General features: G+C 37.9%; 1 protein-coding gene across 1 annotated transcript; it reads left to right on the top strand.

The window, feature by feature from the left end:
- Positions 1-27,337: 27,337 nt before the first annotated feature.
- LOC142840494 (claudin-34-like) lies at positions 27,338-27,970 on the top strand. Its single transcript, XM_075956986.1, has one exon. The coding sequence runs from the start codon at positions 27,338-27,340 to the stop codon at positions 27,968-27,970; it is 633 nt and encodes a 210-aa protein (XP_075813101.1).
- Positions 27,971-72,089: the final 44,119 nt, after the last annotated feature.

The following is a 72,089-nucleotide window of genomic DNA, read 5'->3' as shown; positions in this document are numbered from 1 at the left end:
ACATAACCACAGACACAGAGGAAATTCAGAGAATCATTAGATCTTACTACAAAAGCCTGTATGCCACAAAACTGGAAAATGCAAAAGAAATGGACATTTTTTAGATAAGTACCATATACCAAAGCTAAAGCAAGACCAGGTGAACGATCTAAATAGACCTGTTAGTCACGAAGAACTAGAAACTGTTATCAAAAATCTCCCTTCCAAAACAAGCCTAGGCTGCGGTAAAAAACAATGACTTCTCGAATTTTGCATGCAAATGGATGGAAATAGAAAACATTATCCTGAGTGAGGTAACCCAGACCCAAAAAGATGAACATGGGATGTACTCACTCATAATTGGTTTCTAGCCATAAATAAAGGTCACAGAGTCTATAATTGGTGAGCCCAAAGAAGATAAATAAGAAGGTGAACCCAAAGAAAAACATATAGTTATCCTCCTGGCTATGGGAAGTAGACAAAATTGCCGGGGAAAAAAATTGGGATCTTAGGGGTGGGGTGGGATGGGGATAAGGGGAGATGGGGAGAGAAAAGTGAGTATGGGAGGATGGGGGGAACTTGGGGAAACAGGAGGATTGGGATAAAGGAAGCGTGGATAGGGGAGCAGGGAAGCACATTTCTTAGTTAAGGGAGCCAGCCACCTTAGGGTTTGCAAGAGACTTGAACCTAGAGTGGCTCCCAGGAGCCCAAGGCGATGTCCCCAGTTAGTTCCTTGGGCAGCTGAGGATAGGGAACCTGAAATGACCCTATCCTATAGCAGTACTGACGAATATCTTGTATATCACCATAGAACCTTCATCTGGTGATGGATGGAGATAGAGACAGAGACGCACACTGGAGCACCAGACTGAGCTTTCAAGGTCCCAATGAGGAGTAGAAGGAGGGAGAACACGAGCAAGGAAGTCAGGACCACGAGGGGTGCACCCACCCACTGAGACAGTGGGGCTGATCTATTGGGAGCTCTTTACTCTGAGGTAATATCTGCATTTGTGGTTGAGGTGTGTTTCTTGTAAACAGCAGAATCTTGGATCCTGTTTTCGTATCCATTCTCTTAACCTGTGCCTTTTTATAGGTGAATTGATTCCATTGATACTAAGTGATATTAATGACCAGTGGTTGTTAACTCTGGTTATTTTTTTTTTTTTTGGTGGTAGTGTTTGTGTGTTTCCCTTCTTTGAGTTGTACTGGTGAAGGGTTGTCAGATGTCTGCGTTATTATGTTTGTTGTTCGCTTCCTTGTGTTGTGGTTTCCCTTCTCATACTTTCTGTAAGTCTGGTTTTTGGCTATGTAGTTTTTAAATTTGTTTTTGTCCTGGAATATCTTGTTTTCTCCATTGATGGTGAAAGAAAGCTTTGCTGGCTTTAGTAGTCTGGGCTTGCATCCATGGTATCTTAGTTTCTGCAGCACATCTATCCAAGACCTTCTGGCTTTGATCATTTCCATAGAGAAGTCAGGTGTAATTCTGATAAGTTTACTTTTATATGTTACTTGACCTTTTTTATTTGCAGCTCTTAATATTTTTTATTCTGTATGTTTTGTGTTTTAATTATTATATGGTTAGAGCATTTTTTATCCAGTTTATTGGGTGTTCTGTATGCCTCTCGTACCTTCATAGGAATATCTTTCTTTAGGTTGGGAAAGTTGTCATCTCTAATTTTTTTGAATGCATTTTCTGGGCCTTTGAGCTGTAATTCTTCTCCTTCTTTTACACCTATTATTCTTTTCTTAGGTCTTTTCATGGTGTCCCAGATTTCCTGGATATTTTGTGCTAAGAATTTGTTGAATTTGCTGTTTTCTTTGATCAATGAGTTTATTTCCTCTATAGTATCTTCGGTGTCTGAGATTCTTTCTTCTATCTCTTGTATTATATTGGTTATAGTTGTCTCTATAGTTCCTGTTCATTTACCCAAATTTTCCATATCCAGCTATTCCTTGGTTTATGTTTTCTTCATTACCTCCATTTCATTTTACAAATCTTGATCTGTTTCCTTTAGCTGTTTGATTGTTTTTTTTCTTGGTTTTCTTTTGTATGTTTGAGGGATTTATTCAATCTTCTTTTTGTTAGTCTTCTCTTTCATTTCTTTAAGGGAGTTTCTCACATCCTGTTTAAGGGTCTCTATCAATTTGTAGTGTTATGTTTAAAATCCGTTTCTTCTACTTCTTCTGGATTAGGGTGTTCAAGTCTTCCTGTTGCATGCTTGCTAGATTCTGGTGTTGTCATGTTGTTTTTCAGGTTGTTGGAGAAATTCTTGTATTGGTGCCTGCTCATCTCTTTTTTCAAATATGGTCAGGAAAGCCTTGGCATCCTGGTCTAATCTTTACTGTGGTTTACTGTGTACTTGGTTTTTTTTTGGTCTTCCCTCTCTTAGGTCCCCTTAGCACTAGAGTTGGCTCTCAGTTCCCCTCTGCCCTGAAGCAGGCTATGGAGGTGGATCTAAGTATCCCACAGATGAACAGGAGTGCAACGTGGGAAGGGGTAAATACAAAAAGCCAGTAGCTGGGGAGATATCCCACTTATTGGCCAGGAATATTTAGGGAATTGGAGGGGGCCTGTACTCCATTCTTGGGGTGGTTGACTGGCCAAGCAGGCACACGCTTACCCCTCCAGATGGATCTCCTCAGTACAGGAGCAGGGCCTCTTCCTGGCCAAGGACCTCGCAGACAAAAGGGGACACTAAAAGATTCTTACAATTCAAAAAATACATAAAAATGCAGACACACCAAATTTCTTAAAGCAATACTACTAGATGTAACATGATAGATTGTTATGAACACAATGATGACGGTTGATTTCAGCACCATGTTCTCACCAGTATAGAGCTTATCCAGGTAAGTATAAATAGAGAAACTTTGAAGTTAAATGACATCATAAATCAAATGAATGTAACAGATATTTATAGAGCATTTCATTGAAGCAGTAACGAATTCACATTGTTCGCAGAAACAAATGTAATATTGCCTCAAACTGATGACATATTAGGATACAAAAAAATCTCAACAAAAATTTAGAAAACTTAAATATCACCCTTTATTTTATTTAACCATAATGGATTAAAATACTTATCAATAACAATGGAAATTACAGATTGTACATAACTTACAGAGATCAAACAATACACCATTCTATTATGATATGTCACTAGAGAAACAAGAAGTAACAATTCTTAGAATTTAGGGAAAATGAAGAAACAACATATCAAAAGCTAATTGATGAGTTTGAGGCTAGCCTGGTCTACAAAGAGAGTCCTGGGACAGCCAGAGCTGTTACACAGAGAAACCCTATCTTGAAAAAAAGAGGAAAATATAAAAATCTGAAATAAAAGTTAATTGACATCATTATCACAACCCTATGAGGAAAGATTATTGATAATTATGACTCCATCAAAAATTCAAGAGATCTGAAATAAAAAAAAATTATGATAGGCTTTAAAGTTTTTGAAAGGTGAAGACAGGGATAAACCTAACTAATCTCCAAAACAGTTGATGATAATAAATGAGATAATAAGGTCAGAAATTAATGATACAGAAATAAACACACATATAAAGAATAAATGAGATAAAGTGCTAATTTGTTGGAATGTTAAAAATAAACTGTTAAATTATTGACAAAAGAAATTTGATGTTAATAAAAATATAGATGAAAAAGGGTACATTGCAACACATAACTTCTAACAAGAAACTGTGTTTTCTACAAAAAAAAACAGGTCAAATTCTCAGACTCTCAGTGATTGTGACAGAATGTTTAAGAACAGCACAAGCTCAAGGACATAGAAGGGGAAGAGGGAACAAAGTACTATCCCTAGTCAAAAAGCTATTTTAATTGATGGTTTCTTGAAATGGGAAAATCAGTAACTTCAGCAGAGTGAAGTTTATTAAACACACTTCTAGACAAACCTCATGCTTTAAAGCATTGGACAATACAAATCGAACTCCATGATTTTTTTATGTTTTGAAAATGCATTTTGAATCATTTTTAGAGAGATAAAGATCAACAAACCACATAAACAAGCTGGTGGTAGAGAATGGGGGAGGGAAAATAATATGATCAAAATATAGTATATAAAATTCTCAAAAACTGCAAGCATTGAACAAATGAGAGAATTTAAGTAACCTTATATCTTAGTATTCTCCATGAGTTGGTTATAGAAGAAAAACAAGGGCTGACTCCTGGAAGTTCAGTTGGCTATGAGAAGTTTCTCAGTCTCTTGAGAAACCAATAGCCTTCTTATAGTGTATGCTTCACAATAAAAAATGATGACAGTAGCAGACTTTCTTAGACCATCATCCCCTAAATCATGACATGGAGACATCTTATTAGTTACAGATGTTTAGCCTTAGCTTATGCTCATTTCTAGCTAGTTCTTATAACTTAATTTAATCTGTCTTTCTTCATCTAGATTTATCCTTGTGGCTTTTTAATCTTTCTTTCAATCTGCATATCCTATATTTTTCTGCTTCCTCTGTGTCTGGCTAGATGGTGGCTGCCTGTTTGTCTCCCTCTCTTTTTCCCTTCTCTCTCTCTCTCTCTCTCTCTCTCTCTCTCTCTCTCTCTCTCTCTCTCTCTCTCTTTCTCCCTCCCTCTCTCTGTCTTTCCTACTTATTTTCTCTACCCACTACTCCTGGCTATCCCTCTATTGCCTAGCTGTTAGCCATTCATCTGTTTATTAGACCAATTAGGTACCTTAGGCAGGCAAGGTAAAACAAATCTTTACCTAGTTAAACAAATACCCCATAAATAAATGTAACATATCTTTGCCAGGTTAAAAAAATGCAGCATAAACAAATGTAACACATCCTTACATAGTTAAAAAAAAACTATTCTATTTCACATCAGATGACAAGTAAATCTTCAGCCTTCATCGACACATATGACTAAGCCCAAGAGGGTGTTTTAGATGATTTAGTGCATGTTCTCATTCTCTAATAAAGGCAAAGTGACTTAATTTTATTTTAATCACATTTTAAAGGGGTTGCTAGTTATTCTAACCCTATGTGTTATAGATGTTGCCTCACCCATGTAGTACACCATTATTGAAGGGCCATCTGACAAACAAGTTCTACACAGGAAGTGAATTTCACCATGGATCTTAGGATCCTACAGATACACGCATGTGAGCCCTTCTCTCTGCTTGACATAAAACAAAAACACCACTCACTCTAATTAGTGATTGACCACAGTGATTCTTGCCCAGTTCCTAAGAGTAATTAATGTCCATTTCATAGAAATAAAACTGAAGGGAGGTTACATGAAATCAGATTGATAAGGGAAAGAAGGATGGTCTGGTTTAAGAAGGGCTTATTCTTGCTCTCCCAGGATTTTGTTATAGTTAAATACTGCTAAAGGCAAAGAGGGAAAACAGGCAATAGAGGACCAATAGGAGAGAAGAGAAAACCAGGAAGGATGAGGACCACATTATCAGAATCATAAAGACCTTCTATTAAAGTAAAACTTCCTTAAGCAGTAAAATGGTGTTAGGGTTGGTGGGATTCATGCCTGAAAAAGCTAAATACCTCTTCTACCAGTGAGCTATCCTTTAGCCTCACAGATAGATGCCAGTGTTGTCATGTTTGAAGAGTTAATGTAATGAAAGTTTCACACAAAGCACTCCTAATCAATGTCAATTGAGCTTGCTAAAAACACTCATATTAGTGGCAAGTATACAGTCAGACATTCTTGCAAAAAAAAAAATAAGCAGTATCCTTATGCTTGTATGTTTAAGTATGTTTGTGTCCTCTGAAACTGTGCACCCAGAAGTGGCTCTAATTTTGTTCATGTGTCTCTCACAAATTTTTGTTAAAATATTTTCTGGTTTTGTTTTTGTTTAAAGACTATAACAATACATAGCTGCGGCTGCCCCAAAATTTGTTATATAACTCAGAATAACATTAAGGACACTGTGATCTTTATATCACAGCTTCTCAAGTACTAGCATTCCAATTTTAATATGTTCTCCCAAAGTATAAATAAGTGTTAATATGTATTCTATATGGATCACTATGACTCATCAAGAATAAGATTGTTTACTGTGTCTTGAAAGCTCAACACACTACTTTCTCCTCAATGCCATAAGAAAACAAAACACATAAAATCCTTTAAAGAGTTCTCAAAGAGTTTAGGTAGCCCCCAAATATGCCTCTAGATGTGTGGCAGAAATTGAATTGAACTAATAGGGAACTGGAGACCATGTGAGGGGTGAAATGAGCAAAGGGGCTCAAGAAGGAGTTTTGGAGGTACACTGAGGCTGACTGTTTTGGGGGTGGGAGAATTGTTATTATATCACAGAAAAACAGCATGGCAAGAGCTCTGAGGAGAATTAAGGGACATGTGCTCCATCCTTGTAGCTTTAAGAGGAATGAAGAAGTTCCATGCTACATGTGTGATGAGTCTTCTATAAGTGTTTGTAATTATGCTATTTGATTCTTGTGTAGGAGGAGATTAGGGAAATCTTGTATTTCAAGGATGGAAGGCAATATATTAATGATATGGGGAAGTGTTACAATGAACACAGTTTATCTCTGCGTATCTATCATGAAGAATATGTAATGGTTCCCTCCTCAGAGTCTGAATTTCAGGAACCTGGTGTTTGTACATATTATTCACTATGAAATAAGAGGCACAGCAGCACACAGGTATGATTTGATGAATGGCCAGTGTGGGCTATATAAAGGAGGACAATTTCCAACCTCTGCTTGTACTTCCACTTGGATGGCCAACTGTGAGTCTTTGTGTCATATTTTTTGTGAGGATAATAATACTGAGCAGCATTAATGGTACTTGATAAACTGTGCACATAAAGATTCCAGGGGAAAGTTCTTGTCTTATCAGAATCTATGAGGTGATGAACAATGACAACTTTGATCATGGTTCCTTCCAAAATTCTACATTTGGAGAGTGATTCAGAGAAATATCATTTCCAGAGCTTCATATGAACAAGAGATTTGGCTGGACATAAAGCAGATCAAGACATTAAGCATGCCTATACAATATTACTCTTCTTTATACATATAGAGAAAGCCTGACAGAGGCCCAGCACCCAAATTTCTTCTACCTGACTCCAGGAAGGTCAAAGTGATGAAAAGTCAGAAGATCTAGCTAGGGAGCTCCTAGGCTATGACAGGTCACTTGCTGTCATCATGGACTACAACATGATCAAAACACCGTGGATCAGTATAAGGAATCTTCCCCTGGAGATGTGTGCTTCTTGGTCAAAGATAGCAGCAGAAATTTCTTCCCAAAGTCCAGTCACTGTGAGCCACAGGGCAGGTGAGTAGATGGACTATGCTATAGGGTACTGGATTTTTTTTACCCCCATCTCTATGTCTAAAGGGCAAAGTACACTGGGATTATAGCTATATATCCATATTTATGTGTTATATAGTGGGTGAAAAGCAGATTTTCCTGTGGGTTCCTTATACTTAACACTACTTTGGTGAAATTTAAAAGCACCATACCATCTTGTGCTCTCATAGAGAAAGGTAGAGCCATGATTATGTACACTGTAGCACAAAAGGTTTTCTGTTTATAGCTCACATGATTATGTTAAGTTCCCACAGATCTACTTTAGTGCTGAGCTTCTCAACCTATTGTGTTGTCGTCTGATAAGGCACACTGGCAATGTCAGGGGACAGTTTTGCCTCCAACATTGGAGAAGTCACTGCTACTGACATGTAGTTGAGGGGCATCCATTGCTACTCAAAATGATAGAATGTTTAGACTGGTCTTACTACTGGCAATATCTGATCCTTAAGTGTCCTTTACATTGGCTTCAGACTCTAAGTATGATATACTAGGTTTTCATCCATTTAGTTATCTAAATTCTTTCAGAGCAGCAAATAGATTATTTATAATAGAAATAATCTATTTGCCTCTCTGTGAGTCTATTTATCATGTTTTCTTTCTTTTAAAAAATGCAAAAAAATTCACTGCATGAGTGTTTCCCTTTCATGTTTATATGGGTATCACATGTATATCTAGTCCTACACAGGACAGAGGATGACACCAGATTCCCTGGAACTGAGGATATATAGATGGTTGTAAAATATCATGTGCTATAATTGATGGCTGGTCATATATAATAGCACCAAATGATCTTCATAGGTGCAAGACTGTTCCTTTTTCTACTTGAGGCATCATCTGTAAGCCCAAGGTCTCCTTAAAGTTGTGATTTTTCTGCCTCAATCTCCAGAGAGTTGGAGGCATAGCTGATTCCTGTTCTAACTAAATTTAATAGGTTTCTATGGTACAAATCTAAAATCAACAAGACCATTAAATAAAATATTGGAGATGAAAAAATTCAAGAGATTTCAATAGAAGATGGGGACCCAGGGCAGTCCCAGGTTCAAATATAGATAAGGATTAAAATCCCTGAGTAAGTGTACAATGTCATAGAGATTTCGTCTGGAGCTGTGCAGACAGGTTTTTTTACAATGGACCTGAGCCTGGATTAGGTTGCAGGTGCTCTGGAGTTTTCACATCTCCTTGTGGGTTTATCAGAAGCTGTGAAACCAGACAGAGAACTGGATCTCATTTGGGTTAAGCTCCCTACATGCTCTGGAGTTCCACATTTTATAACATTGTCAGATGAAGCTGCAGAAACAAGATGGGGATTATGTATGACTTAAGGTAAGGTTCACATGTCCACAGAGCATGTAACAAGCTCTTGATGAATATGGAAAATCCAGCCTCCATGACTGAATTAAAAAATGACCATAGCTAATACTCATAGGAAGAATACAGACAGATCTTTTTCCCTTAAATCTAGTCTCTCAGAAAGAATGTGTCATCCCTAGAACAATATAATCATCCTCTGGGTATTTCAGGCACCATCTCTGAAAGAAAAAAGGTACTTGAATTTATAAAGTAAGTGAAACACTAGAGAGTAGTTGAGAGTACTTGATCTTCCAGAAGACCCCAGTTTAGTTCACTTATTGGAGAACAATCACTCATAATTCCGTTTTTAGTGGTTCTGAGAAATTTTTCTGACTTCAGTTGGCATCAAGCACACACATGTTGCACATGCATACAGGAAAGTTAAAACAATCACCTTAAAATAAAAGAAATAGAAAATATGCGTTTTCAGATAAAAATTAAAAGTAGACAAAAGAGAGAAAAAAACTCAAACAACTTCAGATCTTCAAGTCCCAGAAGAAAAACAAAACAATGAACAATCATGATAATACATCATCTGTAAATTGTATTACCAATCCTTGTCATTACAACTGATGATAAAGATTTAGAAGAATTTAGAGATGAAGAATTCAAAACAAGAATTATACCTATCTTTAAACAACTTAAAGAAGACGTGAATGAACTCCAGCAGTATAAAAACAAAGAGCTGATTTCAATAAGGAATTCAACCCAAGGTATAAAAATTGAACTCAATAAAGAGATGGAACAGATGAATGAAAACTAAATAGAAATGTTGCTTGAAGTGAAAAACTCAATAGTACAAATTAAAAGCTTAGTGGAAAGTCTCATTAATAGAATGGATCACAGAAAACAGGGTAGCAGTGCCAGAAAATTAGAGATTCAAATTACATCATTCAGGAAATATAAAAATGAAGGAAAATATGGGTGTAACATTAGAGAGCTTTGGGACACTAGCAAAAGTCTACATATTTGATGGTATAGAAATGCATTATCAAAGATGTAGAAAATACTTTAATAAAATCATACAAGAAACTTCCTAAACCTAAAGTTAACTTCTGAGTCAGATACAATAAACATACAGAACAGCAAATAGACAGAACAAAAAAGAAATTACAAAAAGTAAATGACAGGTAAGGCACAAGAAAGGCATTGAAAATTATAAGAAAAAATGTCAAGTCACATATGTAGGCAGGCAAATTAGAACAAGACCTGATTAGCTAACCTTTAAAGGCAGAAGGGACTGGAAAGATGCAACCCAAGGTATGAAAGACCAGCACTTTTAACACAGATTATTATACCTAGCCAACATATTTATTAAGATTGAAGGACAAATAAAACTATTCTTAATAAATGAACTAAATAAATATATGAATATTAAGCCAAATCTACCGAGGGTATATAAAGAAATAATTGAATCTGTAAAGAAGGACAAACACAAAAATGTCATAAAAATAACAAACATAATCAAAAGAGACTTAAACCTAAGACAATATCACAAAATCAGTTAAATGACCAGAACTCATGGACATATTTCAATATTCATGGTCTAGCAGGAAGGATTAAAAGCAGGATTTTTTTTTTAGTCTTCAAGAAACACATCATTCTCAGAGACAAGCAATACCTTAGGGTAAGCAGATAATAAAAGAATCCAAAAAAAAATGAAATTATAGGGTAAGCAAGAATTATTTCAGTAATATCTGACAAAAGACAACTCAACCCCAAAATTGTTAGAACATCTGAAGAATGTAATTTCATACTCATTAACTGGAAATTTCATAAAGATAATATTTTAATTATAATTAAATATACATGAAAGACAAACACACGAAATTTCATAAAGCAAATACTATTATGTGAAAAGCCAAAGATTATTGCCAATACAGTGAAAGTAATTAACCTTATTACCATGCCCTCACCAGTAAATAGTTCATTGAAAACTATAAATAGAGAAACAGTGTTAAATTACATAATAAATCAAATGATCCTAGTAGATATTAATAGAACATTTCATCCAAACACTGAATAATGCAAATTTTTCTCACCTGCTCATGGAACTTTCTTTAAAATTGAAGATGTATTAGTACACAAGTTAAATCTCAACAAATTAAGAAAACCTATATATCATTCTACCTGACCATAGTGGACTAAAGCTAGTTATCAATAGTAATGTAAAGGACAGAATATGCTATAAAAGCATGGAGATTAAACAAAACAAAATTGAATTCTGTATGTATCACTGGAGAAATAAAAAAGAAACAAAAATTCCTAGATTTGAATGATAATGAGGACACAACATACCAAAATCTATTTTGAAAGAGTCGAGGCAATTCAAAGAAGAAAGATAATAGTCTAAATGCACAAATCAAAAATTCAAGAATATCAAGTAAACAAATTTAAGACATTCTATAAGGCCTTGGAAATATAAGAACAACTGAACCAAACTCTAAAATGGTAGGTGGGAAAAAATGAGCAACTCAGGTCAGAAATTTAGTGATATTGAAACAAAATAACATGAAAATTATTGCAATAAAATAAAAAAAAATTTTACTTTTTTGGAAATTTGGATGTAGGGATAAGTCCCGCCCCTTAGGGGGCGAGTTTGCCTCAGGCTAATGTTTACCTATAAATCTGGCGAGCATGCATGCTCGCAGAGCTCACTTCTGATTTCCTGGTCTCAGCGGGAACGTTGGTTCTGTAAGTCTATTTCTCCATTAAAGCTGTATATATATTTTTACAATCTTGCATTCGTTTACGCTGTTACAATAGAACAATTGACAAGCCTTATGCAGAAGTATTCGAAAATAACAAAAGAATTTCATATTAATGACAATAAGAATAAAAAAGACATTAACTTCTGCAAAATATAGCATGGTAAGTGTAGTCCTCAGCCCTTATCAAGGAAACTTCCCTTTGTAACTGTTTGAGACATAATGAAAAAACACAACCAATAAAAATTTAGAGTTATGAATTTAGTCCCGATGGATTTATTTACCTCAAAAGACAAAACTAAATAAACAATATTAAATAAATACACCCTGCACCTAAGTCTCAAGAAACATTGCAGAAGAGTGAAGGAAAGATCACTGAAAGCCAGATGATCAGGGAGTTTGCTGTGAGATAATGTCTCCTATTATGCTAAAAGATATACTCATAAAAGCTCACCAACATGGTTAGGTAAGCATGAGTTGAATAAAACAACAGCAGTAGACATTTTAAAGTACATGGGAGAAAGTAAATGTGACCTCAACCCTACACAAAGGACTGCAGGCAGCTAAAAAAAGAAAGTAAAGAAAAAGTCTTCCCAGAGTAAAGCATACCAATTGGTTATCCAATACTGTCAGAGGAGGCTGTTTATTCGTTCCCAGCTGCCCAGACCTGAAATAATTACACAGAAACTGTATTAATTAAATCACTGCTTGTCCACTAGCTTAATTGTCTTTCTATCTAGCTTTTATATCTTAAATTAACCCATTTCTATTAATCTGTGCATCATCATGAAGTTGTGGCATACTGGCAAGATTCTGACATCAGTTTCCTGTAGTGTCTACATGGCATCTCCCTGACTCTGCCTACTCTCTCTATATATACATATCTCTTTCAGTCTTCCTATATTCTGCCCCGGTATAGGCCAAAGCAGCTTTATTTATTAACCAATAAAAGCAACACTTATGTAGGAAGTCCTTCTGTATATGTGTTGCTTTTATTGGGTAATGAATAAATGTTTTGACCATTGGTTTAGCAGAATAGAAATAAGCAGAATAACTAAACTGAATGCTGGGTGAAAGAAGGCAGAGTCAGTGGGAAGTCATGTAGCCCCACCTGAGACAGACTCCTGAACTTTAGCTCATAAGCCACAGCTTTGTGGTGATATACAGATTAATGGAGATGGGTTAATTTAAGATATGAGTTAGCCAGAAATACAATAAGCTATTGGACAAATGAAGGCGTAAGTCACAAACAATGCCACACCAATTTGGGATTATGATTAATAGGGTGATATTTATTTAAAGGGGAAAAACTTACAGATCACTGTCCCAGGCAACAGCCCTCTACGCGACCAGGAGTCTAGCCGCCGGCGGAGCAGGAAGTGAAGAGAGAGAGGAGAGGGAAGTGGCCGCTTTTTTAAAGGGAGAGAGACCACGCCCCAAGGGGCTGGTATCTCAGCGGCGATAGGCTGGAGGAGTGGGAGGACCTCCCGCAACACCTCCCCCTTCTGTTTAAATAAGAGAGTTTTAAACCTACTATGAAATTATATACAATAAGTACAAATATCCTATTCTAACTAGCTTAGGTCTTGTATAATAAATAACTTGGCCAAGTCATGAGAGAAAGTAACTACATTTATATAGTCTTCAACCCCATCAAAGATCTGAGAAGGGAAATAATGTTACCTGGGTAATTAGGAAGTTCAGTAAAACAACTTCCAAAACATGCATCAAATCACAGAGACAACTAGCTACCTGGGCAATCACCCAAAATCACGTTAGCAGCGTTGAAGCAACCAACTTTGGCTAAGGCCTAACATAACTGACATACCATTTTCAAAGGGAAGCAACTTTTCAAAACTATCTTACCCTGTCTTGGCAGGATAAGACAGCCCTGTTTTATCCATTGATGCACGCTCTGTATCTTTGTCAGTGGTTGAGGTACGGGCATTTCTTTGCCCCAAGGCCAGTTCTGCCAAAAAGAAATGCTCCAGGTGGAGTGTCTTTGGTGCTCAACATTCTCTCGGGAATAGAGTGGTGTTGCCAGGAGCAATTGTGTCTCACTACCACAAAACTCTGAGTTAGATTAAAGGCCATTTTCTACAGCTCTTTGAAGAAGTTGAAGATTATCTATCTATACTGAGTATAATCTCTATATATCTAAAGAACCTGATTAGTCTAATTATAAATGACAAACTTAGATGACTATTAGTCTATATGATTCTCAATATCTATCTAACTTAAAGACTAAGAAAATAAACTACTGTGAAACAAATGAGGACAATGACCTCCAAATATAAACAATGTACAAATATACATTGCAGTGGGTAAATATATATCAATACACGAACATTATATAAGTATCTTAATCAGAGGTAGAAATGTACACTGCAATATGGTAAATATATACAATATATATATATATCAATACAATATATGTCAATACATAAAAAATGTTTTAAACAGAGGTAGAAACATGAATGCATACAATAGTCAATACAATTTAACTTTGTATCAATATACAAGAATCTATATCAATATATTTGTCTAACAACAGTAACTCACAATTACAAATCTATTATCCCATCATCCCTCTTTTTTTTTTTTTCAAAATGATCCCTGAGCTTATAAAATTCCTCCCCCAACCTCCCAACCCCTAAATGATGTCCCTAAACCCAGGGGTAAACTTTACTGGGAGAGGGGACGTCGTCCTCTAGAATTACTTCCAGCTGTCATAGGGGCGACGTTCTTTCTGGGGGATCCATCTGTATGAATATCATCATTGTAGATAAGTTGTCATTTCTCCTTTCCAAGAGGTTTCTCCTCTTCAAATCGAAACTTTATTAATTTTGATGGTATCCACAATTTTTCTTCTCCTGTGGAAACAAGAGCAAAACCCCTTCCCCAACGTAGCACATCTCCTGGCTTCCATTGAGAGGTCAGCACATCTTTGAAATAAATCGGTTGATTTAGTTCAGCAGACTTTTCCATTATCCAATGTCTCTCTGCTGCTGTCGTTCCTTTCTCATTAGCGTTAAGAAAATTCAAGGTTAATAAAGCATTATGTAATCTATTTCTGGGGGTATTTTCAGTCCCTTTCTGTTTGTTCAGCATATCCTTTATAGTACGATTTGATCTTTCTATAACTGCCTGACCTGTAGGATTGTTTGGTATACCTGTAATGTGTTTTATATTATAATAATCAAAAAAGCGTTTCATTTTCTTAGATACATATGCTGGACCATTATCTGTCTTTATTTGCGCAAGTATACCCATGATGGCCATAACTTCCAATAAATGTGTGATTACTGAGTCAGCCTTTTCTGAGCTCAGGGCAGTAGCCCATTGAAAACCTGAATACGTGTCTATGGTGTGGTGTACATATTTTAATTTACCAAATTCTATAAAGTGGAACACATCCATCTGCCAGATTTCATTTCTCTTAGTGCCCTTTGGGTTACTCCCTGCAGGCAACGGTGTTTGATTATAGAAAGAACAAGTAGGACATCTCTTTATAATGTCCTTAGCTTGTTGCCAAGTAATGGAAAATTCTTTCTTTAGGCCTTTACTATTGACATGATGCTTCTTATGAAATTCTGAGGCCTGCAACACACTTCCAATCAATAATTGATCAATCTCAGCATTGCCTTGGGCTAGAGGACCAGGCAGACCTGTATGGGACCGGATGTGTGTTATGTACATCAGACAAAGCCTGTTCCTGATTATGTCTTGTACCTGGATAAACAATGAAGTCAACTCTGTGTCATCTGGTATAAATTCAGCTGTCTCAATATGCAAGATAACTCTTTCTGCATATTGTGAATCTGTAACTATATTAAGAGGTTCTTTAAAATCCCTTAGCACCATAAGAATGGCATATAATTCTGCCTTCTGGACAGAATTATAAGGGCTTTGTTCCACCTTACTCAATTCATCTGACTTGTAACCTGCTTTCCCTGATTTATTTGCATCAGTATAGAAAGTACGGGCTCCAGTTATTGGAGCATCACGTACAATTCTAGGAAGAATCCAAGAAGTTCTTTTTATGAGGTTAAGTCTACCACTTTTGGGATAGTTGCTATTAATTTCTCCCAAAAAATTAGCACAAGCTCTTTGCCACGGTTCATTGTCTTCCCATAACTTTTTTATTTCTTCAGTAGTAAAAGGCACTATAATTTCTGCTGGGTCTATACCTGCTAGTTGACGAAGTCTCAGCTTACCTTTTATAATTAATTCAGAGACTTTTTCCACATAAGTTTTTAATTTTTTACTTGGTTTATTAGGTATAAATATCCACTCTAAAATAATATCTTCCCTCTGCATTAGAATCCCTGTAGGAGAAATTCTGGAAGGCAATATGACTAGGATGCAGCTAAGATTTGTGTTCACCCTATCCACATGTGCCTCCTGTAATTTTTCCTCAATCATTGTCAGTTCCTTTTCTGCTTCAGCTGTCAGTTCTCTTGGACTATTCAAATCTTTATCACCATCTAAGGTTTTGTTTAAATGAACTATTAGATCAGGTGTTATCCCAACAGCTGGTCGTAGACTGGAAATGTCTCCTAACAATCTTTGGAAGTCATTAAGAGTCTTTAAGCGGTCTCTCCTAATTCGTGCCTTTTGCGTTTTAATTTTCTCTAACCCTATTCTGTAACCTAGGTAATTAATAGAGTTTCCTCTTTGAATCTTTTCAGGGGCAATTTGTAATCCCCACCTAGGCAAGACTTTCTTTACTTCTTCAAACATCCTTTCTAAAGTATCTTTATTTGAATCAGATAACAAGATGTCATCCATGTAATGATAAATGATGGACTTGGGGAATTGTTTACGAATTATTTCCAATGGCTTACTTACAAAATATTGGCACAGTGTAGGACTATTGAGCATACCCTGTGGGAGGATAGTCCACTGATATCTCTTATTAGGCTGAGAATTATTATAAGTAGGCACTGTGAAGGCAAATTTTTCTCTATCCTTTTCTTGTAACGGTATAGTGAAAAAACAATCTTTCAAATCAATAACTATAAGAGGCCATCCTTTTGGTAACAGAGAAGGCAAAGGAATTCCAGACTGTAGTGGGCCCATAGGTTGAATTACTTTGTTGACAGCTCTTAGATCTGTCACCATTCTCCATTTACCAGATTTCTTTTTTACAACAAACACAGGAGAATTCCAAGGGCTGGTTGATTCTTCAATATGGTGAGCATCTAGTTGCTCTTGCACCAGCTGTTCCAATGCCTGTAGTTTATCTTCAGCTAGAGGCCACTGTTTGATCCATATTGGCTTCTCAGTTAGCCATTTTAAAGGTAGGGCTGTTGGTACCTCTAAAGGGTTGGTATTTGCTGTATGTTCTTGTACAGCCTGAATGGCTGGTGACCTTTTTCCATAATACCTCATCATATTCTTCCCCGAATTATGAATTCCTGGAAATACAGGAATGTTAATCTGGGTATTCCATTGCTGTAGCAGGTCACGGCCCCATAAATTTATGGCAATATTGGCTATATATGGCCTTAGTCTTCCTATTTGCCCTTCGGGCCCTATGCATTCAACCCATCTTGTGCTTTGTTTTACACGAGATAGTGTTCCAATTCCTAGGAACTGAACATCTACCTCTTGAAGAGGCCAATTCGGATGCCAAGATTCTGGGGTAATGATACTTACATCCCCACCTGTGTCTAATAAGCCTTCAATAAAAGTGCCATTTATACAGACTCTTAGCTTTGGTCTTTGATCATTAATAGAAGTCTGCCAAAATATACGTTTACTCTGTCCTACTGGGTTTTTTGACTCATCCTCCACACGTAATTCATCATTTAGACCAGTATTACTTTTTACAGCAGAAATTGGAGCTTTTAATTTTCTTGGTGGGGCACGTTCTCCACTGTGACTGGGAATGACTGGGCCACTGTTGGCTTGGGGGCCTGCGAGAGGCCCCCCAAAGAGTTTCCCAATGATATCGGATTGCCCCGTCTATCTGTTGTTGACCTACATTCGTTGGACCAATGCCTGCCTTTACCGCATCTCCTACATATACCTGAAGGCCTAGGTCTCCTATTTTTGTCATTCCCAGAAGAGATATTATTTCTAGAAATTCTTTGCCTGCAATCCCTTTGTAAATGTCCTAATTTACCACAATTAAAACACCTGGCAGTTTGATGTCTCCTCATTGCTTTGGAAATCACTTCTCCTACCCAAGATTCATCATTATAGCTAAACGTCTCAACATTCATCGTATGCTGAATCCATTCATCCATAGGTGCTGATCTAGACTTTAAAGGCCCAATTATCTTTTTGCATTCTATGTTTGCATTCTCAAAAGCTAGAGATTCAAGAAGTATTCGTCTAGATTCTGGGTCTGTTACCCCTTTGTCCAGAGCCTTAATCAATCTTTGCAAAAAGGCAATAAAGGGTTCTCTCTGTCCCTGCCTAATTCTGGTATATGATTCAACCCTTTTTGCTGGATCTTGTATCCTATTCAAAGCATTTAAAGCTGCTTGGTGACATAGACACAGTACTTCATCGTCATAAAGAGCTTGGACCTGTGGATCAGCATATTCTCCTGCACCAAGAATTTGATCTTGGGAAACCTCAATACCTTTTGCTCTTCCTTGCTGTTCCATATGTTTGGATTCTTCTCTGAAATAAATTCCAAACATCAAGGAAGGTCCATTATCTAAAACTGCAGACACTAACTGATGGAAATCATGGGGGGTAGCTCTAGCATTAGAAGCCCAAGTCTTTATCATTTCCTTTACATATGCATTGTGCAAGCCAAAATTAACAACAGCTTGCTTAATTTCTTTCAGATCATTCATTGCTATTGGTGTCCATCTAGCTTCTCTGACTCCCTTTGAGCCTTTAGAAGTTGACGCTTTGTCAGAATTAAGTATAGGGTATGTCGCTAGAACCCTGGGTAAGCCAGTTCTAATAGCTGGTGGAGGCATTGTATCCTGTCCTTGTGCCTCCTTACTCTGTTCACCAGCTGCAATAATTTCTCCAATCTTTTCAAATCTTTTTATCACTGTCTCTCTTAAATCCTGAATCTCCTGACCTGTATATATTTCCAGTGATTTCACTGAGGTATCAATTTTTTGGTCCCCATTCTGCACCTGTGATTCCAAAGCTTTAATTTTTTCCTTCAAAGATAACATGTCCTCCTTAAACTTTTCTTGTATATCATGTAGATTCCCATCTTGGAGGTACATTCTGTCTGTTACCTTATCAAAACTTTGTGATAAACTCTGAAGGTCAAATTCAACAGCCTGAACCCTTTCAGGTAACTTTCTAATACCCTTGGATATGGAATCAATTTTGTCTGTCATAGTATCCACTTGTTCAGATAACCTCTGATTTTCAATAATTTTAATCCTGTCAATTAGTTGTTCATTATTAGTTCGTAAAGATTCTATCATTCTTAGGAGTGCCATATTCTTCCTTAATGATAGAATATGGAAAAGAAAACTGAAGCCTAGTAACAAGCAAATTAAGGTATTCCCATAATCATAAAACCTTGAATGATGTAATTCATTGTATTAGTAAATATAAAATTACTAATCCATTGTATTAGTGAAAACAAAGCAGTAAAATTTGCGTTAGAAACGAAAATTGCCATATTACCTATTGTCCAGCAGGTGGCGCTGTTGCAGAATCACGATGAAAACATGGTCCTGTTTCAGTGCCTTAGTAGATGTTAAAAACTGGAAAACGCAAGTTTCTCAACAAAGTAAATGTAATTAAATCAATTCCAGAGATGGAACCAGAAACCCAGAATCCAGGGGTAGAGAAGAGCAATCTGGAAGCTGCTTATGCCTCCACGTGACAGAGTCACCCTGAGGGGTTGCAGCTTTCAGCAACCGCGTGCTCTGGTTCGCGCCACTTTAAGAGCTGTGCTTGCAAGGGAGATTTAAAAACAACTCAGAAAAGAGCAAACCACGGGAGGCCAAGGCCGCCGCTGCAAGGCACAGGCAGCGGCTGAGGAAGCAAGGGCTCCCGCCAAGCCGAACTTGAGGCCGCCAAGCCGAACTTCCGGCCACCAAGCCGAACTTCCGGCCGCCAAGCCGAACTCGCGGCTTCGAGCCGGGAGAGGTTCTAAAACCAAACGTTGGGTGCCAAAATGAAGGCGTAAGTCACAAACAATGCCACACCAATTTGGGATTATGATTAATAGGGTGATATTTATTTAAAGGGGAAAAACTTACAGATCACTGTCCCAGGCAACAGCCCTCTACGCGACCAGGAGTCTAGCCGCCGGCGGAGCAGGAAGTGAAGAGAGAGAGGAGAGGGAAGTGGCCGCTTTTTTAAAGGGAGAGAGACCACGCCCCAATGGGCTGGTATCTCAGCGGCGATAGGCTGGAGGAGTGGGAGGACCTCCCGCAACAGACAAACAGTATTGCAAATATACGGTTTTTGTGTGATTATTTCATGACTGAGCAGCTGGGAACAAACAAGAAGCTTCCTACAACACAGCAAAACACAACACAACACATATACGGAAGATCTTTTCACACCATTATACCAAATGGTTATCCCTGGAAAACATATACACAAATAACATTTTACAGACTGAGCAGGTAATATTTGTATATTTAGCAATATATGTATATAAATTTACATATCTGTGTGTAGAAATGATGAAAAGTTGGGGCTATGAATTTTAAAGAGAGCAAGGAGGGGTATATGGGACTTGGGTTCCTACTGTGACTTTCCTTTATTATGTACTATAAGCTCTAAGATCAAAAATAGCTATTTTTCACCAAGTTGCTTTCAGTCAGTGTTTTAAGACATTGAGAGCTAGCAAGCACAAGGAATTATCAGGAATGAGGTACCTGCATCAGGTGACTCAAGAATGAAAGAGGAAAAAATTAGGATATTGGGAGAAGAACTATGGGTAAGGGCAGAAGACAAACTACTTGGTCAGGCATCTTGTGGAAAGCACTTAAACACACAAGTTACTCTCAGCTGTAGGTGGGAGCTGTCACTCTAAGGAAGAGTGTGGGTACTGACACATTGGGCTGGGGTTTGGTAGGAAACCCTTATCACACTCTATTTCCAGTCCCTGGGGATTCCATCAACCTTGCTGCATATCCAGTTTTCCCACATCCTGTGGGCCTTCTGAGTCCTCTCTTCTAACTTATCTTATTCCTTTGTTTGCTAGAAAAATCAATCATTTTTTAGGTTTTCTAAATTAATGGAGTGTGGATTTTAAAAATATTCCCTTATAATATTCAGAATTTCTTCAGTGCCAGTTGTAATGTTCCCCTGCTCATTTCTGACTGATAATTTGGATCCTCTCTTTTGGTTAGTTGGTTAAAGCATCTTTTTGTTTAGTTCATCTTTTCAAAGACCCAGATCTAAAGTTTTATTTTTATTTCTGCCTTGAATCATTCATCATTTAGTAAGTGATTGTTTAATCTCCATGTGTTTGCATACATACTAAATAAATTTTTGCTATCATTTATTGCATTATGTTCACATATATACATGGAATGATTTCAATATCTTCTTTTTATAAGTCAACAGTAATTATTTTTATTGGATATGTTCTTTTCACACAACATATTCTGATCACAGTATCTCACCACTCATCTTATGCCAAAACGACTTCTAGTTCTCAACTCTATGCCTTCTTTCTCTCTCTCTCTCTTTAGAAAACAAACCAGCAAACTAAACAGACTACCAAAGAGGAAAAAACAAAAAAGTACAAAGAAGTACACACACACACACACACACACACACACACACACACACACACTCTAAAAACTCAAAGTCAGAAAACATAATATACAACTAAAAGTTAAGTAAGGTATAAAATTCCCCAAAACATTATATAAAGCAAAGTTTTTAATAACAACCCTTGAGTTAATTTGTATTGATTATTTACTGCTGAGCATGGGACCTGCCCTTAAGTGGGATTTATATACCTGGTAACGCTCCATTGGAGAAAACTCATCTTTACTTTGCAAGCAATTGCCAATTGGATATAACTGCTTGGTTAGGGATAGGAACTCATGTCCACTTCTACTCTCAGTGTAGGGATATGGCTTGGCCTTGTGCATGCCCTGTTCATGCTGCCACAGTCTCTGTAAAGTGACATGTACTAGACAGAGTAACTATATTAATTTCCTATGGGTTCTGTTGTAGTTTAAATTAGAAGGTCCCACATAGGATCATGTGTGGTCCTATAAATGATGATGCTCTTTTAAGGAGTTGTGGAACTATTGGAATGTATATACTTGTTGGAGGAAGTACCACATTCACTGTAGGCGGTCTTTGAGAGTTCGTAGCCTTGTCCAACTCTAGTTTGGTCTCTCAAGGATGGAGATATGAGGTCTTGGTGTGAAAGGTCCTTCTGTCTCTGTGTTGCTTTTATTAGATGATGAGTAAAGAACTGATTTGAGCCTATGGCAGGGAAGAACAGAACTAGGTGGGGAAAACTAAGCTGAATGCTGGAAGGAAGAAAGGTGGAGTTAGAGAGAAGCCATTAAGCCACCAGAGATAGATGCTGTGAACTTTGCCCAGTAAGCCACAGTCATGTGACCATAACCATGTTGTGAGATACAGGTTGATAGAAATGGGATAAATTATAAAAGAGTTAGCCAGTAAGAAGCTAAAGCTAATGGGTCAAGCAGTTATTTAATTAATACAGTTTCTGTGTAATTACTTCAGAGCTGGGCAGCCAGGAATGACCAAGCAGCCCCTCTCCTTGCTACAAGTTTCCTGACCTGCTTGCCTGTTGTCATGTTTCCCTGTCATTATGGACTGTCCTCTGGAAACATGAGCCAGCCTGAATTATTCCCACCTGCCAAAAGATTCATTTCTCAAAGTATTTTATCACAGCAGTAGAAAAGCAACTAATACAAGGTCTTAGAAGATGCATGGTGGAACATGCCTGAAACACCAGTACCCTGGAGTCAGTGATAGCATGTCCATACATTCAGGTTGACCATGATCTAGATGTAGAAATTGTCTCAAAAATAAAAACAAAATAAGAAAAATGCCATATTGCTACTAATTTCATCATTCTCTTCCTTCCCTTAAATTCTGATCTGCCATCATCTATCACTTTTCCTTCTATATTATTATTGAACCAGGATTGAGCTAGTGGTATAGTTTTAAAATGAGCTATTTGTTGGCCAACATTGAAACATTTGCTTCAATACATTTCAACATAATGTGGACTAGCTGCATCTATCATGATCGACAGTTGTATCCTGGAGGGGTTTTCTATGTGGTTTCAGGAGATCTCTCCTTTCATCCCGGCCATATCATTGGTTGTTCCCTACCCCTAGATTTTTGTGAACAATTCTTGGGAGTTAACTAGGAGCTTTCCTGGTATGTTGATGCCACTTCTAGCACAGCATCTACATATAGCAATAACTTTATAAAATGTCACTACCTCCATTGACAGGATTTGAAATAGTGCCTCATAGAGAAAGAAAAAAATTATAGACAGGGATAAACCAGTCAGGTAGGTCTTGACTATGAGCAGGGAGACACACTGGCAAACACACCCCACTTCTCAAATGCTGGGTAAAAAACATAACAAAGGGAACTGAAAATCTATTGTGGTTAGTTAAATTGCTTTTGCACTCATACACGAATGACTGAAACTTGGGAGATGGTCTCAGTGGGAGATAACATTTGATGACGTAATAAATGTCTCAGAACTGTAAACAGGCCAGTCACCACTCAACTGATTGTGAAGTCAGCAACCAACCTTGAAGAGCACATGAGGGGAACCATCATGTTTTCCTTAGTTTAAGTGATTCTGCCACATAACTGGCCACCAATTCAGTTAAAAATACTGTAACAGGTAAGTATACTTATACAGGTAAGAATAAGCTGCATTCACATTTGTTGTATATGTAATTTATGTTTCTAAATATCCATATCAGAATTTATGACTGACTTTGGGAAAGTAGGTTCACCACTACATGTCTATTGACAGTAAAGTGGTAGTTACATGTTCTCCAAGATCCATGACAACACTAGTTCTCTGTATTTTCCCAGGTTTCCTGTACCAGGCATGGCTTGCCTCTCATAAGTGGTCTTAAATACTATTAGAGTTCGGCATGCCATCACTGGATCTCTAGGGCTATCTTTCCATGGTGATCATTGTTGTGGTTCATAGGCATCATACCTGAATAGGTCTATCGGTTGTTTGCCTACCTTGAAAACCTTCCTGGTACCATTAAAGTTAGACCAGAGTGAGGCTGCACTCAGGTCAGTTCTACCTCAGAGGTTTCTGAGCTGAGTCTGAAGTTTATGGAGTCTTTATCAGTAGGGACTTACTTTTTACCTCTAAAGGTCAGCCAAAGGGAATAGCAATATTCTGTATTGGTTTTCTCTTTGATAGCCCTTACCAACAATTCAAAAGAAGGCTTCTAATGCCTTCAGATGTAGATTGTGTTAGCTGATATTTGGCTCTTGGAGGAAGCAATATAAGTCCAGATGAGATATTTTCTTTTATACAGTATATTTATACAGAAGTCATATGCTTTATAGGTCATTTATTTTTTAAGGAAATAATAGTATGGTTCATCATAATTTTTCATAAATTCTTACTGTTGTTTTATCATCTACTATCCTTCTGTATTTATTATTTCCTTCATCCCTCCATAAATCCCCATTTTCTCTATTTCCCACATAAGATTTCTAATCATCTGCTATTCTCCTCTGCATTGGTCCTCCGCCACATATAGTGACAAATGGGGCATTTTATTATCTGTGGTTAGGGAGTTGATCTAGAATATATACTCACATCTGATGTTTTATACCTAGGTGCTTCCAATGAGTGAAGAAATGTGATGTTTTTCTTTCTGGTCCTGGGTTAGCTCACTCAGAATTGTTTCTTTTTCCATCCACTTGCCCAAAATGTTTATTATTTCACTTTTTCTTTACATTTGAATAGTATTCTATAGGACATATGCACTGTATTTTCATTATCTATTCTTTGTTTGATGGATATTAATGTTGTTTCCCTGTTTTAGCTATAGTGAATAGAGCAACAGTGAACATGGTTGAGCAAATATATTTGGAGTAGGATGTCTTTTCAAGGAGTGGTATACCTGGGTAATGTGGTAGATCTATTTTTGTTTCCTGTGAATTCTCTGCATTGATTTTGATAGTTGCTTTACAGGTTTGCAATCCCCAAAAATGTGAATGAGAACTCTTTCCCCCACACCCACTTCAGCATTAGTTGTCACTCGTTTTGTTAATCATTGCCGTCCTACTGGGATGAAGAGGAAATCTCAAGTTTTGATTTTCACTTCTTCAATTGCTTCGAATGATGAACAACTTTTGAAATGTGATTTGTTTTGTTCACATTTTCTTCTTTTGGGACCTTTATGTTTAAGTCCCTGGCTCATTATCTATTTTTTTTCCCATGAAGGTTTAAATGCACTTTCTTTGTTATATATTTATATATAGTTAGTGTTTCAACTATAATATGCTGTGGGATTTTCTTTCCCATTCTGGTCTATTTGGTGTTCTGTGTGTTTCTGTATTTGCATGAGTGTGCCTTATCTTAATTTGGGGAAGTTTTCTTCTAAGATCGTAAAGAGTGCCCTGTCTGTGCTATCGACTTGGCAATATTCTCCCTCATCTATGCCTATAATTTGAAGGTTCTGGTTTTTTTATGATGTCCCACATTTCTTGTATGCTCCTTCTCTGTGTTTTTGTAAAAATTTTCATATTCCTTGCTTGTTTGATATTGATCCTCTTCTTTATCTCTGTATTCTGATGTTCTTTCTTCTGCTGCAGTCATTCTACTTACGAGGCTTTCCCCTGAGTTTTCTACTTTAGTTACTGGATTTTTCATTTCAGCTTGTGTCCTCATCAATATTTCTATCTCCTGGTGGAATTCTGTTCTCAGGTCCAAGACTGACTTTGTCATCTTCACCAATCTTATGTTTGTGTGTTCTTGGGCATCACTCAAGCATTTGTTCTCCTTCAGTTCTGTCTCTTTAACTTTAATGACTGTTTCTTTTTGTCTTTTTATATTCCTGGGATTCTTTACTGAAGTCTATGATTGTCATTTTAAATTATATGTCCTTGTCCTGGGGTTCATCTACATAGTTCTCATTAACAAACTCTTGTCCAGGTCTGGTAGGTTTTGGAGAGAAAGAAATGACTTGATTTTTCATATTGATTTGATTTTCCAATGAGGTCTAGGCATATGGACTTATTCTGCTAGTTTTTTGTCATATATGCACAGACCAGATTGGATCAAAAAAGAAAAAGTTTGGGCATGTTGGGCATATTGTACAGAGAGGTTGAAAATGGTGAGAGAATAATGAAGTCTACTGGTAAAAGTGAACTGAGATGAGTGAACAGTGAACATACGATGTCCCTCATGGTCCAGGACTTGAGGGTGGGCATAGATTTGACTAGATGAAGAAGTCTTATGTGGTATAGGAGACGCCTTCTAGATGGGAGGCAAGCAGGGTTGTTCTTAGCAGAAGCCTAGAGGTTGTTTGAAATGCACACATTGGTCGTTAGACTGGACTTGGCCATAGGTATGGGTCTTGAGGATAGATTTGCTAGTTGGGAAGTCTATGTGTCAGGGGAAGGTCCAAGACACTCACTGGGTTAGACCCTGAAGAATGTCAAGTGAGATCTGGATGGATAGAGAGGTTAGATGCTGTGTCCCGGAAGTATCCCTCTTTTGTCTTCTTTCATTTATTTTATTTTGAAGTCTATCTTGTGTGAAATTAGGGTAGAGAAACTGTTTGTTTACTATTCCTATTTGCTTAGGATACTTTTAATTATTTTCAATCTAACTTCACTCCCAACTTTGAGGACAAGTTGAGTTCGTAGTAAACCATACAAAGACACCTCTTGTTTCTTTACCTAACTTGAGTCTATTGACTGTGAAGTAGACATCACTGCTTCTTAAAGTTATTATTAAAAGGTGTTATTAGTTGCAGTCATTTTTATAGTTTTGAGATTTGTGTTCTTAGTTGCAGATTGTGTTACAGTTACTATAACTTTATTTTCTTTCTACAGTAAATTTTCTATACTTCATCCTGCCTTAGATTTAGAAAGTTCTAAAATACACACTAGCCACTCTATTACACAAGCTCAATTCTTTTTTTGAGGATAAAACCAACGACAATGTGAATGTATATATATACATAAGTTTCACATATATAAATATATATGTATATATATTATACATGACATTTTCCATACATGATGCACATGACACCATTGATTTTAAGTCAATCTTGGTATTAATCCAGATATAGGTACTCAATGATTGATCAGTAAAACCATGGTTCATCAATACAATGAGAAATTTGTCATTATAAAGTTGACAAACTTCTCACACTTGATGAACCTGACATTAGTTAGATTGTGTGGTGGCTACTGCCTCTAATGCCAGCAATTGAAAAGGAGAGGAAGCAGGATTGCTTCTAACTAAAGGCCACAATGGGGACATAGTTCTAGGCCAGCCTGGGATACAGAGACATACAGTGTCACACAAATAAATAGTTAAATGGTTTGAGTAAAAATAAAAAAAATAAATTAAATTAAAAAAATCTTTAATCTATAATTGCACTTCTATTTTTAAGTTTGGCATATAATGCCATGATATGGATATTTCATAAATTATCCAAATGTTGTGCTTGAAGTAACTTTATATTTTTGGTGTGAAATTTCATATTATCATGATTATCTGGAAGACCAAATATGTGGAACCAAAATTCATTGTGATTCTGTAAACAGTAGAAAAAGAAAATCTTAATAGTGTGTGGATTATCAATGTGCTACTAAATGTTCCCACTGAGCAATTCTTTTTGAGTTTGACCAGAACACACTTCCTGAAGGAGTTTCCTGGTCAAAAGTCCATCTGCTCAACATAACCTTTCTCCCTGGTACTGCCCCCACAGGGGATAATCTTCCAGTCCTGAAGAATCCATCCTCATGATGTCCTGTGTTTCTTTGCAGTTGCCTGGTGTTCAGTGTCACCGTTGTGATGGCCAGGAGGGCTGCCAGCAAGCAGCTAGGAGGCTTTGCTCTGGCCACCCTAGCATGGATCCTGTGCAGTGCCTCCCTGGGCCTCCCTCAATGGAGAGTGTGGTGTTTTCAGGAGCCCATGGATTCCAAGCCCAGAATGACTTTAGTGGGGATGTGGAAAGTCTGCATTCACCACCAGGAAGGCAATTCCAACATCTCCAAAGTGTGTTACAAATATAACTACCAGGACAGCTTCATCCCTTTTGATATTCGAGTGGCTCAACACCTGCTACTGATCTCCAGCCTTCTCGGCATGATTGCCACAGTCACTGTCATTGTGGCTCTTTGGAAATTGTACTCAGGGAGACTCCGGAAGAAAGACACCTACAATCCATTCATCCTGCCAGGGATTCTGAACGTCATTGCTAGCAGTTTTGTCTTCCTGTCCACCTTGTTCAACTATTTATCCATCATTCGCAACGTTGGGATTGACTTCCCCCCATCTTTCCACACTCCTTCTTTCCCAGATATGCAGAAGGTTGGCACTGCACTGGCAATGGCAACCCTTTCTTCCTTTCTATTTCTAGTGGGTGGCATAATTTCTCTTTCTTTTACTCTTCCGCGGCATTCCAGAAAATATTCTGTCATTTAAATATGAATTTCCAACTTACATATGCTTGAAAATCCAAAATTATAAGGAGTTATCACCAGTATTTTTCGGATACCTCCCTAAAATTTCCAGATTCAGAACCATGCCCAATGAAGAGAAGTGGGCTTCCAGTTACATTTCTTGTCTTAGTTGCTTCAGTTTTTCATCAAGAGGTTAATGGATTTTCATTAAATAAATTCTTGCCCACTTAGTCTTATGAGTTCTGTATTTGAATTGCTCTTGCTGACAGTAAATTATCAAGAAACATAGTAGATATGGAAAGGAGTATAAGAATACAATGACCCCTTACATTATTCTGTAAGTTCATAAGAATTAAAGAAGAATGATTTCCCACGTTGTACAAATTGCAACTATCCACCAGATGTTATTTCCCAAAGTATGTTACAGATTGCTATAAGGAATCTCCCTAATGTGTTTGTCAAAATACCTGTGAAGATTTTCCCATATTTCCTTGCTCCCTCTTTTACTCCTTTTGATATTTCTTTTACAAGAGTTTTAAAGAGGAATCTCATCCCAACTTTTGTTCTCCTTGTACCCCATCTTTATTACATACAAAACATTTTAATACTATCCTATACTTAATTAGCTTAACAAGTATTCTTTGTTATAGTTCCTTACAGGTTTTTATGTCTTTACTTATGAGACATTTACTAGGGAAATGTAAAAGAAAATATTCACCACAGAGAAAATATCAACTAAAGCAATAAAATAATTCTAACTAGGTATAACTTGGAAGGAATGGACTAACTTGAGGAACTCCCTAAGGAAAACACCGATCTAAATTCTTGAAAGAAGTGTCATTTTTGCCTGAAAGTTTGGGATCTAGTTTATAGTCGCAAGGGAGTCATGTGCCAGGATCTTGAGATTGCTAATTACCTTGTAATCATAGATAGAAACCCAAATGCTGCATTTGATTGGCTTTCTCCTTTTCATACAGTCCATGGCCCAAGGCCATGGAATGATGCTACCCACCTTTAGTACAGGTCTTTCCACATCAACCTACCTATTTAAAATAACCCCATGCAGGATTTCCCAGAGGTTAATGAAATAAGATAATATCTCACAAGTGTGTCCAAAAACATTATATGTTACTCTAGATTCTGTGAAATTAACAATGAGTATACACTATAACACCCTATTAATATCAATATGATAGTGAATAAATCACCCTGACTTAAATGACAAGCCCCTAGAAATTCAAAGGAGATGTGGTCTAACAATGGGAACAGTTTCACAGTAAATTGAGAATTAAGGATATACAATGGTTATCAAAAATGATAACTGAAAATTCTATACTCTCCCCTTCCTTTTTTAGAACAAAAGGCCAAAAAATATTCCTAGTAAGGGGACTGCTTTGGGAAAAGGGAAATAGAATTTTATGAACCATTATTTCAAAATATGCACTTGGAGACCTACATACTTATTATGCCATCTGAAATGAGCAATGACTCTTGATAGCCAACATCACATCCAGAGTACCTAAAATGAAATTCTTAATCTACTGTAGGATATCAGACACCTCAAACAAGTGGTACATTCATTAATGTCTCAGGAAGGGTTTCTACTGTAGAAATAAAATGCTATGGCCAAAGGAATTTAGGGCATGGGAAAGGGTTTAATTTTTCTTTTAGGCACAAGAAAATCAGGGCATAAACCTAGAGGCAGCAGCTGATGCTGATGCAGGGTGCATGTTTTTTTGAGAACATCCTCTGTGACTGGACTCTGCATATATATTTGGTTGTGGTTTTCTGTTGTGGTCTCTGTCTAGTGCAGAAAGAAATTTCCTCCAAGAGAGATGAAATCTACAGTTACCTGTTGGTAAAGGACAAATGTTATAGATTATTGTTAGGGATTATGCTGGTTTAATAAATTAGTGACCATAGATTCTCTTCCAATAACCATAATTGCAATAGCACTATTTATGTTTCCAATACTAAGCATGACATCCATCTGTTGAGGTCTTTAGTATAATTAGAGAGCCATTGATTACTGTCAAGGTATGTATGCCATTTGTGCTGGTCATTAGTGTGGCTAATAAATATCATAGCTGGGTAGGACTATTGCTTGGCTCTCTGTTGTGAAATTGCATGTTAGCTTCTGGTACCCTGAAAGCTAGACCTCAGGGATGGGGTGTTAAGGTCAGTTTCAGATCAGGGTCCTTTGGGTCCTGTTTCTGAAGTGCACTGTTATTTAAATAATGGGAGCTTACCTTACACCTCTAAGGGTGGGTAACCAAATGCAGTGGCCGTAGCTATAAGTTTGAAGAGTCTTTTATATCCCTGGACAACAATTCAAAAGAGGGCTTCTCATGCATGATATTAAAGTGTTGGAGGAGGGAGGCCGCTTGTTGGTATTTGGCCACCCAGCTAGCTTAGACCCAAATAATCACACAAAAACAGTATAAATTAAATTACTGCTTGGCCCATTAGCTCTAGCTTTCTTTCTTTTTTTGCTAACAATTACATATTAATTTAACCTATTTTTATTAATCAGTGTATCGCCATGTGGCAGTGGCTTACTGGCAAAGTTTCAACATGTCTGGCTCTGGTGGTGGCTCCATGGCTTCCCTCTGACTCTACCCATTTTTCTCCCAGCATTTAGTCCATTCCTACCTGCCTAGCTCTGTTCTGCCCCTCTCTGCTCATCTACAGGCTCAAAGCAGTTCTTTATTCATTAATGGTAATCACAGAGGGAAATCCCACATTGCCTCCCCTTTTCTGTTTTATTTAGAAGGAAATCTTTAACTTTAACATAGTAAAATTACATATAACAAACAGTTATCCACCAAGAATTATAGTTACAATATTTATATCTATTTTATCTTTTGTCATAGCTAAGGAAACTATAATTTCAACTATAAATTATTTAACTTCATCAAAAATTCCAGGGGGATACAATATTACCTAAGTATATAGAAAGCGCATGTAAGCACCTTTTAAAACTCTAATATTGACAGAGACATCTCACTACCTGGACAGTCACCCAAAGTATTTGTATCTTGGGGCATCCATCTTTATCCTACAGACCCATAGTATCTAGGAGACTTTTTTTTGAAGCAGGAAATTTTAAATACATTTCCACCTATTTTGGCAGTTTGTTAGTCACATTTTGTATATCTTGTAGAATGTCTCACAAACTCTTTTATGAATCAGGAACCCCCAAAATTTGTCTCACCTTTAGGCAAGTTTAGCACTCATTTTTCTGTGGGTCCTGCATGTTCAGTTTACATAGCATACCATCAATAAGTCCAGGCAAGAGTATTTTTTTGTCCAAATGTTTAACCAAGGAGCCACTTTAAGGCCTATCATTCTCTTGAAGTAGCTTGTTGCTCTAGGAGCAGATGTGTTTCTCTGTCATGAAAAGTGTTAAGTTCTTAAATATGTTAAATGCCATATTTTGAAGGTCTCTGAAAGATTTGAAGAGTACCTATCTAACTGAAATATATTTTTATACATCTAGAAAATTTAACTAACATGACAAGATTGACTATAATAGATAATTATCTATTAACTTATACTTTTAATTATACATTACATTTTAAATGAACTACACAATCACAATACTTTAATCAAGAGCAGAAATATACATATAGCAAGACTGACCTTAAATTGCATTAATAAACCAAGATCCATACCAATGCAAATTATTTATATCTATATCATAGTCCGTTTAATGCAAACAAACATTTATAGATACTATTTGGGAATATGGGTGTATTTTTTCCATACTGCTTTTTGAGTATTGTTGTAGATAGTAATTTTTGGGAGTGTGTACAGTGATCTTCAGGGGGTCTTCTTCCATCAAACCACACAAGTCTGGAAGCAATCCACAAGTTCTCATCTTCCATGAAAACAAAAGAAGAACCTCTCTTTCAAAGCAACATATCCTTAGACCCAAAGTCATAATACCTTTATAATATATATGCTGGTTTATCTTATTACCCCATACAATGACATGTCTCTCTGTACTTAGATTATTTACAGTACAAAAATTAAAGGAAACACATTAATATACCTGACTCTGTGAATTTTTTATTATTATGTGACTTATTTTTACTGCATTAATTTTTAAAAGCTTAATATTAATTTTATTATTTTTACTCTTTTATGACTGTCTGTATATTGTATCTTTAAAGACTTTACCTTTTTTAAGCCATTAACTGTCTTTTATGACTTTTTATACTCTTTTGTTTCAAGCCTATATACATTTATCTGAAACTGACTCATTTAGAGGTGTGTTTTTTAATCTGGATTTGTCTTCATTATATATCTGTAGTTTTTTACTGTCCAGGAGTGCAAAGCACTTTTTAAAACTGGATTATGTATAATATTTTGTTCTCTTTGCATTTTTGAATGTTTAATGAGTTAACTGCAGAAAAACATTTGTTTCTGGGGGCTGCTCAACTAAACCAACATATATATTTTAAGGGTATCTTGATTACAAAATTTGAGTCTAAGGATATGTTACTTTGGAAAAGAGATTCTCCTTTTGTTACCGGAGATGATAGGAACCTGTGGATTTTTTTCCAGACTAATGTGGTTTGATAGAACAAGATCCCCCAAAAGATCTCCAAGTACCCTAAAAATACTTCACCTAACAATCAGCAGGAAGCAGTTTTAAGAGAACTATGTCCAAATTCCCAAAATAATTGTTTATAAATATCTATTTTCATTTAAAAAGGGATAAGATACAGAGATGAATACTTTACATTGATACAGATCTTGGTGTATTGATACAGATTTAAGGCCAATTTTGTTACAATGTTTATATGCATTTTTGCTCTTGCTTAAAGAGTTGTGTCTGTGCAGCTCATTGAAAAAATGTAATGTATAATTAAAAATTACAGATTAATAGATAGTCCTATATAATAATTAAACTTGTAGTCATGTTAGTTAGGTTTTCTAAATGTACAGAGACATATTTCAGAGAGAAGGCTTGGAAATAAATGAATAGTCTCTGTTTACAATTTTCAGGTTGTATCTCCTGATTTGAAATTTCTGGATTTAATATTAGCCCTAATGCTGCCTCCCAGTACTTTAACATCCACGAGGTTCCTCAGTAAATCTGATAAGTTACATCTTTATCTGATTCTCAACTAGTTTTATGGATATTCTTTTCAGGCTTTTAGAAAGACTCAATCCTTGGGGTCTATGATATGTGTTGCTTCATACTTTTGACTAGGTATGATGTTATTTCCATATTCCTGTAGGGAGGAGATGGATGAGATCTAGGTTTATTATGTATTAAGAATAATGATCTTCATGTCTAAGATCAGATCTATTGTGAATAATGTCCTTTTTAAATAATAATACATAGAGGCTGAACGTGACCTAGACTTTTAAAAATCTACTTTGTTTCTCATGAAGGCAATGAATAAAAATATCCATTTTGTTGAGGATTCATAGAAGTTTTGCTAGAATTTGTTTACTAGTTTAGATAGTTCTTTTAATTTTCTATGAAAACTTTGTGGTCAAAACCAAATGAAAATATTTTATGCCTGGGTTCTTAGACATAGACTGAGTTACTAGTCTCATAAAGTATGGTGTGGCAAGTTGAATTAGTGTTTCCCATACGTATAAATATTTTAATATTTAGTCTATAGTTGTTTGTAATGTTTGAGTAGGTAAAGGATGCATTGCCTTGCTGAAAAGGGATGTCATTGGAAATGGGCTTAATTTTACTAAGCAAGATGTCATTTTTAATTCTCTCTTTCTCTCTCTGATCTGCCCTCTGCTCCCTCCTTTGCATTTACAGTTCAGGATATGTCTCTTTTCAGGTTATTACGCTAATCACTATGCATGCTGGTATGCTGCCACTTACACATCAGGGTAGACACTAATCAGTCTAGAACTGAAAACCCAAATAAAGTTTTTCTTCTTTAAGTTTCTTTTAACATGAACTTTATCAAAGCAATAAAAAGTGGTTAAGGCAGATGATCCATTTTCCCAGTACAATGAATATAGAAGGCCAGTTCATGGGTGAGTTTCCTTTAGGGGGCCTTTGACACTTCAGTGGCCTTTTCAGTCATAGTATGGTAAGCTTCTCTCTAACCACCGAAGGTGGCCACAAAACTTAAAAAGCTGTCACAAGAAAATATTAATAAAGTATATTTAATAGTGTTTATCTAAATTAGTGCTTGTCTACTTTGCATTAACTGTCAAACTGTCACAGCCTGATCACTGAAAAAAGTCTCAGTTGAGCAAATGTCTTTATCAGGGTTGTTTGTGATCATGTGTATGAGGGACACTCTTGAATGTTTATTGATATAAGATTAATATTTTATTAATATTAATATGAATTGATGTTCTAGCCCACTGTGGGTAACATCTTACATAGCAGGTTGTTCTGGGCTGTATTAGAAAACTAGCTAAGGATGAGATAGTTAGTAAGCCAGAAAGGGACAAAACAAGCAAAGTTTTTCTATGGCTCTTACTTTTGAGTTCCTGCCCTAACTTCCCTCAGTGATGGACTAGGACCTGAAAGTTTAAGTCAAATAAACTCTTTTATTACTAAGCTTTTGGTAAGAGTGTTTTATTACAGCAAAACAAAGGAAGCTGGTAGCAAGAGTGAGAATATTTCTGTGATGGACCTAGCAATATCGGTGTTTATGAGTTCGATCTATTTTCTTGGAGGATTATAGATAATTTGGAATATTTGAGCTAAAAAGCAGTTGAATACTCAGGACTCAATAAGTTTTTGTTCTAACATGGAAGGTAAGAATGCTAAGTTAATGCTTATATGCATATCACTCACTCAGTCCACTATCCTACCTGGCAATGACATCATATTTAGACTGCCCCAGAACTCCACGTGTGTCACCAAGACATATTCCCCTGACTGCCTATCAGAGACCCCAATCCACCATTACAGGCTATTTTCTTGATTACATTCCATAACTTGATGGCAAGACTGTAATTGCTGAAGATAATACATACTGGAGTCCTAGAACATGGAGAAATAAAGTGGGTAATCATCAGGAAGTGTCATTTTTATTACATAGATTTTATTTGCTAGAGGATGATATCCATGCTACTAGATTAAAATGGTAAGCATTAATTTTACACAGTTGTAAATCCTGTAAGCTACTATAACAATTTGCCCAACAAGATATATCCACTGGTGTGATAGTTGCATGAGTGTTATGGGAGTAACCAATCACTTCTGACCAGGTCTAAGGCCTAGTCCTTGAGATGAAACCCATTCCTGGTGCTGTTAATGGGGCCAAGATCCTCTATTTAAACAAATCCCAGGCAGACCCTGGGGGGGAGTTAATGATATTATTTTGCTATATTGACATTCTTTTAAAATTACTCCTAATTACGTGTTATACCCACAGAGCCATGCATTTTTAACCCTCTTCAGAGAATCTTCTTGCAGTTGCTGGAAAATAACATGAGATTTTTGAACGGTAAATGTGCAGAAAATAAGAAACCGTGAAATGTTCATACCTAAATGAGATGTATAACTCTCACTGTCTGGGCGCTAGGTCCCAGTCCTCGGGGCGCCCGGGCGGGCTGCAGTTCCTTTGTTTCTGTGGCCTGCCTGCACCAAGCAGGGTAGGCGCTTTGTTTGCGAGCTGCCCAACCAGCACAGAGGCCTGATCTCTCGGTCCCAGGAGAACCAGCGTTGGGGTGAGTTTCTGGCCCGCGGCGCCAGCCGGGGACGGGGTGGTCGGGGGTTCCTTGGCCTCCTGTACTTCTTGGGCTCTCTGCAGGACCTCTATTCCCTGGGTACTGCCTCTTTCTTCCTGGCAGCTTCCGTCGAGAGCCCCCCCACTTCGCCCCCCCCGCCCTCTTTTGGCGGGTGGCATCGCCCAGCCCCTGTCTGGGCACTAGGTCCCAGTCCTCGGGGCGCGCGGGCGGGCTGCAGTTCCTTTGTTTCTGTGGCCTGCCTGCACCAGGGTAGGCGCTTTGTTTGTGAGCTGCCCAACCAGCACGGAGGCCTGATCTCTTGGCCCCAGGAGAACCAGCGTTGGGGAGAACCAGCGTTGGGACGAGCCAGGGTTGAGCACGGAGACCTGATCCCTTGGTGTCAGGAGAGCCAACATTGGGGAGGCCGCGTTGGGTAGACAAGGAGACCTGATCTCGTAAAAGAAGATCCATAAGGGAGCATTTGGAAGAAGAGATGGGCAGACGCCAAGGCAAGAATTCGCCCAACAAACTGAAAAGCAACATGAAGCCACCAGAAACCAGCGACCTCAAAACGGAAGGACATGAACACCTTAATCAAGAAGGAGAAAAGATTGACTTCATGAAAGTGATTGACGCCCTTAAACAGCATGTAAAAAACGCCCTTATAGAAATGGATGAGAAATATAACAGAAAGTTTGAAGAATTGAATAAATCAGTGAATGATACCCTAGAAAACCAAGGAAAAGCAATCAAACAGATAATGGAATCAGTTCAAGACTTGAAAACTGAAATGGAGGCAAAGAAGAAAACACAAACAGAGGGCCGGCTGGACATGGAAAATATAGGTAAACGAATAGAGACTACAGAAACAAGCATAACCAGCAGAATACAAGAGATAGAAGAAAGACTCTCAGATTCTGAAGATACCATAGAGAAAATAAACACTATGATCAAAGAAAACAGCAAGTCCAACAAACTCTCATCACAAAACATTCAGGAAATATGGGACACAATAAAAAGACCAAACCTAAGAATAATAGGAGTGGAAGAAGGAGAAGAAGTGCAGCTCAATGGTCCAGAAAATATATTTAATAAAATTATAGAAGAAAACTTTCCCAACCTAAAGAAAGATATACCTATGAAGGTGCAAGAAGCATGCAGAACACCGAATAGGCTGGATCAAAAAAAAAAACATCCCCTCGCCATATAATTATCAAAACACAAAGCATACAGAATAAGGAAAAAAATATTAAGAGCGGCAAAGGAAAAAGGCCAAATTACTTACAAAGGTAAACCTATCAGACTTACACCTGACTTTTCCATGGAAACCATGAAAGCCAGAAGGTCCTGGATAGATGTACTGCAGAAACTGAGAGACCATGGATGCAAGCTCAGATTACTATACCCAGCCAAACTTCCGTTCACTATAAATGGAGAAAATAAAATTTTCCAGGATGAAAACAAATTCAAACAATATGCAGCCACAAATCCAGGCTTACAGAAAGTAATAGAAGGAAAATCACTAACCAAGGAGTCCAAAAATGACCACAATAACTCAGACATCTAGAGACCCTTCATCAACACAAACTAAAGAAGGGATACACACAAACTCTACGACTAAAAAAAAAAATGACCGGAGTTAACAACCACTGGTCATTAATATCACTTAATGTCAATGGACTCAACTCACCTATAAAAAGGCACAGGCTAAGAGATTGGATAAGAAAACAGGATCCAACATTCTGCTGCTTACAAGAAACACACCTCAACCACAAAGACAGGCACCTACTCAGAGTAAAGGGTTGGGAAAAGGCCTATCAAGCAAATGGACCTAAGAAACAAGCAGGTGTGGCCATACTAATCTCTAACAAAGTTGACTTCAAACTTAAATCAATCAGAAGAGATGGAGAGGGGCATTTTATATTCATAACAGGAACAGTTCATCAGGATGAAGTCTCAATCCTGAACATCTATGCCCCTAATATAAAAGCACCCACGTACATAAAAGAAACATTGCTAAAATTCAAGGCAGCCATCAAACCGCACACACTAATAGTAGGAGACTTCAACACTCCTCTCTCACCAATGGACAGGTCAATCAGACAGAAACCTAACAGAGAAATAAGAGAATTAATGGAGGTAATGAAGCAAATGGACTTAACAGATATCTATAGAACATTCCACCCAAAATAGGAAAGAATACACCTTCTTCTCTGTAGCTCATGGAACCTTCTCGAAAATCGACCACATAGTCGGTAACAAAGCAAACATCCACAGTTACAAAAAAATATTACTAACCACCTGTGTCTTATCAGATCACCATGGATTAAAGGTAGAATTCAACAACAATGCTACCCCCGGAAAGCCTACAAAGTCATGGAAACTGAACAGCCAACTACTGAACCATACCTGGATTAAGGAAGAAATAAAGAAAGAAATTAAAGTCTTCCTGGAATCCAATGAAAATGAAGAAACAACATACTCAAACTTATGGGACACTATGAAATCAGTCCTAAGAGGAAAGTGCATAGCACTAAGTGCCCACTTAAAGAGAACAGAGAAAGCTCACATTGGAGACTTAACAGCCCACCTGAAAGCTCTAGAAAAAAAAGAAGCAGACTCACCTAGGAGGAGTAGGAGACTGGAAATAATCAAACTGAGGGCTGAAATCAATAAAATAGAAACACAGAAACAATCCAAAGAATCAATGAAACAAAAAGCTGGTTCCTGGAGAAAATCAACAAGATTGACAAACCCCTATCCAAACTAATCAAACGGCAGAGAGAGAATTTGCAAATTAATAAGATCAGAAATGAAAAGGGGGACATAACCATAGACACAGAGGAAATTCAGAGAATCATTAGATCTTACTACAAAAGCCTATATGCCACAAAACTGGAAAATGTAAAGGAAATGGATACTTTCTTAGATAAATATCATTTACCAAAGTTAAATCAGGACCAGGTGAACAATCTAAATAGACCTGTTAGTCACGAAGAATTAGAAGAGGTTATCAAAAACCTCCCTACCAAAAAAAGCCCAGGACCAGATGGTTTCAATGCAGAATTCTACCAGAACTTCCAAGAAGACATAATACCTATACTCCTTAATGTATTTCACAATATAGAAACAGAAGGGTCATTACCAAATTCCTTTTATGAAGCTACAGTTACTCTGATACCAAAACCACACAAAGACTCAACCAGGAAAGAGAATTACAGGCCGATCTCACTCATGAATATCGATGCAAAAATCCTCAACAAAATACTGGCAAACCGAATCCAAGAACACATCCGAAAAATTATCCATTATGATCAAGTAGGCTTCATTCCTGAGATGCAGGGCTGGTTCAACATACGAAAATCTATCAATGTAATCCAGCATATAAATGAACTGAAAGAAAAAAACCATATGATCATTTCTTTAGATGCTGAAAAAGCATTCGACAAAATTCAACATCCATTTATGTTAAAAGTCTTGGAGAGATTAGGGATACAAGGGTCATACCTAAATATAATAAAAGCTATATACAGCAAGCCGACAGCTAACATCAAATTAAATGGAGAGAAACTCAAAGCCATCCCGCTTAACTCAGGAACACGACAAGGCTGTCCACTTTCGCCATACCTCTTCAATATAGTGCTGGAAGTTCTAGCAATAGCAATAAGACAACATAATGGAATCAAGGGGATTCGAATTGGAAAGGAAGAAGTTAAACTTTCGTTATTCGCAGATGATATGATAGTGTACATAAGCGACCCCCAAAACTCCACCAAAGAACTTTTACAGCTAATAAACAGCTTTAGTAATGTGGCAGGATACAAGATCAACTCCAAAAAATCAGTCGCCCTCTTATACACAAAGGATATGGAAGCAGAGAGGGAAATCAGAGAAGCTTCTCCATTCACAATAGCCACAAACAGCATAAAATATCTTGGGGTAAATCTAACCAAGGAAGTGAAAGATCTATTTGACAAGAACTTTAAGGCATTGAAGAAAGAAATTGAAGAGGATACCAAAAAATGGATGGACATCCCTTGCTCTTGGATTGGGAGGATCAACATAGTTAAAATGGCAATTCTACCAAAGGCAATTTATAGATTCATGCAATCCCCATCAAGATCCCATCAAAATTCTTCACAGATCTGGAAAGGACAATAATCAACTTTATATGGAAAAACAAAAAACCCAGGATAGCCAAAACAATCCTATACAATAAAGGATCTTCTGGAGGCATTACCATCCCTGACTTCAAACTCTATTACAGAGCTACAGTAATGAAAACAGGGTGGTACTGGCATAAAAACAGAGAAGTCGACCAATGGAATCGTATAGAAGACCCGGATTTTATCCCACAAACCTATGAACACCTCATTTTCGATAAAGGAGCTAAAAGTATACAATGGAAGAAAGAAAGCATCTTCAACAAATGGTGCTGGCACAACTGGATGTCAACCTGTAGAAGAATGAAAATAGACCCATATCTATCACCGTGCACAAAACTCAAGTCCAAATGGATTAAAGACCTCAATATCAGCCCGAAAACACTGAACCTGATAGAAGAGAAAGTGGGAAATACCCTACAACAGATGGGCACAGGTGATCGCTTCTTGGGTATAACCCCAGAAGCACAGGCATTAAGGGCAACATTGAATAAATGGGACCTACTAAAACTGAGAAGCTTCTGTAAAGCAAAGGACACTGTCACTAAGACACAAAGGCAACCTACTGACTGGGAGAAGATCTTCACCAACCCCGCAACAGACAAAGGTCTGATCTCCAAAATATATAGAGAACTCAAGAAACTAGACTTTAAAATGCTAATTAACCCAATTAAAAAATGGGTCACTGAACTGAACAGAGAATTCTCAACAGAAGAAGTTCAAATGGCCAAAAGATACTTAAGGTCGTGCTCAATTTCCTTAGCAATCAGGGAAATGCAAATCAAAACAACTTTGAGATATCATCTTACACCTGTCAGAATGGCTAAAGTCAAAAACACTAAGGATAGCCTTTGCTGGAGAGGCTGTGGAGGAAGGGGTACCCTCATCCATTGCTGGTGGGAATGCAATCTTGTGCAACCACTGTGGAAGTCAGTGTTTCGGTTTCTCAGGAAATTCGGGATCAACCTACCCCTGGACCCAGCAATACCACTCTTGGGAATTTACCCAAGAGATGCTCTATCACATGTCAAAAGCATTTGTTCAACTATGTTCATAGCAGTATTATTTGTAATAGCCAGGACCTGGAAACAACCTAGATGCCCTTCAATGGAAGAATGGATGAAGAAAGTATGGAATATATACACACTAGAGTACTTCGCTGCGGTAAAAAACAATGACTTCTCGAATTTTACATGCAAATGGATGGAAATAGAAAACACTATCCTGAGTGAGGTATCCCAGAACCAAAAAGAAGAACATGGGATGTACTCACTCATAATTGGTTTCTAGCCATAAATAGGGGTCACGGAGTCTACAATTGGCGAACCTAAAGAAGCTAAGTAAGAAGGTGAACACAAGGAAAAACATATAGTTATCCTCTTGGATAAGGGAAGTAGACAAAATTGCCAGGGAGAAAAGTGGGATCTTGGGGGTGGGGTGGGATGGGGGTAAGGAGAGATGGGGAAAGAAAAGGTAGAAGTGAAGGAGGGGGAACTTGGGGAAACAGGAGGATCGGGATAAAGGAAGGTTGGATAGGGGAGCACGGAACCACAATTCTTAGTTAAGGGACCCACTTTAGGGTGGGCAGGAGAATTGACCCTAGAGGGGCTCCCAGGGGCCCAAGCTGAGGTCCCCAGTTAGCTCCTTGGGCAGCTGAGGATAGGGAACCTGAAATGACCCTATCCTAGCGCAATACTGACGAATATCTTGCATATCATCCTAGAACTTTCATCTGGCGATGGATGGAGATAGAGACAGAGACCCACACTGGAGCAATGGACTGAGCTCCCAAGGTCCCAATGAGGAGCAGGAGGGAGAACATGAGCAAAGAAGTCGGGACCACGAGGGGTGCACCCACCCACTGAGACACTGGAGCTGATCTACTGGGAGCTCACCAAGGCCAGCTGGACTGTGACTGAAAAAGCATGGGATAAAACTGGACTCTCTGAACATGACGAACAATGAGGGCTGATGAGACGCCAAGGACAATGGCACGCAGTTTTGATCCTATGCAATCTGCTGGCTTGGTGGGAGCCTAGCCAGTTTGGATGTTCACCTTCCTAGATATGGACGGAGGGGGGAGGACCTAGGACTTACCACAGGGCAGGGAACCCTGACTGCTCTTTGGACTGGAGAGGGAGGGGGAGAAGAGTGGGAGGAGGGGGAGGGAAATGGGAGGCTGGGAGGAGGTGGAAATTTGTTTTTTTTCTTTATTCTTCTTTTATCAATAAAAAAAGAGAAAAAAAGAAGAAAAAAAAGATGTATAACTCTCTCTCTTTCCTTCTATCTCTCTCTGTCTCTCTGTCTCTCTGTCTCTCTCTCTCTCTCTCTCTCACACACACACACACACACACACACATGCACACACAATCTCTTTCTCTCTCTTTCTTTACCTCTCTCTCTTTTGCACACACACAGACACACACAGACACACACACACACAGACACACACACACACAGACACACACAGACACACCAATGTTCAGGGACTGTCGCAGAAGAGGAGATGGAAAAATTTCAAGAGTGGTAGATTATGTATATTATTTTATATTATTTTATTACTTTTACTTCCTTAATCTATGTCTGTCTATACTCTTTTATACTACTTTTAGTGTCCCTTTAAATACTTTGTTTTATTTTTTAAAACCATTTACTTCTTTTTACAACAGCCTATATTATTTTTCTTCTCCCTCACAAGCCCACATACATTTTTAAACATACTGTAACACATTCAGAGATTTTTTTTGTCTGAATCTGTCTTTATTGTGTATCTGTAATCATTTTCTGACCATGAAAATCTTTTATTAATGATAAACAGGCATGGCTAAGGCCAACTCTTCTGCTCTGACTATTGGCTCCACCCCATCCAACATGGCAGAGGTATGTTCGTGACCTCTGCCAGCCATGCCCACCGCCCCAACTCCAGGGACACAGCAGGTCTATGTTGCCATTAAGCAACTAGAATCACACTGCTCACAAATCACATTTAAGTATAGCACCTCTAAAATTATCTAGAGTTGTTCATGCTGCCAGCACAAACCAGGAAGAAATCTTTTAAAGAAGCTATGCAGTTTTGCTGCTAATTCTGTTATGGGACAAAGATCTTGTACCCTGTAAAGATTTATCAGTTGTATTTTAATAAAATGCTAAATGGCTAGTAGCCAGGCAGGAAGTATAGGTGGGGCAATGAAAATAGGAGAATTCTGGGAAGAGGAAAGGTTCAGTCTATAGTCGTCACAAAGCCACAGAGGAAGCAAGATGAGACTGCCTCACTGATGAAGGTACCAAGCCATGTGGCTAGCAAAGGCAAGAATTATGATTTAATGTAATATGTAAGAATTAGTTAATAAGAAAGCCTGAGCTACTAGGCCAACCAGTTTACACTTAATGTTGGCCTCTGTGTTTTTCTTTGGGACTCAACAGCTGTGGGACAAGGCGGCATAGAAATTTCAGTCAACATAATTCTGAGTCAGGAAGTCTTCTCTTAAAGGAAATTGCGCCTTTGCTCACTGTCAGTAAACAGAGCCTATCTGAAAAAAAATGCAGCTACTAAGAAACTGTGCTTAGCTCCCATTTATTTGGGTCTAGAAGTTGTCTTTTTAAAGCTGTTTTAGGTCTTATGTGACTCCACATCTAGACAGTGGGTACCATTACTAAACAGAGACTGTGCTTGCATTTAAGACCTACAAAAAATGGTTCTAAGTACCACCACATGCAGGCAAATGCTGTACAAACATTTGATATCCTTTATACTAAGTTTGAATGATAGAAACTAATGAACAAAACCACCTCACTCATCCAGGAAGACAACTAAATTATTAGCCTGTGACAGTGTGCTGTATGTCTCATTTCCTGATCTGCTTTCCATAGATGCAGCCTTCAATATTTTTATTTAGAGCTATGATTCAGTTTCAAATGTTGGGGTAAATGATAGTCATGCTAACATCTATTGAAGAGCAAACACAAGTTAGAGTTTTGAAATAGCATGATCTCATTTGCATGAACTGAATGCATTTCAAATTGTACTACTTTTATTCTCCTGTAGGTTACATGTGTTTCAGCAATGCATTAAATGAGTATGATGGAGATCAGCTTTAAACTAAATATAAGACCTTCAGAAGATGTTTCATAAGTCCAGGATCTCAGGATATTCTCACTCATTTTAAATATGTTATTTTTTTTTTATTTGTGGAGAGCTGAGAATGTGTTTCAAATAGTGAATCATATCATTTCCCATAAACTTGGACTCATGGTGGTCTTCATAGACATATGAAGTCTGTCCTCTTGAGTGTTGGCATTAGAGATATTTTCCAATAGTCATAGCTCTAGTGTATTTTAAAAGGCTATCTAAGATAGACATACACATTTTTATCAAAGCCAAAGAAAAATAGACATTATTTCGTGTGGTTTTCGTCACAGTTTTTCCCATACACTTTCCTTGCTAACCATCAAGGTACTAATGGGTGTCAGCAGGAAGGAAGAGATCACTCAAAAACAATAACTTTTGACTATTTTACATGACAACTCTCCCTTTCAAAGTGCATGAAAAAATGACAGAAATGCTGAGTTATTCCTCATTTTCTGTATCAGTGATTTTCAACCAGAGAATTCAAGACAACATGGGCCCTTAGAGGATATGTGATGTGATGATTAGTGTTAGATGTCAGCTTGATCAAATTTATAATCACCTTAAAGATGGATCTTTGATCGGATGTGTAGGGAATTATCTTATTATATCAATTGAAATTGTAAGACCTATTGTCTTAGTTAGGCTTTTATTTGCTATATTAAAGTTTCATGAACAAAAGAAGGTTAGGGAGGAAAGATTTTATATTTTAGATTTATATACAGTTCATCATCCAGGGAAATCGGCTGGTAGTCAAGCAGAGCAGAAACTCAGAGTCAGGAAATGATACTGAGACAATGGAGAAATGCTGATTGCTATTCGCTCCTTGTAGTTGCTTAGCATAGTGTTTTTTTTCAGGATAGGCATCCTAAAAAATGTCTGCAACTACAATAATGTGGGCCCTCTTATATCAAAAATTAATAAAAATGCAACATTGACTTAAACATAGACAAATTATATGGAGGATTTTTCTCAAGTGACGTTCCCTCTAACTTATGTCAAGTTGACAGAAAACTATCCATCACAGCCATACAATATGGATGGCATCATTTTATAGGCAGGGAATACTGAACAATATAAAATTGAGAGAGCAATATAGGAAGTATAATGTATATATTCATTGCTCTCTTCTTTTTCATGATTCTCAATAAACTATGATATGTGGTTAATAGTAGAAATGGTTTTTGTTACTCTATTGAGAAAATGTTATAAACATCTTTGGGGTGGGAGCTGAATAAACTCTTGAGCATTGTGCAATGCACAAGATGGTGTCTGTAAGCAAGGAGTGTTTACCCCAAATATTGATAGTGCTGAAACTGAGAAGTTTGCTGTAGATATGCACCATGTAGTACAATAATAATCTGTCACTTGTTTTTCATATGTGTGCACTAATAAAAATCAAGCACATAATCTTCTACACCAGGTACTGTCTGTGGCTGCCATACCAGGTAGCATAAGTGACAAATATAACTGTCTTGAAATCTATGCTTAAACTCCTGTTCTTAAATCTCAAAGTCTCTTTAAAAAATTATTAACATGGTCTCATGATTCGTAGGCTTGCCTCAAATTGGCTGTATAGCTAAAGATGATTTTGAATTTCTCCTCTTTCATCCTCCATTTCCTAAGTGTTAGGCTTCTGTGTATTTGCTATCACACACTAGATTTTGAAGTGGTACTGGAAAATGTATTCCAGACATTCATGCATTTCATTCATGATAAGGAAGCACTCTTTCAACATGGCTTAATACTTTCCTTCTTAAACTTTTTCTATAAAGTTCACAGTAACGTATTGAAGGTTTTCATTGATACTGTTGTTAGATCTCTGACATTGCTCAGTGGTGTTGACATCACGCTGTTATGTGATTGCCTCAACAACGTTTTTATATCTTTTTATTGTGAATGGTCTCATTTACCACTCACTTTGTACTACATTTGAGGTCTAATTTTTTAAAAAGATTTTTTGTGCTTTTAACCTAGGTTTCTTCTCTCTCTATACTTACTATTCATAGGTTTTATTTTCTCAGAGTGTTTCAGATTTCTGAGGTGTTTCATATCTGAACATGTAGTAAAAGCATTTTTTGCTCACATTCTCTGTTATGACAGACTACTAAAATTAATAGAGTAAAAGTTTCTTGTAGACTCTTGTAGAAGAAAAATCCTCATCAAAATTTATGTAGTCAAGACAAAATTTTATAACTGGACACTATTTTATGTTTCCAATCAATGTTTTAAATAAACATACTTGCACTAAGCTTTCTAGTAGTTCATTGTTTGAACAAAATAATTGTTTTAAAACATGGCAAGTTCAACTCAAAAGCACAGAAAATATATTTAACAAAATCATAGAAGAAAACTCCCCCAACCTAAAGAAAGACATACCTATGAAGATACAAGATGCTTGCAGAATACCAAATAGACTTGATCAAAGAAAGAAAGTCTTCTTGCCAAATAATAATCAAAACAGTAAACATACAGAGTAAAGAAAGAATATTAAGAGCTGCAAAGGAAAAAGGCCAAGTAATATATGAAGCCAGACCTATCAAAATTATACCTAAATTTTCATTGGAGAAAATGAAAGCCAAAAAGTCATGGTCAAGTGTTATGCATACATTAAGAGAACATGGATGCCCCCCCAGACTACTAAACCCAGCAAAACGTTCAATCACCATAGAAGGACAAAACAAAATATTCCAAAACAAAACTAGATTTAACCAATACCTAGCCACAAACCCAGATCTACACAAAATACTAGAAGGAAAACTCCAACCCAAGGATGTTGGCTACATCAACATATACACAGACAATAGAGAATCTCATGGCACCAAATCCCAAAGAAGGGGAAAACACACAAATTAACATCACCAACAATAAAATTAAATTAATAGGAGATAGGAATCACTGGTCATTTATATCTCTTATTATAAATGGACTGGACTCAACTCACCTTTATAAAGGCACAAGATAACAGATTGGATATGAAAACAAAATCCATCCTTCTTCTGCATACAAGAAACACATATCAACCTCAAAGAGAGATATCGTCCTCTCATAGTAAGTTAATGGTTGGGAAAAATATTCCAATCAAATGGACCGAAGAAACAAGTGGGTTTAGCTATCCTAATATCTAGCAAAATAGATTTTAAACAAAAATCAATCAAAAGAGACAAAAAAGACATTTCATATTAGTCACAGGAAAAATCCATCAAGAGGAAATCTCAATACTGATCATCTATGCCCCCAAAATAAAAGGGTACCCTCATATGTAAAAGAAACAGTTCTAAAGCTTAAAACATACATTAAACACCAACACACTAATAGTGGAAGACTTCAACACTCCATTCTCACCACTGAACAATCCAGTCGAACAAAAAAAATGAACAGAGAATTAAGGAAACTAACAGATTTTATGACTCAATTGGACTTAACAGACATCTATAGAATATTCCATCCAAACAGAAAAGAATATATCTTCTTCTCAGTATCTCATGGAACCTTCTCAAAAACTGACCACATAGTAACAAAACAATACTCAACAAATACACAAAAAGTGGAATAACCCAATTTATCTTATTAAATCACCATGGTTGAAAACTAGAAGTCACCAGCAATACTAATTATAGAAAGCCCACAGACACATGGAAATTAACAATGCCTCACAATAAAAAAAGCCCAGGACCAGATGGTTTCAGCTCAAAATTCTACAAGATTTTCAAAGAAGAACTAAGACCAATATTCTTCAAATAATTTGTCACAATAGAAACAGAGGGAACATTGCTAAACTGTATTTATGAGGTGACAACTACCCTGATACCCAAACCACAGAAAGACATTACTAAGAAAGACAATTACAGACCAGTCTCTCTAATGAACATTGATGCAAAAATATTTAATAAAATACTGGCAAATCAGATCAAAGAACACATCAGAATTATCATCCACCATGATCAAGTTGGCTTTCTCTCAGAGATGCAGGGATGATTCAACATACAACAATCTGTCAATGAAATCCACCATGTAGTCAAACTGAAAAATAAAAACCATATGATCATCTCATTAGATACCAAAAAAGCTTTTGAGAAAATACAAAATCCCTTCATGACAAAGGTCTTGGAGAGAGAAGTGACATAAGGAACATGCCTATACATAATGAAGGCAATATAAAGCAAGCCAACAGCCAACTTCAAACTAAATGGAGAAAAACTTAAAGTGATCCCACTGAAATCAGAAACAAGACAAGGTTGTCCACTCTTTCCATACCTATTTAATATAGTTCTTGAGATCTCAGCTAGAGCAACCAGACACCAAAAGGAGATGAAGGGGATACAAATCAGGAAAGAAGAAGTCAAACTCTCATATTTGCTGATGACATGATAGTGTACATATGTGACCCCAAAAATTCTACTGAGGAACTTCTAGAACTCAAAAATACTTTCAGTAATGAAGCAGGATACAAGATTAACTCAAAAAAAATCAGTAGCCCTCCTGTAGTCAGATGATAAAAGGACTGAGAAAGAAATCAGAGAAACATCATCATTCACAATAGCCAAAAATCACATAAAATATCTCGGAGTTACTCTAACCAAACAAGTGGAAGTCTTGTATGACAATAACTTTAAATCTTTGAAGACAGAAATTGAAGAAGACACCAGTAAGAGGAAAGATCTCCCATGCTCTCTGGTAGGTAGAATTAACATAGTAAAAATGGCAATCTTACCAACAGCAATCTACAGATTCAATGCTATGCCTATCAATATTCAAGCAAAATTCTTCACCAACCTTGAAAGAACTGTACTCAACTTCATATGGAAAAGCAGAAAACCCAAAAAAAGAACTTCTGGAGGCATCATATTCCCATGCCTTCTGGTCATAGTCACATAAAAAGACATGGAAAAAAAGAATTTTTGGCTTTTTCCATGCTTGTCCTAACTCTTTCTGGAATGATTATATATTTTGTTTCTGAAGCATTCCTTCATTCACCATTGAATCTTCTTTGGAATTGCAATGTAGACTAAAGATTTTCAGTTCTATAGGCATTTACTTGGACACAAGCACCATGCTGGGATGGCTGAGACATCCAATGTCAGGGACTAAACAATTACTAGATTCTTGGCCTTCTGTTAGGAGCCATTGTTGAATGACTAATACCACAGCATGGAAGTCTCTCATGTATACATATATGTACACACACATGTATACGCCTATAGAGTAAAAAGTTGAAGGAGCTGCTGGCCACTTCCTGCCACCCAGTTCCCGGCTGCCTGGCTAGCTTATGCCCCAAAATGACAACACACAAACTGTATTCATATAAACACTGCTTGGCCCATTTCTATTAATGTGTGTAGCACCCCAAAGTAAGCTTACCGGGAAGATTCTAGCCTACGTCCATCCTGGGTCGGAGCTTCATTGCATCTGCCCCAGAGAGGAGAGCTATCGAGTCTGAGCTCACTTCCTCTTCCTCCCAGCATTCTATTCTGTTTACTCTGCCTACCTAATTTTCTGTCCTATCAGGGCCAAGGCAGTTTCTTTATTTAACCAATGACCTTCCTCCATCATTTCCCCTTTTTCTGTTTAAACAAAAAGGAAGGAAGTCATTAACTTTAACATAGCAAAATTACATATAACAAAACAGTTATCAAGCAATATTTACAGTTACAATATTTATATCTATTTTATCTTTTATCCTAACAAAGGAAAACAACTATAACTATCTATCTATTCTTCAACTGCATCAAAGACTCCAGAAGGATATAATATTACCTAAGTAAATAAGAAATAAAAAACTTCAAAAACTCTAGAAGTGACAGAGACATCTCGCTGCCTGGACAGTCACCCGAAGTTCTTTTGTACTGCTGGGGCATCCATCTTCGGCCTTTAGGCCCATAGTTTCCAGCAGACATTTCCATGAAGCAGGAAATTTCAAAGGCATTTCAGTCACTATCTGCTGTGTCCTGCAGAATGTCTTGCAGACTCTTTCATGAATCAGGAACTCCGAAAGATCATCTTACCTTTAGGCAAGTTCAGCAGTCCTCTCTCTGAGGGTTCTCTGTGTCCAGTTTATGCAATAGTCCAAGCAAGAGCAGTTTCTTGCCCAAATGGCTATGAAACTCCATAAGGTTCCTCTTCGATGCCCATCTTCCTCTTGAAGTAGATTGGTGCTGCCTGGAGCAGAGTGTCTCATTGTCATGAAAAGCCCTAAGTTATTAAAACATTAAATGTCCTATTCTGTAGTCATTGAAAGATATGAAAAATGTCTATCTAAAATATATCTATGTACATCTAGAAAATCTAACTAACATGACTACAAACTTGATTATTATTAATGATTATCCATTAACAACCTATATACATTACATTTTTACATGAACTAAACAATCACAATACTTTAGTCAAGATCAGAAATACATATACATATAACAAAATCAACCTTAACTTTATACAAATAAAGCAAAATTTATACCAATGTAAATTATTCATATCTATATCATATTCACCTTTAAATGTAAAAGGACATTTAAACAATATTTGGGAATATGGGTGCAGTTATTTCTCTCCAAATTCCTGCTGAATGGAGACGCTGTTAATCAGGGCTTTCATGGTATAGCCTGTGTGCTAGGTTCCTTTCAGGCGGCAGTTGAGCAAAGTAATTTTTTGAAGGTGTTCACAGCAACCATTCAGGAGGGCGTGGTCCATCATACCATATTGGGATAGAAGCAATCCACAGGGTTTCATCCTCTGTGAAAACAAAAGAAGAATCTCTTTTCCAAAGTATCATATCCTTAGATCCAAATTCTGAAGTCAAGGTATTTTCAAAATATATGTTGGATTAGTTGCCCAGCATTTATAAACAAATATCTTTTAGCATCTGTTGCTCCTTCCTCAGCAATCAAACAATTCAAAGACAGCATAATAGCATACAGTATCAAGATTCTCTGTGTATTTTCCATCTTTGTGCAGCTTTGATTTAACCTCTATTTCATTTATTTTTACTTTTAACTTTTTGCTTTTTGAGACACGTTCTCTGTATATCTTTGACCTGGAATAACTCTGTGGACCAGGCTGTCCTTGAACTCTCAGAGATGCACAACTTCCTAGAGCTGGATGGAGGGGGGAGGGCCTTGGACTTCCTACAAGGCAGGGCACCCTGACTTCTTTTTGGACTGGAGTGCGAGGAGGAGGGCAGTGGGGTGGGTGGGAGGAAAATGGGAGAATGGGAGAGGGGGAAATTATTAATAAATAAAAATATAACAAATTGCAATGTCAGAAAGCTATACAGAAGTTTGAACATTCTTATATTGTGGCTTCAAGTACACATTTTAAAATCTATTTTAAAGTAGATTTAAAATCAGCAATCTTTGATCAACCAAATAGAAATGAGATCATATTTAACACAAAATTAATATATGCCTTTACTATTTATACAACACAGGTCATATTATGTAAAGCTTAGAACTATTCCAAATGTCTAAAACTGAGTAGTGAGAAAGAATATGTAGTGACCCATAGCCAGAAACATTAGTTTGTCTGAAAGGGAAAAAACTTCACATACATGCTCCAGTATGGAAGATTTGAAAATATTATTTTCTAACGGGATGTTGTAGCTCATGCCTCCAATCCTAGTACTTGTCCAGAAGAGGCAGGAGGATTTGGCAGCATAAGAAAAGAGTCAAAGCCAATTCTGAAGACATAATCACACTGTATAAAATCAAATCCAAAAGAAATCACTCATGAAAGTGTAGTGTTGAGCCCAAAATGTCATTCATTATACATATATATGACCCAAATATGTAATTAATGTTGGCATATAACTCATGGTGTATAATTACCATAAAAGTAGTTATCAAATTATCAGACATGAAGTAGTTTACCATTTTTTGTATGACAAGTGGTGCACTGATAGCTCTCTGTGGCTAAATATTATGGCAATACTAATTAGTGTGTTTGGACAAATAGACAGAAGTGTAAGCAGTAGTAGGGTATACAAATTGTCAGGATGTTAGTAATGTTGCCTCAGGGCCCTTAGAGTTTTCTCAGATCATACTCTCATCAGATCTCTGTGACAAGTCCAACCTTCTCAAATATAATCAATTCTTTTCTTCTGGAACTGCTCCTTCATGGTACACTGTCATAGGTCCAAAGAGCCTGATAGAGTCCTCTACATTTTCCTCAATATTTTTTGACACCCTGTTCTTCCACAGCAAAATCACAGATGTCACTTTGTTCTTGGCAGCATGAGTCCATTGCGTATCTCCATGTGCATCCTATAGTAGTAACTATAGTTTTTGCATGATACCATGCTTGTCTGTCTTATGACCATCTTTGTATGAATGTAGAAAGTCTTCATTTACCACCATGGAAACAATTCCAATAACCACATAGTATGTGGTACACCTACTATGATTATGATACTTTTCTTCATTTATACTAGTGCTTCCTGCCAACATCCTTGGGCTGGTTGGGAAAGTCTCAAGCATTTTACCATTTGTGAACATGTACAAAGGGATGCTGAAGAATAACACCACATACAATCCATTAGTTCTTTCAAATATTATACACATGGTTGCTGTTGACTGTGCCATACTCTTCTGTGTAAATATTGTAATTACCACACTGCCATGTAAGGAGGTGATGACTTTCTCATCAACATTTAATATATCCAGCCAGATACTCAGGAAACTAGAGATTACATAGTAATGACAATATTAGCTGCTGTTGTGTTTTGATAAGTAGCATGATTTCTATTTTCATAGTATTCCTTTGGATATCAAAGTACATCCTCGAATTTGAAATTTAAATTACATCTTAAATGGCTTCAAAAATGAAATACTCCCAGAGACTGTATACAATATTATTATGATATCTTTAAAAGTTTCCCAAGGATTGAAAGCAGACCAAGATGTTCTGTGACAGAAAATGAACAAGTAACTCTTTCAAGAATCTTTTGTTTTATTACACAACATTAATTTACTGATTGGGCTATGTGTTTTCATTCAGAAATAGTCTCAGTCATTGGCAAGTTGATTTTATGAAATTTGTTCTTTAATTGCTGTTGGCTCAAAGAATATTGTTGACATAAGACTATTACATGATTTTAGTATCAGTGTCTATAAATCAATTTTTGAGGGAACAGAGCATTACTGAGCATTCACTCCTGCTCTGGGACCCCTTTACTTTGCCAGGACAGAAAAGAATATTGAACAGGACATTCTGGCTCCAAAACAATAGTGATTACCTACCTTGCTTTTACTGGAATGAATTTGACGACATTCTTTTTCTACTATGACATGAATGTATTTTCAAGTACATTAACTTCAACATTTTGTTTCATCTGTGTAGATATCTTTCCCTCAACTTCTCATTCCTCCCAAGGAGAGTCTAAGGAGCCCGTCCTTGCCAGTGTTATGGAAACTCAGGGCAATAGAAAAGCAAACTGCCACTGGAGGCTTCTCTCCTACTGGCCACTTTCCACATAACCACTCTGAGGCTTCATATTATTTACAAATTGACTGACCTTTTAACTCAAGCTTATTGTTAACTAGCTTTTACTTTAAAATTAACCCATTTGTATTATTTTATATTTTACATCGACACTCATGGCTTGTTACCTCACATCTTACTTCTCCAGTGACTTTTGGCATTTTCCTAGATTGTTCCCCTTTTATCTTTGCTGGGATTTTCTGTCTGGCAGTATTCTGCCTGGCTGTTGGCCAAATAAGCTTCTTTATTAATCAAAGTTAATAAAAACATATTCACAAAAAATAGAAAGATATTCCACATTAGGCTACCCTTGGTGGGTTACAAAGAAGTGGTGTGTTCTCCACTAGGAAAAGCATAACGATTGTAGAATGGATGCTGTCCCATGTCCAAAAGGATTCATCATCTTCAATGATGAAGGCCTAATGTTCCCTGACAATAGATCTACCCAAATGACATCAGAAATACTCATGTGCTAGTGCCACTACTGATATGGCAGATAACATTATTAAGTTTTTTTATTTTGGACATAATTTTTGTTTAACTCATATCCCAAGAAGAGCAGGGAGGCACATGCCTGAATTCACAACCCTCTGAGGAATGTCACAACCTCAAGTTAAATTATGAGACTGTCTCAAAAATCATAAACAAAGATAGAGAAATTATTATATTGCTATTTAATCCATTACTTCCTGTCAATCCCCTCATTTCTACCTGCTTCTGTTCTTTATCCTAAAACTAAAAGCAGGGTTATACTAATATGACATTTTCTTAAGGTTAACATTTAAAAATACATTTTTCTTTGAGTTGGTTTGTTGACTAAGCATATCTATGCACCATTTACTTCAGACACTTTTGAGGGGGCATTGGATCCTACAGTCAAACTTTCTTTGAACTGCCAGTTTCCAAATAATGACAGAGACTCTTTATTAATTATGAAAGGTTGACCTAGCTTAGGCTTGTTCCCATACAGCTCTTAAAACTTAAATTAACCCATTTATATTAACCAATGTTCTACTGTGTGACTCATTACCTCTTCTTAGGAGCATACATCTAACTTCCTTGGCGGCTGCCTGGTAAACTCCCCACTTCAGATTCTTTCCCTGAGTTGTTCTCAGTCCAGAATTCCCACCTATCTTCTTCCTGCTTAGCTATAATTCAGCTCTTTATTGTACCAATCAGAATCTCAGAAAACTGAGGGAAAACAGAGACATATCTTCACAATATGTTAAAGATTATCCTAACAGGATACTGTTGAAATGGAGATACAGATACTTGCATAGATGTTTTGTAAGTGTTAAGAATTGAAACAAGATATCAAGGTAGGGCAGCAAATGCTATTGACCACTAAGATATTTCTCTGGCCCCCAATTTTTAGACTTGTGTATATATGTGTGATGATAGGGGTGTGTGCCATGTATGTAAATATACCTTCAGAAACCAGAGGAGCGAGTTGGCTATCTAAGAGCAGAAGTCATAGGTAGTTGTGTGCCATGTGACATGGGTGTTTGGAACTAAAATTGCATCCTCTAGAAGAGAGGCAAATGCTTCTGATCTATAAGCCATCTTTCCAACTACACAGGGACTCATTTTGAATAACTACTTTTATGATTGTCATTTTAGGGTACCAGCCTCTCTAGCCCCTACAGAGTCCAGTTAAGGTGCAACAGCCAGTGAAGGAAAAATAACTTAGTGTATCTGATGGAAAACAATCAACAGGCAATTTTTCCTCAGTATGTCTCTTTACTGGTCTTTCCTTTTATATTTTAATTTTTCTTTCTTTTTATTGTGGTTTTTTATTACTTTATAAATAATACCAATCAAAATTCCCACTTCCTCCCCTCTTCCCACTTCCCTCCCACTCTCTCCTTTCCCTCCCTCTTTCTCCCTCCAGTCCTAAAATGGCTCCCTTAATGTAGATATCTTCTTCTCTGCTCCTGTCCTCCATCTCCACCCTCCCACTTCCCCAAGCTCTCTCCAGTCTTTCCTTTCTCCCTTCTCTCTCTCCCTCTTGCCTTTCCCCATCCCCACCTCACCCCTTTCCCCATCCCTATGCTCCCAAGTGGTCTCTGTCATTTTTAATAGTTTTGGAAGCTGCTTGGTTGGTCCATACTTTTTGCTTACTCTGGTGAAAGTAATCCTTCTAAGTTCTCTGGTGGAGCTGACAACTAGGCTAGTGATAGATTTGTTTGTTGGTTTACCATCAGCAACCAAGTCTTCAGCTTCCATCTCATTTCTCTTCATACGTAAAAATTAGGCCTCAGGCCTCCCTTTCCCATGCCTCCAGAAGAGAGAGTTTTCCTTTCTACCAGACTCTAAAAGGAGATAAACTTCATACAACATTTACCATTCCTTTAAAAGAAGTTGCTTTATATTGACTACTGTCAGTAATCAACCACATGTGTCTCATGGTAAACAATTGGTTTTAAAAAGTGATTTAAAGTATGTAAAAATAAATTATGCTTCAGATTGCTTCATTGTGCTAATGCTATTGTTATATTAAAACTTCCAAAGTTCAGAGTCTAAAGTTAATCAATGGAGTTCTGATAAGGTCTTAATCTAACTTTAGTAAAGCACTACTACAATCATCATAGTCAGAAGCTCGAGATTTTAAATTCCCTTTGGTTATCTTCTAAGTATAGACTTAATAGTATTTCTCATTGTGCTAAAAATATCTGTCTAATCCCATTCCTACCCAGTCTTCGGAGGGAGAAAAGAGTCTTAATGCTTTTCACCAAAATCATTTCTGGGTTCCCAAGCTTATACTCTTACTAAAGGTGTGAGTCTACTGCCTTTTCTACAATGTGTATTTCAGTACAGATTATGCACAGTGGTAATACTAGCATATCTAAAACTTATGTTTCTTTTCTATAAACTTAAAAAAAATCATTGTAAGATTCTAGGAATCTACTTGAATCCATCTCTCACAGGTCAAGTGAACTCCAGATAAGTACTATCAAACAACAGTAAGTTTCTACACCTATCTATTCCTGAGAGGGAGCCCCCTCTGTGTGCTGCAATTACCATTAATGAATAAAGAAACTGCCTTGGCGTGTTTATAGGGCATAACTTAGGTAGGAAGTTAGGACTGGACTGAATGCTGGGAGAAAGAAGGGAAGAGTCAAGGAGACGCTATGGAGGTGCCACCAGAGTCAGACATGATGGAACTTTGCTGGTAGGCCAAGACCTCATGGTGATGCACAGATTAATAGAAATGGATTAAATTAAGATGTAAGAGTTAGCCAATCATAATCTAGAGCTAAGGGGCCAAGCAGTGATTTAATTAATATAGTTTCTGTGTGGTTATTTTGGTTCTGGGTGGCCAGGACAAATAAGTGGGCTCCCTCACTCAAACACTGAGGGTGGGATCTCTTCCCCTTTTGATGGTCTTGGAACTCTCCCCACCTACCAGGACCATGGAAAGACCTAAAAGTATCAAATATACATCAAAGAAAAACAACTGCCCCTAAACTCCTTAATGTTATCTTTTGCCACTAATATATGTCTGTTCTAGTAGATTTCCAATCAGACAATGAAAATTGTTCAAACTGCTGCCTGCACATTCTTAGTTTCAGATGGGCCTGTGGATCCTTGTCAGTGAGTGAAAAAGTCTACTCTTTCTGGACTTGGTCAACATTCCAGATTTTTGGTTCCACAATAATAATACCCTAACATAAATAGGAAGTAGTCTTAGATGATTATGTCAACCCTCTTCCTTGATTTATCACCAACAAAAGGCTGATAAGTTGAGTTACAAATCAAGGACAAATGCCTGAGGTACCTATTTAGCATATCAAACTATACTTGGGCTCCAAATTCCTTCAGCATCCCCATTCTCCACCTGTTATAGGTTACAGCTGGCATACTCCACCCTCTACCCTGAACTGTTCAGTTCAGGAGATGGGCTATCCCTCCCGAAGTTCTTTCCTATATAATCCAGACATTTTGGTTTCCATTCCTTTTGGTACCTCTGGCCTTCTGGCTGCTGAACCTGGCTTCCCTCTCTTCAGTTCCCCTCTTACCATAGGGCTCAGCTCAGTTTGGGTCATGTCCACTCTGTACTCTCCCAAATGCCTCTGCCTCTACCAGTGTTCTCCCTTTTATCTACAATACATTTTCTTCTCTTTCATATCTAGGATGAATGATGCCATTTTCTTTCCTTTTTATTTCTTTTTTCCATTTAATGTTGGCTATAGGTTTGTTATAAACTGCCTTTATTAATTAGGTTCATATATGTCTCTTTAGTCCCTAATCTCTCCAGGACTTTTATCATGAAGGGGTTTTAAATTTTGTCAAAGGCCTTTTCTGCATTTAATGAGATGACTGATTTTTTTCTTTGAATTTGTTTATACTGTAGACTACATTATTGATCTACATATGTTGAAGCATCCATGTACCTCTTGGAAGAAGCCTACTTGATCATGGTAGATGATTTTTCGATGTTTTCTTAGATTGGTTTACAAGTAATTTACTGATCATTTTTCCACCTATGATCATAATAGAAATTGGTTTGTAATTGTCTTTCTTTGTGTGTCTTTATGTGGTTGGATGTCAGGGTAACTATGACCTCATAAAATGAAGTAGGTAATTTTCTCCATTTCTATTTGGTGGAGTTGATTGATGAGTATTTTCATTAACTCTTCTTAAAAAATTTGTAGTAGAATTCTGTGCCTGGGTCCTGAGCTTTCTCTTTTTTGGTTGGAAGCCTCTTAGTGACCAATTTATTTCACTAAGGTTTTTATGTCTGTTTAAACTTCTTATCTGATCTTGATTTAACTTTGGTAAGTGGTAGCTATTGAAAAAATTACCCATTTCTTTTAGATTTTCCAATTTAGTAGAATACAAGTTTTTAAATTATGTGCTTATGATTCTCTGGATGATTTACTTTGTGTCTGTTGCTATATCTCTATTTTCTTTTCTAATTTTGTTCATTTTTAATATTCTCTTGTCACCTTTTAGTTAATTTAGATAAGTGTTTGCAGACATTATATATTTTCTCAAATAACCAATTGTTTGTTTCATTGATTTGTTTTGTTTTAAAGAATTTGGAAATAATTTATTTCAGTCATGAGTTTGATTTTTTCCATACCCTCCATTTGCATGTGATTTTATTTTGTTCTAGAGCTTTCAGGTTTGATGGTAAGTTACAAGTATGAGATCACTCCAATATTTTTATGTAGACATTTAGTGCTATGAACTTGCCTCTTAGAACAGCTTTCATTGTGTTCCATAAGTTTGGGTATGCTGTATATTTATTTTCATTCAATTCTAGAAAGTCTTTAAATTCTTTCTTAAATTCTGTCTTGACCCATTTCTAAATCAACAGGGATTTGTTCTGTTTCATTATGCTTGTAAGCTTTCTGTTGTTTATGCTTTTGATATGTCGTTTTAATCTGTGTTAATTAGATAGGATTCAGGAAGATATTTAAGTCTTTATTGAGATTTGCTATCTGTCCAAATATGTGGTCAATATTGAAGAAAGTTGAATGACCTTCTGAGAAGAAAGTATATACTTTAAGTATATTCTTTTGTGTTTGGATAAAATGCTCTGTAGTATCTGTTAGGTCTAATATCAAAGGAGAAATATAAACATCAACACAGCCATAAATCCTTTGGTCTACAGTGGTGTACACCCTACAAGACACATTAATGCAATGGTGGCATAAAACTTATGGAAATAACCAGACAGTATCTGATTTTATTTAAGGCCCACTCCGTGACATGAAACACATACCTGACAATGCTTGAATGACAAAGAACCTGACATTAGATAGCCCAGGGACCTAGGGTAAAAACAAATATTACTGTTCTTTTTAAACACAGTAATAAATAAAATAACCCATAATGATATTCTGCCATATCCGTAGATCAGTGTCTTGCTCAGCCATCATCTGAGAAGCTTTTTCCTGCAGTAGATGGGGACAGATACAGAGACCAATAACCAGACATTATACAGAGTGAGAGACCTTGGAATGCCTATCACCAAATGGGATGTCTTTATCAAATTTCTCCCCTCAAAAGCTTAGGGAATCCCACAGAAGAGGGGGGCCAACAGAATGTAAGAACCAAAAAGGATAGAGAACAGCAAGAAAATAAGGCCCTTTAAATCAACATCATTGATACACACATAAACTCATAGAGACCAAGGCAGCAGGCACAGGGCTTACACAGGTCTTCACCAGTTGGGTTCCTAGAGCTGGGAGAGTAAGTAGACATGAGCCCCCATCCATAACACAGAAGTTTTCTTCAATTTACAACAATTTACAAATGAAAATCTAGTTTCCCCCAAAGGAGTCCCACTGGGGAAACAAACTATTCTTAAAGATAGGCCTAGTGCCCAGAAGTAGATGGCTCATAGAAAATGAACTCAAAGGCATCGTTGGAATTTTCTTGTCTTATAATGTTTTGTCATGTCTCTGCTTTTAAAAAATTTTATCTTATTTTTTAAATTTTTATTTATTTTATTTATAAATATATATATTCCCTCTTTTACCCATTAGATGCTTTTTGTATATATATATGGTTTTCAGTATAATGTTTTATGGGATTTCTGATAGTGCAAGCAAAAGTGATTCTATTTCTTGTGTCTTCTCTTGTGCTTTTTTCCATCTCATTTTTGTCTACCTGAGATGTGTTAATTTTGTTTTATCTTATTATATTGTATTACACTATATTTTATCATTCTCCCCTAGAAAACTGTCTGTTTTCTAGTGAGAGAGAGAGAAAAGAGGTAGATCCAGCTGTGAGGGGATGTGGGAACAAACTAAGAAGAGTAGAGGAATGTAAACTCTAATTTGGATATATTTTGTGAGAAAAGAAATCTATTTTCAATAAAAGAAGTAAAGCATCACAACCTGACATTTGAATAAAAATTATAAAGAAAATTGATTTGAACGAATCTTATTACATAGGACTTTATTAAAGCAGTTTTGCAGATTCTAACTATGAACAATACACATTCTGTTTGTACTTACTATTCATAATTATTCTTTTTTTTTAATTTTTTTATTGATAAAAGGAGAATAAAGAAAAGAAAAAAAACCAAATTTCCACCTCCTCCCACCAGCCTCCCATTTCCCTCCCCCTCCTCCCACTCTTCTCCCCCTCCTCCCACTCTTCTCCCCCTCCTCCCACTCTTCTCCCCCTCCTCCCACCCCTCTCCCCTTCCCCCCATTCCTCTCCCCCTCCCTTTCCAGTCCAAAGAGCTGTCAGGGTTCCCTGCCCTGTGGTAAGTCCTAGGTCCTCCCCCCTCCATCCATATCTAGGAAGGTGAGCATCCAGACTGGCTAGGCTCCCACCAAGCCAGCACATTGCGTAGGATCAAAACCGCGTGCCATTGTCCTTAGCGTCTCATTAGCCCTCATTGTTCGTGATGTTCTGAGAGTCCAGTTTTATCCCATGCTTTTTTTGGTAACAGTCCAGCTGGCCTTGGTGAGCTCCCAGTAGATCATCTCCAGTGTCTCAGTGGGTGGGTGCACTCCTCGTGATCCCGACATCTTTGCTCATTTTCTCACTCCTTCTGCTCCTCATTGGGACCTTGGGAGCTCAGTCCAGTGCTCCAGTGTGGTCTCTGTCTCTATCTCCATCCATCGCCAGATGCAAGTTCTAGGATGATATGCAATATATTCATCAGTATTGCTCTAGGGTAGGGTCATTTCAGGTTCCCTATCCTCAGCTGCCCAGGGAACTAACTGGGGACCTCAGCTTGGGCACCTGGGAGCCCCATTATGGTCAAGTCTCCTGACCACCCTAAAGTGGGTCCCTTAACTAAGAATTGTGGTTCCGTGCTCCCCTATCCAACCTTCCTTTATCCCAATCCTCCTGTTTCCCCAAGTCCCCCCTCCTTCCCTTCTACCTTTTCTCTCCCCATCTCCCCTAACCCCCATCCCACCCCACCCCCAAGATCCCACTTTTCTCCCCGGCAATTTTGTCTACTTCCCTTATCCAAGAGGATAACTATATGTTTTTCCTTGGGTTCACCTTCTTACTTAGCTTCTTTAGATTCGCCTATTGTAGACTCCGTGAACCCTATTTATGGCTAGAAACCAATTATGAGTGAGTACATCCCATGTTCTTCTTTTTGGGTCTGGGATACCTCACTGAGGATAGTGTTTTCTATTTCCATCCATTTGCATGCAAAATTCGAGAAGTCATTGTTTTTTACCTCAGCGTAGTACTCTAGTACTTCCATACTTTCTTCATCCATTCTTCCATTGAAGGGCATCTAGGTTGTTTCCAGGTCCTGGCTATTACAAATAATACTGCTATGAACATAGTTGAACAAATGCTTTTGACATGTGATAGAGCATCTCTTGGGTAAATTCCCAAGAGTGGTATTGCTGGGTCCAGGGGTAGGTTGATCCCGAATTTCCTGAGAAACCGAAACACTGACTTCCACAGTGGTTGCACAAGATTGCATTCCCACCAGCAATGGATGAGGGTACCCCTTCCTCCACAGCCTCTCCAGCAAAGGCTATCCTTAGTGTTTTTGACTTTAGCCATTCTGACAGGTGTAAGATGATATCTCAAAGTTGTTTTGATTTGCATTTCCCTGATTGCTAAGGAAATTGAGCACGACCTTAAGTATCTTTTGGCCATTTGAACTTCTTCTGTTGAGAATTCTCTGTTCAGTTCAGTGACCCATTTTTTAATTGGGTTAATTAGCATTTTAAAGTCTAGTTTCTTGAGTTCTCTATATATTTTGGAGATCAGACCTTTGTCTGTTGCGGAGTTGGTGAAGATCTTCTCCCAGTCAGTAGGTTGCCTTTGTGTCTTAGTGACAGTGTCCTTTGCTTTACAGAAGCTTCTCAGTTTTAGTAGGTCCCATTTATTCAATGTTGCCCTTAATGCCTGTGCTTCTGGGGTTATACCCAAGAAGCGATCACCTGTGCCCATCTGTTGTAGGGTATTTCCCACTTTCTCTTCTATCAGGTTCAGTGTTTTCGGGCTGATATTGAGGTCTTTAATCCATTTGGACTTGAGTTTTGTGCACGGTGATAGATATGGGTCTATTTTCATTCTTCTACAGGTTGACATCCAGTTGTGCCAGCACCATTTGTTGAAGATGCTTTCTTTCTTCCATTGTATACTTTTAGCTCCTTTATCGAAAATGAGGTGTTCATAGGTTTGTGGGATAAAATCCGGGTCTTCTATACGATTCCATTGGTCGACTTCTCTGTTTTTATGCCAGTACCACCCTGTTTTCATTACTGTAGCTCTGTAATAGAGTTTGAAGTCAGGGATGGTAATGCCTCCAGAAGATCCTTTATTGTATAGGATTGTTTTGGCTATCCTGGGTTTTTTGTTTTTCCATATAAAGTTGATTATTGTCCTTTCCAGATCTGTGAAGAATTTTGATGGGATCTTGATGGGGATTGCATGAATCTATAAATTGCCTTTGGTAGAATTGCCATTTTAACTATGTTGATCCTCCCAATCCAAGAGCAAGGGATGTCCATCCATTTTTTGGTATCCTCTTCAATTTCTTTCTTCAATGCCTTAAAGTTCTTGTCAAATAGATCTTTCACTTCCTTGGTTAGATTTACCCCAAGATATTTTATGCTGTTTGTGGCTATCGTGAATGGAGAAGCTTCTCTGATTTCCCTCTCTGCTTCCATATCCTTTGTGTATAAGAGGGCGACTGATTTTTTGGAGTTGATCTTGTATCCTGCCACATTACTAAAGCTGTTTATTAGCTGTAAAAGTTCTTTGGTGGAGTTTTGGGGGTCGCTTATGTACACTATCATATCATCTGCGAATAACGAAAGTTTAACTTCTTCCTTTCCAATTTGAATCCCCTTGATTCCATTATGTTGTCTTATTGCTATTGCTAGAACTTCCAGCACTATATTGAAGAGGTATGGCGAAAGTGGACAGCCTTGTCGTGTTCCTGAGTTAAGCGGGATGGCTTTGAGTTTCTCTCCATTTAATTTGATGTTAGCTGTCGGCTTGCTGTATATAGCTTTTATTATATTTAGGTATGACCCTTGTATCCCTAATCTCTCCAAGACTTTTAACATAAATGGATGTTGAATTTTGTCGAATGCTTTTTCAGCATCTAAAGAAATGATCATATGGTTTTTTTCTTTCAGTTCATTTATATGCTGGATTACATTGATAGATTTTCGTATGTTGAACCAGCCCTGCATCTCAGGAATGAAGCCTACTTGATCATAATGGATAATTTTTCGGATGTGTTCTTGGATTCGGTTTGCCAGTATTTTGTTGAGGATTTTTGCATCGATATTCATGAGTGAGATCGGCCTGTAATTCTCTTTCCTGGTTGAGTCTTTGTGTGGTTTTGGTATCAGAGTAACTGTAGCTTCATAAAAGGAATTTGGTAATGACCCTTCTGTTTCTATATTGTGAAATACATTAAGGAGTATAGGTATTATGTCTTCTTGGAAGTTCTGGTAGAATTCTGCATTGAAACCATCTGGTCCTGGGCTTTTTTTGGTAGGGAGGTTTTTGATAACCTCTTCTAATTCTTCGTGACTAACAGGTCTATTTAGATTGTTCACCTGGTCCTGATTTAACTTTGGTAAATGATATTTATCTAAGAAAGTATCCATTTCCTTTACATTTTCCAGTTTTGTGGCATATAGGCTTTTGTAGTAAGATCTAATGATTCTCTGAATTTCCTCTGTGTCTATGGTTATGTCCCCCTTTTCATTTCTGATCTTATTAATTTGCAAATTCTCTCTCTGCCGTTTGATTAGTTTGGATAGGGGTTTGTCAATCTTGTTGATTTTCTCCAGGAACCAGTTTTTTGTTTCATTGATTCTTTGGATTGTTCTCTGTGTTTCTATTTTATTGATTTCAGCCCTCAGTTTGATTATTTCCAGTCTCCTACTCCTCCTAGGTGAGTCTGCTTCTTTTTTTTCTAGAGCTTTCAGGTGGGCTGTTAAGTCTCCAATGTGAGCTTTCTCTGTTCTCTTTAAGTGGGCACTTAGTGCTATGCACTTTCCTCTTAGGACTGATTTCATAGTGTCCCATAAGTTTGAGTATGTTGTTTCTTCATTTTCATTGGATTCCAGGAAGACTTCAATTTCTTTCTTTATTTCTTCCTTAATCCAGGTATGGTTCAGTAGTTGACTGTTCAGTTTCCATGACATTGTAGGCTTTCCGGGGGTAGCATTGTTGTTGAATTCTACCTTTAATCCATGGTGATCTGATAAGACACAGGTGGTTAGTAATATTTTTTTGTAACTGTGGATGTTTGCTTTGTTACCGACTATGTGGTCGATTTTCGAGAAGGTTCCATGAGCTGCAGAGAAGAAGGTGTATTCTTTCCTATTTGGGTGGAATGTTCTATAGATATCTGTTAAGTCCATTTGCTTCATTACCTCCATTAATTCTCTTATTTCTCTGTTAGGTTTCTGTCTGATTGACCTGTCCATTGGTGAGAGAGGAGTGTTGAAGTCTCCTACTATTAGTGTGTGCGGTTTGATGGCTGCCTTGAATTTTAGCAATGTTTCTTTTATGTACGTGGGTGCTTTTATATTAGGGGCATAGATGTTCAGGATTGAGACTTCATCCTGATGAACTGTTCCTGTTATGAATATAAAATGCCCCTCTCCATCTCTTCTGATTGATTTAAGTTTGAAGTCAACTTTGTTAGAGATTAGTATGGCCACACCTGCTTGTTTCTTAGGTCCATTTGCCTGATAGGCCTTTTCCCAACCCTTTACTCTGAGTAGGTGCCTGTCTTTGTGGTTGAGGTGTGTTTCTTGTAAGCAGCAGAATGTTGGATCCTGTTTTCTTATCCAATCTCTTAGTCTGTGCCTTTTTATAGGTGAGTTGAGACCATTGACATTAAGTGATATTAATGACCAGTGCTTGTTATCTCCGGTCACTTTTTTAGTAGTAGGGTTTGTGTGTTTCCCTTCTTTGAGTTGCGCTGGTGAAGGGTCTCTAGATGTCTGAGTTATTGAGGTCTTTGTTGGACTCCTTGGTTAGTGATTTTCCTTCTATTATTTTCTGTAAGGCTGGATTTGTGGCTACGTATTGCTTAAATTTGTTTTTATCCTGCAAAATTTTGTTTTCTCCATTTATGGTGAACGAAAGCTTGGCTGGATATAGTAGTCTGGGCTTGCATCCATGGTCTCTTAGTTTTTGCAGTATATCTATCCAGGACCTTCTGGCTTTCATGGTTTCCATAGAGAAGTCAGGTGTAAGTCTGATAGGTTTACCTATATAAGTAAGTTGGCCTTTTTCCTTTGCGGCTCTTAATATTCTTTCTTTATTCTGTATATTTTGTGTTTTGATTATTATATGGCGAGGGGATGTTTTTTTTTGATCCAGCCTATTTGGGGTTCTGTATGCCTCTTGAACCTTCATAGGTACATCCTTCTTCAGGTTGGGAAAGTTTTCTTCTATAATTTTGTTAAGTATATTTTCTGGACCGTTGAGCTGCACTTCTTCTCCTTCTTCTACTCCAATTATTCTTAGGTTTGGTCTTTTTATTGTGTCCCATATTTCCTGAATGTTTTGTGATGAGAGTTTGTTGGACTTGCTGTTTTCTTTGATCAGTGCGTTTATTTTCTCTATGTTATCCTCAGACTCTGAGATTCTTTCTTCTATCTCTTGTATTCTGCTGGTTATGCTTGTTTCTGTAGTCTCTATTTGTTTACCTAGATTTTCCATGTCCAGCCGGCCCTCTGTTTGTGTTTTCTTCTTTGCCTCCATTTCATTATTCAAATCATGAACTGTTTCCATTATCTGCTTGATTGTTTTTCCTTGCTTTCCTAGGGTATCATTCACTGATTTACTCAATTCCTCGAACTTTCTGTTATACTTCTCATCCATTTCTATAAGGGCGTTTTTTATATGCTGTTTAAGGGTGTCAATCCCTGTCATGAAGTCAATTTTTTCTCCTTCTTCTTGATTAAGGTGTTCATGTCCTCCTGTTGTGAGGTCGCTGGCTTCTGGTGGTTTCGTGTTGTTTTTCAGATTGTTGGGTGAATTCTTGCATTGGCGTCTCTCCATCTCTTCCTCCCAATATTCTCCTATGGATCTTCTTTTACAGGATCAGGTCTTCTTGCCAACTGATGTACCTTCCCAGTGATGTCACTCCCTCGTGATGTTTCTCCTGGAGTCCAGTTCGGATCCCCTTGCTGCTTGGTTAGCTCGCAAACAAAGGGCCCACCCTGCTTGCTGAAGGCAGGTTATGGAGACAAAGGAGCTACCACCTTCCCCTTTGCACTCACCTTCGGGTTCAGTCCCAGGGCCCAGGCAGGCTGAGCAGGGAGGCGCTCTGCCCCAAGAAGGGAGCGATGGAGGGAGACAGGGGGTAGGGGGATCTGGATGTAAGCACAATGATGTCTCACTAGGTGTCCTGATCGAAACTCCTTGCTGCTTGGTTAGCTCGCAGACAAAGGGCCCACCCTGCTTGCTGCAGGCGGGCTATGGGGACAAAGGAGCTACCGAGCTCCCCTTTGCCCTATGCTTTGGGTTAGGACCCAGCGCCCAAGCAGGCAGAGCAGGGAGGCGCTATGCCACCAAGGAAGGGAGGTGGGAGGGAGACAGGGGGTGGGGGGATCTGGATGTAAGCTGGATGGGATAGGAATAGAGAGGAGGTACCAGGCAGTGTAGCCCTGTAGGTTGATCAGGAAGTGTAGGCGGGCTGTTCCCGGGTGCCGCAGCACTCACTCACCACAATGATGTTTCACTAGGTGCCCTGATCGCAACTCCCTGCTGCTTGGTTCGCTCGCAGACAAAGGGCCCACCCTGCTTGCTGCAGGCGGGCTATGGGGACAAAGAAGCCCCAGAGCTCCCCTTTACCCTACGCTTTGGGTTAGGACCCAGCGCCCAAGCAGGCAGAGCAGGGAGGCGTTCTGCCACCAAGGAAGGGAGGGGGGAGAGAAACAGGGGGTGGGGGGATCTGGATGTAAGCTGGATGGGATAGGAATAGAGAGGAGGTACCAGGCAGTGTAGCCCTGTAGGTTGATCAGGAAGTGTAGGCGGGCTGTTCCCGGGTGCCGCAGCACTCACTCACCACAATGATGTCTCACTAGGTGCCCTGATCGAAACTCCTTGCTGCTTGGTTTGCTCGCAGACAAAGGGCCCACCCTGCTTGCTGCAGGCGGGCTATGGGGACAAAGAAGCCCCCGAGCTCCCCTTTACCCTACGCTTTGGGTTAGGACCCAGCGCCCAAGCAGGCAGAGCAGGGAGGCGCTCTGCCACCAAGGAAGGGAGGGGGGAGAGAAACAGGGGGTGGGGGGGATCTGGATGTAAGCTGGATGGGATAGGAATAGAGAGCTCATAATTATTCTTTAGTACATTTGACTATGTGGTAGTTTGGATAGGAATGACCCCCCATAGGCTCATGTGTGTGAATGCTTGGTCCACAGTGAGTGGCCCTAGTAGGAGGCATGGCCTTGTTGGAGCAGGTGTGGCATTGTTGGAGGAAGAGTATCACCATCAAGGTGGACTTTGAGGTCTTATAAGCTCAAGTCTAGCTAGTATGACAAAGCTTTTCCTTCTACTGCCTTCAGATCAAGATGTAAGGCTCTCACCTTCATCACATGTCTGCCTGTGTGCCACCATATCCTGCCATGATGATAATCGACTGAACCTCCTAACTATAAGCCAGCCTCAACTAAATATTTACCTTTATAAGAGTTGCCATGGTCATGGTGTCTCTTCCCAGGAATAGAAACCCTAACTAAGATGGCATATGTCTATGTAATTTTGATGCAGATAGGAAGGAAAAAGATCACACAGTGAAAATAACATGTAGCTAACATATTCTGTAACAGCAACAGAAACGGGACTTAAAAGGAAAATTTCAGGTAAAGTGGTAAAGCCTCTAACACTGAGATGTTGAATAGGAGAGCTTTTAGAGGCTGTATGATAACCCAATAAACCCAAAAAATGGAGGAACAAGGCTCTGGGCCATCAGCAGGGGGCATCTCACTTCCTAAAGTCCTTGAGGAATTTGTGTGAGATATTATTATCCTTTCACATGAATCAAGAGGATTTGAAGAAAGTTTCTGGCTACTTCAGAAGACTACCCCAGATAACCCTGTTTGCTAGAGATATATTTATATTTGCTGCTATATCTTGTTATACGTGACTAGTATATATGCTGTGTTAAAACTCCAAGCTGACCCTGAAAATATGAGAAAAAAAGAGAATTTAGTATATTTAACAACACTCAAGCTACCTAGAAGTTCAGAGGTAACACCACCAGCCAGGAACTAACAGCTATAGCTTGCAGACAGACAACCTCAATAACAGACTAGTCCAAAGCCTGACATGGACCCAACAGGTCTCCAAGACACTAGAAACTGGAATGTTAGTGCACAATCATCCCCTGCTTGGGTCAGGGTGACTTGCATCAAGTGTGTGCACACTCCATTGGCTAGAGTGATTAAATCTCATAGCAATTATCTCACATGTTGTCTAATTTCTTCCATGGCTATAAATACATAAATATTCATATGAAAAATTGGTTTTTTATTCGATAATATATATTTCATACAATATATCGTGATATCCAAAGACGCATTTGAGCTCTTTTTCTATTGGTCATCAACTGCTAGAAATGTGATATATCATTAAAAGTAGTTTTCCCCCAGTGGAGAATCCTTGATGAAAACTAGGTTAGTGATAGGGACATGTGCTATTTATCCTTTCAGTTCTAGGACTCTACCTGGTACAGACCTGGGCAAGCCTTTTGCATGCTCAGCTCCTATGAGCTTACGTGTGTAGGTTTTGATGGTTTGAGAAGGCCTTGTTTTCTTGGTTTTCTTCATCCCCTCTGGCTCTGACACTCACTCCTCTTCTGCAGAGCTCCCTGAGCCCTAAAGTGAGGGATGTGATAGAGACATCCCATTTATGGCTGAGCGATCTGATGTTTACCACGCTATGGCTCTTGTCAGATGTGATTTTCTTCACTTCTATCCATCTGCTGCAGGAGGAAGCTTTTCTGATGATGGCTGACCAAGGAATTGATAAATGAGTATAACAGAATGTAATTTTATTGCCAAGTTCCTTTACTAGATCAGTAGTATTTGGCTTTCCCTTTGGTCCCTGAGCTATCTAGACTTAGGTTCTTGATCACTCAAGGAGTATCAGATATGCGCATCATTTCATGAAGTGTGCTTTAAATCAAGTCAGATATTGATGGTTACTCCTATAGACTTTATGCCAATATTGCATTACTGTATCTTGCAGGCTGGAATCCATTGTAGAACAAAGGTTTCTAATTGGGTTGGTGTTTATATTTCTCCTTTGATAGTGTGCAGAATACTTTCCAGTACCATTAATAATAGCTTTCTGTGTAGGCACCAGATATATGTTTCCTTTTTGAATGCATTCTAAAGGTGCTGTCCTTAGCAATGGTGAATTGCTGTCACTTTGTGGCGAGCAATCTATAGCTTTGGCAGCAGCCTGCATTATTTGGGGTTTCCAATAGGACCTCTTTATCCAACACATAAATTAGATGTAGCTTATTACTGGTAATGGAAGCTTACTGACAAGAGATATCCAGTTGTGGCTGTGTCACCTCCCATTATTTGATCATTCCATTTAGATCTCCTTCATATATGTACTTTTTAGGAGGTTTCTACTCTATTGGGCAACCCATACTACACATAAATGACCCTTAACTGTAGCTGTCTCTCTTCATATTCCCCCTCCCTATATCCTTCCTATGGTAAAAGGAGGGGCCTGTTTCTTGGGGTTTCTGTCCTGTCCAATTCCCACAGCCAGTAAGCCCCAAAGAAAATCACACAGAGGTCTCCATAAGTTATAAACTGAATGGCCTATTAGCTCAGGCTTCATATTAGCTCTTATTAGCTCAGGCTTCATATTAGCTCTTATAACTTATGTTAGCCCATTATTCTAGTCTATGTTAGCCACATGGCTCAATACCTTTTTCAGCAGGGCAGGTCACATCCTGCTTCTTTGGTGATCTGGGAGGAATCGGAGGAAATGGGCTTCCTCCTTCCTAGAATTCTCTTGTTCTCATCCCCCTGCCTCTACTTCCTGTCTGGTTAACCCGCCTATACTTCCTGCCTGGCCAATCAGCATTTATTTAAAACATGATTGACAGAATACAGACAATTCTCCCACATCATGCTACTTCCCCTTTCCTTCTTGAACCTCTGATAGTAGCTCCATCCCCATTCATCCATGCCTATCTACTCTATTTTCCTTTCTATGTGATCTGTACCAGCTAATACCTTACACTATGCCTAACCATGGTAGACCTATGGACTTACTTATCATTGAATTAATAGCTAATGTCCACATATAAACAAATTCATATTTGTCCTTCTGGTTCTGGGTTACTTCACTCAGGATGATTTTTTCTAGTTCCATTTATTTACCTTTGAATTTAATGATTTCATTTTTAATGGCTCAATAATATTTCATTGTGTAAATGCTTTACTTTTTCTTTATTCATTTTTCTTTTGAGAGACATCTAGGTTGTTTTTAATTTTAGGCTATTATGAATAGAGCATCAAAGTACATCACTGAGCAAGAGTCTCTGTGGTAGGATATGGAGTCCTTTGGGGATGTGCCTGTGCCCAGGAGTGGTATGACTGGATCTTGAGGTAGATCAATTCCCAACTACTTTTTATTTTATTAATTACATTTTTTCATTTATTTTATATACAGACCACAGCTTCCCCTTCTTCCTCTTTTTCTGTCCCCTCTACCCACCTCCCTTCTACTCCCCCAATCCACTTCTCCATCTCTTTTCCAAAAGGGACAGGATCCCCCCATGGGTGTCAACAAAGCACAGCACACCAAGTTCAGGCAGGATCTAGCGCCTCCCCTGCATCAAGGCTGGGCAAGACAACCAGGCATGAGGAATAGATTCTCATTCTATTCTATTCTCATCCCAAATCTCAGTTCAAGCTTCAGGGACAGTTCCTGATCCCACTGCTGGGAGCCCAACCAACAGAACAAGTTACACACTGTCACACACATGCAGAGGGCCTAGTTCAGTCCCATGTGGGCTCCCTAGCTGTTGGGTCCAGAGTCTGTGAGCTCTTAAAAGCTCAGATTAGTTGTCTATGTGGGGTCCCCCATACATGACCTAGACTCACATGGCTCATACAATCTCTCCTCCCTCACTTCAACAGAACTCCTGGATCTCAGCCAAGTGCTTGGCTGTGGATCTCTGCATCTGCTTCTGTAAGTTACTGAATGAAGGCTCTCTGATGTCAATTAGGGTAGTCACCAACCTGATTACAGGAGATGACCAGTTCAAGCATCCTCTCCACTATTCCTAGGAATCTTAGTTGGGATCATCCTTGTAGATTCCTGTGAGTTTCCCTGACATCAAGTTTCTCCTTAATCCTGAAGTGTCCCTTCCATTAAGACATCTCTTTTATTATTTCCCCTTTCTCACCTGAACCTGCCCAACCTGATCCCTCCTATCAGATTTCTCAGTGGGTCTTCCCTGATCAAACCTGATTTTTCTTAGCCCAGAATGAATTCACAGCCTGTCATTTCCTGTGGAAAGAAAAACAAAACCTCTTCTCCAAAGTAACATATCTTTTGACTTAGATTTTGAAGTTAAAGCGTTTCAAAATATGTATGTTGGATTAATCAAGCAGCTTTCATATTCAAAAGTCTTTTAGCCTCTGTTCCTCCTTCCTAAGCATTCAAACAATTCAAAGAGAACATAATAACATACAATATCCAGATTCTCTGCGTGTTTTCTATCTTTATGTGCCTTTATTTTAAATTCT

This window comes from Microtus pennsylvanicus, chromosome X, assembly GCF_037038515.1.
Source record: "Microtus pennsylvanicus isolate mMicPen1 chromosome X, mMicPen1.hap1, whole genome shotgun sequence".
NCBI lineage: Eukaryota > Metazoa > Chordata > Mammalia > Rodentia > Cricetidae > Microtus > Microtus pennsylvanicus.
This window is presented reverse-complemented; position numbering and strand designations above follow the sequence as displayed.

What these genes read in the sequence shown, in the direction of transcription:
- LOC142840494 (XM_075956986.1), top strand. Translation starts at nt 27,338, where the DNA reads ATGGCCAGGAGGGCTGCCAGCAAGCAGCTAGGAGGCTTTGCTCTGGCC.